Here is a 72089-nt window from a genome sequence, read left to right on the forward strand (position 1 = left end):
AATTCTGGAAATTCCATTCCAACTACAACATCTTGTTTACTTCTTAAACATTATTTTATTCAGAATATAACATGCTTATGCACTGAAACTAAAAGTAAACCAAAGCCAGAGTCAGAGATTTTAACCTCTATACATTTACTAGCCAATATGGAGAATAAAAAGCTCTTTACTACTCTTCCCAACAAACCTGTGCGCAGACACGGAGAAGCAAATTACCGATATCATAGCACGTGTTAGTCATTTGAATATGGGAAGTCTGGAATTTTAAATGTGAGTGCATATTTTATTTTATTTTTAAACAAATAGCTATTTTACATTATTTGGACTTTTTCGTACCAGATTGCTAGGATATGCTGCATCCTCCATCCCACAACATGCTACTGTTGTCACTGGCTAGAAATGTTAATGGGGATGATGATTTTCTCATATGTCACAGCTACATGTAAGAACATGTAACCGCTGGCCACGACAAATTTCCAGATAAAAGTGCTCTATAGAAAGACCAAACTTCTTTAGCATTGCTCAAGGATCTCTGTTACTGACACAACATTCTAACTAGAGGACCATTGCAGTGTTGGACTGAGGTTCTTGGGGCCCATCAGAGAAAAGGATTCTGATGGTTTACCTTCTTTCTTTACAGAACATGTGCACACCACTTTTAATTGCTTTATAAACTTTGTTTTTTCATTCAACACAGGATATTTCATCAATAAGGCCTAATACGTTATTTGTGAATCAACTCATAAAATAAACTCTAGTATCAAGTGATTGGTGCCAAAGTCAGCTCCAAATGGGCCTTATTGTGTCAGAGCCTGGGCCCACGGAGGATCCTTGGTGCTCTGGTAGGATAGTCTGACCCTTGACCATTGAATTCCAAATCCGAGATACCCAACAATGCGTGTTTTGGCAACATTTTATAAATATATAACTGTTATGTTGCTGGCTACATAGCACAGAGTTGCTGCATCTTAGGCCCCATGCACACGAACGTGCTTTTGCAACCGCAATTCCCCCGAAAATCCACGGGAGAATTGCGGCCCCATTCATTCCTATGGGGCCATGCACACGACTTGTGGGCGGCTCGCGGCTGTCACTCCGTGGCTGGCCGACCCGGAAATCACGGCCGTGCACATGGCTATGGTCATGTGCATGAGGCCTTAGACAGACTTGTATTTTGCAGCGTGCCCCCACTTGGCTTGCAGTCATACAGCGACCAAATGGGGCTGCTATTTAGTACAGCTGGGTAGCAGCAGGGGCAGACAATGACATTCCAGTGTTGCAGAAACTCCTCATTCTTCCATATATTAACTGTTCCTTTTATATTTCCAGCACAATCCCCCTCCCCAAACACCTCTGCATATTTGGTGCAGAAAGGGGGAGGTGTGACCACAACCGCCCCCTTCCTCCCCCTACACACACAAACACCAACACTTACTATGTCCTCTTACTACTGATTTTGACTCATTCATTTTCAACACTTTTAGCATTTTCACCCCCACCTAGGATTACATGTCAGGAGGTTACATTGTATAAGTTGTACATAGCTGTAGAAATGCACTAGATGGCCATTGACATGCAAAAGTCCAAAAGCCCTGCAGAGGGGAAAACTACTAGAAAATGCAGAATACATGTCATATAAATACCAGAAATAGTGTTATTCCTCATGTACACACACATGACAGCTTATTCTGAAATGTCCCCTGAAAAGTTAGGTACGCTTTAAGGCCAAAACTGGCTGGCTATGATTATTTCATTAAATTACATTTTACAATGTCTGATTAAAAGTATGGTTAAAATAATTGTTTTCTAGTATAAAACATGAATGAATAAAATGCTGTAATTCTTAGGAACCAATTGGACTGTTCTAGTGAGGCAGTAAGGGCTTTCATATACGTCAATAGAAAATAAGCTAAAAGTTTAGCTGTCAGGAGTAAATCGTCCAAAGCTGGCATGGAAGGTGCAGTATCTTGGGTCTTCTATATCAACTATACATCAGTGTAGAGATAGGAGCACGTTGGCACATCGTAGGATGCATGCAATGAACTTGAATAGAAATATGTGGCCACTACTGCTACTTCTATGAGGAGCCATTCAGCAATTATTACTGTCACGGCTGTAGGGTATGTGGACCCATAGCAGAGAAGCAGCTGGCCAAACAACAGTCAATAATAGTCTCTCGGATATAAGTACCTGGGTAGATGATCAAGCAGATACTCGAAGTAGCAATCACAGATGATGCTTGGAGTAGCAGATGACACTGGACGTGGCAGATGACACCAAATGTGGCAGATGGCAGCAGACGTGGCAGATGACACCAGACGTGGCAGATGAGGCACACGCGACTCCAACAATAGGCTTATGCTCTGATACAAACACAGTAAAAGGTTGCAGGAAACAGGATATGGGAACACTGGGAGCAGGATACAACTAAGGGACACATCCTCCTGACAAGGGGAGTTGTCTATCAGTCCTGGACTGCAGATAGACTTTTTGTGAAATACAAGGATTTCCTATAATAAACATGTCAGGAGAGGTGACAGATTCTCTATAAATCTAGTGACTCATAGGTGACGACGTCTCAGATTCTAGTAGTTTTTTTCCTCTTTTCTTCTCCATCCGGTCCAGCGCTCATGACGACTTCTCCAGGCCATGACTCATTTCTGCAGAATTTGCCACTCAGACGTCTCCTCACTTTTCCAACATTTCCACACCTATAAACGAAAATAAAGTTGTCATGGTGCCACATACTGTACCCCTAAATATAATAGCACCAAACACTGCGCGCCTGAATATAATAATACCACACACTGTAAAACACCACATACACACAGCCCCCTGTACATAGTGCCACACACAGCCCCTGTAGATATTACACACCCCCATAGATATCGCCATACACAGCCCCCTCTATATATCACACATCCCCCCCGTAGAGAGCGTTACACACAGCCCCCTATAGATAGTGCCATACAGCCCCCCTGTAGAGAGCGCCACACAGCCCTCCCCCTCTTGGTAAATAGCACCAAAAAGCCCCCCCTATAAAGAGCGCCACACACATACCACTGTGGATAGCACTACACAGTCCCCCCTTGTATATAGTGCTACACAGCTCTCCCCCTTTGTATATAGTGCCACACAGCGCTCCCCCTTGTATATAGTGCCACACAGCGCTCCCCCTTGTATATAGTGCCACGCAGCGCTCCCCCTTGTATATAGTGCCACACAGCGCTCCCCCTTGTATATAGTGCCTCACAGCGCTCCCCCTTGTATATAGTGGCACATGTACACATTTAAAAACTTTATATTATATATATATATATATATATATATATATATATATATATAAAATGTTTGTGTGTGCATCAGTGTGATTGATTGATTTTATTAAAAAATACTTTTACTTTTTGAGATACAGCTGCTTTGTATCCTGTATCCGTCAGGTCAGCAGGACTGACAGGATCAGTGACACGCAGGATCCACCTCAAATCTATCACATCTAAGATTATAATTTAGCGCAGGGCCCGTTTCACTGATCCCGTCAGTCCTGCTGACCTGACGGATACAGGATACAAAGCAGCTGTATCTCAAAAAGTGAAAATATTTTTTAATAAAACGTAATAACAAAGTTGCACCAAACACATTTTTATAAAAAAAAAAATATAATAACAGCTGAGAGCTCTATGGGGGAGGGAGAGTTATACTGCAAGGGGGTCTAACCATCTGACTGTAGGCAGAGGGCTCTAGGAATAATCCCGCCTTCCCCCATAGGGTCCTCAGTAGTTACTATACTGCAAGGGGGGGGGGGGGGTTGAGCGTCTAACTGACTGAAGAGAGCTCTATGGGGGGAAGCTATTATCCCCCCATAGAGCTAGCTGTCGTCAGTTAGATGGTTAGCCCCCCCCTTACTGCATAATCCCCCACCTAGCGTCGGCCAGTGACTTTAACCAGTTCAGGACCGGGCTATTTTGAGCCTTCAGGGCAACGTATATACATTTTTAGCACGCTATAACTTTTTTATTTGTTGTGCCAACGACGTGAGTTTTGCGACGTTTTTTTCCGTAGACAATGCAGGTTTCTTTTTTTATCGTTTTTTATACACACCTTTTTTGCTATTTTAGAATTTTTATTCATAAAGTTTGAAAATAATAGTAAAAAAATAAGCTTTTTTACGTTTCAGCTATTTTTTTTGGTAATAACATAGTTTTACCCTAAAATAGACCTTTTATTTGTAATCGTCATTGTTTACCGTAAAGTTTAATATATTACATGTCTATATTAGGGTAATTGGGTCAGCGCTAGCGTTACAACAATTATTGGCGGGGGGGAAACGTTTTTTTCTGGGGTGGGTATTTTATGTGTATTTATTATTTAATTTTTTTTTTGCACTTTGGGGAACTTTATATATTTTTTTTCTTTCTTTTCCACCATCTTTTCCACTGTAACTGGGGCTGCACAGCAGCCCCAATTACAGGGGAAATCAGCCCTCTCATAGTGAGGTTTGTCACTAATAGGGCTGTGCTGGGTCTAGTAAGACCCAGCAGCAGTCTGTCAGTAACGGCACCCAGCGATCATGTGACCAGTCACATGATCATCGGGAGGAATAGAGACAGCGCCGCTGCTGCTGTCTCTATTCCTATACACAGCGTTCATTGAGCGCTGTGTAAAAAGACATCGGAGAAGACAGAAACAGCGAAAGCTGCTTCTATCTTCTCCTCACGGTCCCCGGCAGTCACTGACAGCCGGAGACCCGACATTCAGCTGCCCGACTGCGCGGGCAGCAAGTTAAAACCCGAGCCGTAAAAAGTCTATGGCTCGGGTTTTAAGGACCCTGACCGCTGGCCGTAAAAATACAGCCAGCGGTCGGGAACCAGTTGGGCAGGAGGATAAACCGGCAGCCAGTACTAACCTCAGCGACTGTGACCGCCGGCCCAGCTCTTCTCTTCCAGCTTTAGAGTAACAGAACAGCCGTCCGTCGCTGTTCTGTTACTCAATGGCGGCGCCCGCACTGTCAGGGAGGCGTGTCCTAAGCACTAGCAGACGTGCTTAACGCCTGCTACCTACCCTGGCCAATTCACTGCTCCTTCTCCCCATCTCCGTAGCGGCAGTTAGCAGCGCTAGTGCGCTGAATAGTTTTATAAGACGATGTGCGGTTCGGGCTGCCACGGGCCCCCTGGGAGCCTCGGGCCCCGGGCGGCCGCCCGAACTGCCCATATGATAATCCGCCACTGGGGATGTTATATATCTATAACATCATATAGATATATACGTACATGTAATATATACGTATACACACATATACTTATATAAATCTCTTCATATATTTTACACGCCTGTAAATTCGAAATACATTGATTCATTGTTAGGCTGTGTTCACACAGAGTTTTTTGTAGGAGGAAAATTCCTCCTGCAAAAACTGCTCCAGACATTTTTTGCACAGTGGTTTGCCAAAAATTCGTCAAAACACTCGTCGAGGTGTTTTTTTCTACCCTTCTGACTGATTGAAATGGTGTTTTGGAGGCGGAAACCGCCTCAAGATAGGTCATGTCGCTTCTTTTTACCGCGATGCGTTTTTTTGCTCACGGTAAAAAAGCTCGTCCAACTCCCATTGAAATCAATGGGAGACATTTTCGGGCGGTTTTTGACTAGTTTTGCAAAGCGGTTTTCGCGCCGAAAAACTCGTAAAAAAACTCTGTGTGAACAGGGCCTTAGGGTTGTTCATAAATTTATTGATCAATGGATTAGTGGACTTTTTCTTTGTTACTTTTATTAAAACTGTTACAAAAAATAAGTAAAAAAAAAAAAAACGTAAAAAATGGTACACAAGTTATATACCACTTAAGAGGCATTTGCTCTCTTGGATTCCGATAGTGAATAGGGTCACTTTTGGGGGGTTTCCGCTGTTTTGGTCCCTCCATGGCGTTGCAAATGGGACATGGCACCGAAAACCATTATAGCAAAATTTGAGCTCCAAAACCCAAATGGCACTCCTTCCCTTCTGAGGGCTGTAATGTGTTCAAATATAAGTTTTTGACCACATATGGGGTATTGCCGTAATCAGGATAAATTTCTTTACAAATGTTGGGGCGCTTTTTCTTCTTTATTCCTTGCAAAAATTAAAAAATGTCTATGTTTCTTCAGAAGAAATGTAGATTTTCATTTTCACAGACTAACGCCAATAAATTCAGCAAAAAACCTGTGGCGTTAAAATGCTCACTATACAACTAGATAAATTCCTTGAGGGGTGTAGTTTCCAAAATGGGGGCACTTTTGGGGGTTTTCCACTGTTTCGGTACCACAAGACCTCTTCAAACCAGACATGGAGCCTAAAATATATTGTAATAAAAAGGAGGCTTCAAAATCCTCTAGGTGCTCCTTTGCTTCTGAGGCCGGTGTTTCAGTCCATTACCGCACTAGGGCCACATGTGGGGTATTTCTAAAAACGGCAGAATCTGGGCAATAAATATTGAGTTGCGTTTCTCTGGTAAAACCTTCTGTGTTACAGAAATTTTTCTATTACAAATGAATTTCTGCAAAAAAATTACATTTGTAAATTACACCTCTACTTTGCTTTAATTCCTGTGAAATGCCTAAAGGGTTAAGAAACTTCCTGAATGCTGTTTTGAATACTTTGAGGGGTGCAGTTTTTAAAATGGGGTGAATTATGGGGAGTTTCTAATATATAAGGCCCTCAAAGCCACTTCAGAACTGAACTGGTCCATGAAAAAATAGGTTTTGGAAATTTCTTGAAAATATGAGAAATTGCTGCTAAAAATCTAATATAGAAAAAGATGTGGTTATAGCTAAACCATACCTAATAAGCATACCCAAAAATGCAATGTAAATATAGCACGGTGCAATTTCTGATAGAAGATATATATAAAAAAAAAAAAGTATTCCAGAAAATTACTAGGCACTCTTGGGTTAATAGAAATGTATAAAAATTATTTTATTATTAACTCCGAATATTTTCGAAAATACACACAAATGTAAAAAAATCTCCTGGCCAGGAAAAGATAACATACAGTTGGAACCGATCCTCTATACATAAATTGAATCCCTTAAAGATGAATAACATACATCATATATATATATATTTTATCCTTAGTATAATATCAGAGGGATAATTCTGAAAAAACGCTGGGTTGTGTTCACACTTGCGGTTTTGGGCAATATGTCTTTTTTATCCTAAGAATGGCCAGAGGTCCTATTCCAGATAGTTAGTAATAATTTTTTTTTTTTCCCGTATAGTGTAGTTCCCGTCATGGGAAGGTGGCCATCATATAATAAGACAAATTTGACAGCGTGTCTATTTCACTCTTCTCCTTTACAAGTTGCATCCTTATTGTTATAGGAATTAATGGTAACTGGCAGTCTATTCATAGACCCTTGGGTTAATATGTAGCTCTCCAGATCTCTATTTTTATAGAGGGCCGTTTTTTCAAGATTTGTATACGGCAAGCCAAACTTCCATTGGTCATACAGATTTTACCTCTAATCATCCAGCGAGCATCGGGGAGCCGTGTGGAGGAGCAGTCAGCCCAACGGGCTGCATGGAAGGCCTTCACCAGGTAAGTTCCACTTTGTATGGTCATATGTTTCTTGAGGCCTCCAAACTTCCACCGTCACATCAAGTGATTCTTTCTTTGCCAGTATACACAAAGGAGCACAAGATCCGAGAAAGTGAGGGCACACGCCGGCAAGAGGGCAAGTTCCAAGCCGTATGGTATCTCTGTTCCATGTGATATCTCCAGTATAGTCAGGGATTTGCAAGGCAGGGTTTAGACGTCACTACCCGCCCCGTTTGATTAGATCAGCTGACGCGTTTCATCCCTGGACGGGATTTCCTCAGAGCCGTTTGTCAGATACAACCAAATACGTTGTATTTATAGTGTCCCAACATTCATTTATTGGTTCCATAATTTTGAATAAAATATTCCATAGAAAAAGCCTAAACTGTTGCAAAGTATGTGTGCCTATCTTCACAGAATATATTTATTATGATTTCTCTTTCAACAACAAATAACATACTTTGTAAAAAGGCAACAGTAAGATCATTTAATGATTAAACCATATTCATAAAGTATTATGTTTAATATCTATGTAAATAATAGGTCATCAGTGGTGTGTCTTCATATAAATTCATTTAATTATTTGAAAGTGACAATGACAGCATGGGGAAACGTAATTCTTCCAACTAAAAGTTCTCCATTCTTAATTACATATAGATGGGACTAGTAAGGTGTTAACATTCAAACTTAACCAGATGTCTTTTGGTGGAAAAAATAATAATAAACTGATTCCCTCATAAGTATAGTTACACCACATAATTCAATTTTTACTTTTTATACCAGATTATATATAAATGAAATTCATGAGACGTTCCAGGGGAGGCAGGGAGAAAGGTCACATGCCTAATAAGGCAATAAAACCCGGGTCCCCACCGACCATGGAAATTATCTCAAGGACCCCATTAATTAATCATATGTGGTGATAACAATATGGGGAGAAAACAATTCCTCTAACAATATGAGCCCACTATTTAATTCAAATTCTCCATTTTTATTGATAATCCTATGTAGCTTAAATTAGCAACACATTGCACTTTGAATATAATAAATGTCTTTCAGTGGAAGAAAAACCTATTCCCCCATGAGTATAATTTTACCTTATAATTTCATTATCACTTTTTTGTACAAAATATATGTATGGGTAGAATTTGCGAGGCATTCCAGGGGAGGCAGGGAGAAGGTTCCATGCCCAAAGGGGGCAGTAGACCCTGAGTCCCCACCAGCCATGGAAATTGCCACAACAAATTCTCCCAACAGAGAGGACTTATGAGAATATACATAAGGCTACTTGTTCGCCTAATATATTAGGTATACCATATTCTGATGTAAAGTTGGTCATTTTCATTTTACTGTTTTTCATCTTATTTTTTGTTGTTCCCAGAAAAATGGGATATTCAGACCCAGTATATGTTATCTATACCAAGATCCAGATTTTTTTATATTAAAAAAGAAAAATTTAAGGTGATAGCGCAGAGCCATATATTTTTTGAATAATGGGTTTCATATTTCATATTAGGTTCAAATGATCGACCATTTATTTTTTATTTTTTATCTAATTTTTCATTCAAAAACATGAGATACTTTGGACATAATCCATATTGTCTATACTAGAGTCAAGGTTTCTTAGAAGAGGAAATTTGAGGAGATTATATAATCAAGAATAATTTTACTAAAAAGGGGAGAGCAAGTGGAGACCACTATAGACGCTGGAACACAGCCATCATAGTAGAAATCCACCAGCTCCCAACGATTCAGTTTCAGAGAAACATGTTAAATTTAATTTCGTTATTTAGTCCCCTAGGATTCAAAGTTCCCAAAGTGTAGATCAACATAGTTTCCTTTTGTAGGAGTATGCGGTTACGATCACCTCCCCTCCTATCTCCAAGAAGTTGGTAAATCCCCATAAATCTCAAGCCAGTTGGAGATTGTTCATGATGTGTTTCAAAAATGCCAATGGGTTCTTCATTTCTCCCTTAATGATATCTAAGATATGCTCATTTATGCGTATATGTAATTCTCGCTTGGTTTTCCCAATGCATTGTTTCCCACATGGGCAGATAATAGAGTACACTACCATAGTTGAACGACAGTTAATGAAATTATAGACTTTAAATTCCTTCTTGTGTTCACTGTCGGAGAAAGTATCTGATTTTAGTACATATTTAGAACCGATAAAAACACAGGGACATATACAGAAACACCGAAAAAGGCCATACTTGCAAATGGACACAGCCAGGCCAGAAATGCTGATGAAAGGGCGAGCAGGTGCTTTAAATAATAATAGCCACTCCCACTAGTCTTGAGGGGAGTGGTGTGTGGTGCATGGGATGTGTAGTAAGAAATAATAAATGAATAGTGTGTGTGCAAGTGTAATACTATAAGTGAAATATAGGGGGCAGTAATAAATGAAGTGCCTCATTAGTGCCTTAGTACATATTTACAACATCTACATGAGCCACACATAAACATTCCTTTTGGACGTTTCTGTAGCCATAAATCGTTTTCTGGAGTTCTTCTCTTGAACTCAGAACTAACTAACATGTCCCTCAATGTAGGGTCTTTTTTAGGAACCATGCTCGGTATATTCCCCACTATTGAGTTAATTCTTTTGTCCAGGGTTAAATGTGGCCAATTCTTTATCATTAAGTTTCGTAAAATGTCCCAATGGGACCCATATTTTGAGATGAATCTAACCCTATTATCACTGTTGTTCTTTTTACCTCTTTTGAGGATTTCCTCTCTATTCTGTCTGAGCGCCCTATTGTATCCCTTCTTAATTAATTTTTTAGGGTACCCCCTTTTTTCAAAGCGAGATGATAAATCCTGAGCTTCATTTTTGAGTTAAAAATCTAAGCCTTGTAACGTCCTAGAAAAATAAAAGGATGTTCAAAAAACGATGCAAACATAAAGTAAACATATGGGAAATGTTAACTAGTAACTATTGTGTGTGGTATTAATATCTGTTTTGCAAGCAGATACATTCAAATTTAGAAAAATGCAATTTTTTGCAAATTTTCTATAAATTTTGGTGTTTTTCACAAATAAATATTGAATTTATCGACCAAATTTTTTCGCAGACGTAAAGTACAATATGTCATGAAAAAACAATCTCAGTATCGCTTGGATAGGTAAAAGCATTCCCGAGTTATTACCACATAAAGTGACGTCAGATTTGGAAAAATCGCCTGCGTCCACAAGGCCAAAACAGGCTGTGTCCTGAAGGGGTTAAAAGAAAAATGGGAAAAGGTTTTTTTTTAAACTTTTTTTTTCTTTCTCACTACTAATAACTTTAATTCTTCTACACATTTTATTAGTCCCCTTAGGGGACTTGTACCAGCGATCATTGGATCGCGGGTACAATATGCTGCGATACTAATGTATTGCAGTATATTGTTATTTTTACAGACTCCTGTAACCGCACGATCGCTGTTCCTGTCCGTTAGTCCCGGGTGTCAGCTGTAATACACAGCCGACACCCGCAGCGTATGGAGCGGGCTCAGCACGTGAGCCCGCTCCATACATGAACCCCCACGCCATGATGTGCTATTAAGTCATAGTGCTCAAAGGGGTTAATGCACAGCGGATGGTGTGAATATTAAAATTTTGCACTGATGTGCTATTTTAGTGCATAATATGTTATGCTCAGTTTGTGCCACTGAAGACAAATACCTCATAAAGCTTTAAGCGGGTTCTCCCGGGTATGGCGATGCCATATATGTGTACGCAAACTGCTGCAGGGCTCAGAAGGGAGGGACGCCATTTTGCTTTTAGAGCGCAGATTTTGCTTGGTAGTTTTTCTGTTTTGGGTTTCGCTGCTATTTCAGTTTATAATGTGGGGGCATATGTAATCTGTGCGGGGTACATCAGAGCATAATAAGAGGGTATAAAAATGCGGTAAATAAATAATAATTCATAGATGTGTGGCCGGCGTCGCACTGATAAATGGTGTCGGATGTTACCCAGTTTTAGAAAACACTGCACATTTTGCATCGCCATATTCTGAGAGCCAGAACTTCTTTCTTTTTTCACCACCGGAGCTGAGTGACGGCTTATTTGTTGCAGGACAATCTGTACTTTTCATTGGTACCATTTTGGGGTACATGCGATTTTTTTGATCACTTTTTATTAAATTTTTTTGCAAGCCGGGTTGACCAAAAACAAGCAATTCTGACAATGTTTTTTAGTTTATTTTTTACAGCGTTCACCGTGCACTATAAATGACCATTATATTTTATTCTGCGGGTCGGTACGATTACGGCGATACCATATGTATATAGAGTTTTTTTATGTTTTGCAGCGTTTGCGCAATAAAATCACTTTTTTTTAAAAATTATTTATTTTCTGTGTCACCATATTCTGAGAGCCGTAACTTTTTATTTTTCAGTCAAAAAAGCTGTGTAAGGGCTTGTTTTTTGCGGGACGGGTTGTAGTTTTTTCGGGTACATGCGACTTTTTGATCACTTTTTATTCACTATTTTGGGAGGGGTGGTGACCAAAAAAAGTGATTCTGGTGTAGTTTTTTATTGTTTTTTTTTGTGGTGTTCATCGTGCGGGAAAAATAACATCATAGTTTTATAGTTGGGGTCGTTACGAACGCGGTGATACCAGATATGTGTACTTTTTTTAACGTGTTAATTTTTTTCCTATAATGAAAGACTTATTATAGGAAAAAAATGCAGTGTTTGTTTATATAAGGGCTGATTCAGAAGAACGTGGCGTTTTTGCGCACGCAAAACACGCTGCGTTTTGCCTGCGCAAAAGCCACTTGACAGCTCCGTGTGGCAGCAGTATATGATGCGCGGCTGCGTGGTTTTCGCGCAGCCGCCAACACGCCATTTGGATGTTTGCAAACAGAAAAGCACGTGGTGCTTTTCTGTTTACATTCATCCTTTTGACAGCTGTTGCGCGAAACAGCCAGTTCGCACGGAAGTGCTTCCGTGCGGCATGCGTGGTTTTCACGCACCCATTGACTTCAATGGGTGCGTGATGTGCGAAAAACGCTCAGATATTGAACATTTCGCGCTTTTTACGCAGCGGAACAAACGCTGCGCAAAACGCACGGACTGTCTGTACTGCCCCATATACTTCTATTGGTCCATGCGAGCCGCGTGAAAACCACGCGGCCTGCACGGACGCAATTCACGTTCGTGTGAATCCGCCCTAACTTATAACTTTTATTTTTACACTTTTTTTAAAACATTTTTATTACTTTTTTCACTTGTCCCACTAGGGGACACTTAGACTTGCAGCTTTGATCGCTGCTAGAGTACATTACACTACACACGTAGTGTAATGTACTCTAACTGTCATTGTGACGTGACAGTCACACTGACAGGAAGCCTCGGAGGACCGGCAGGAGGCTGCTCCTCCGAGGCTTCCGTACATGGCAACCCGGAGGTCATTGTCTGACCTCCGAATTGCCACGACAAGCATCGGTAGCCCCCACAATCACTACGTGGGGGCTGCCGATGTGCTTCAAACCACTTAAATGCGGCGACGGCAATCCGTCGCCGCATTTATGGGGTTAATTGCCGAAATCAGCGGCGATGGTCCGCTGACCGGCAAGGCTGGAGTCTCAGCTGTCTGAGGGACAGCTGACCTCCCGGTTCCCGGACACTGTCCGTTAGGACAGTGTGCGCCGGGAACTACTCCGCAATAGTACATCCTGATGTGGGAACTAACCCCTCTGCAGGACGTACTATTGCGGAGCAGTGCGGGAAGAGGTTGAAGGGGTATTCCAGGCGAAAAATGCTGGCGGCTGGAATACCCCTTTAAGTTTGTACTACTGTTATATTGTATGTTTGAATGCCACATCAGAATGTTCATGTAAGAGACAAATACAATAATAGCAACTGAATGTGCTAGCACGCAGACAATGATATAAAAAGTGAGAACACTCTGTACTTCCCAACTTAATTTTCAGTCCTTAAGATGAATAGTTTGACATATAACTATAGTGTACAATTGTTGTGGAGCATTATGATGTTTCTATCATCTGCATTTACCATTCTGAAAACAATACGTTAGACAGGGTTATTGTTCCCCAGTTCTTAATAGTAGGTATTTAACATTCTTCAGGGTGTTACTGCATTTGTTATACAGTTACGACAAGTGGATTGACCAAGTTCAGAAAATCAGCTGCAGGTTTCAGCTGTATATTACAGCCAGTGGCGGATTAAAGAGGCTCTGTCACGACATTATAAGTGCCCTGTCGTCTACATAATATAATTGGGGCTGTAATGTAGATTACAGCAGTTTTTTTATTTAGAAAAACGATCAATTTTGACCAAGTTATGACCTATTTTAGATTTATGCTAATGAATTTCTTAATGCCCAACTGGGCGTTTTTTAGCTTTTGACCAAGTGGGCGTTGTAAAGAGAAGTGTATGACGCTAACCAATCAGCGTCATACACTTCTCTCCATTCATATACTCAGCACATAGTGATCTTGCGTTGTTCACGATGTGCTGTCACTTACTCACACATTAACGTTACTGAAGTGTCTTAAGAGTGAATAGACATCGCTTCCAGCAAGGATGGGATGTCTATTCACAATCCCGACACTTCGGTAACGTTTGTGTGGGACTTAATGACAGCAAGCGTGATCTTGCGAGATCTCGTTATTTCCGATGTCACTGGACTGTGTCCCTACATACTGACAGTCTCCAACCATCGCTGACAATATCAAACTGTGCAAGGACACATTCTCCAGACAAGGTTAGTGGTAACACCTATTTGTCTATCAGTCCTGGACTGCACAAAGACTTTTTGTGAAATACAAGGATTTCCTATAATAAACATGTCAGGAGAGGTGACAGATTCTCTATAAATCTAGTGACTCAGATGTGACGACTTCTCAGATTAAAGTACTTTTTTTTCCTCTTTTCTTCTCCATCCGTCCCAGATTTTATGGCGACTTCTCATGGCCATGATCCATTTCTGCAGAATTTGCCACTCAGATGTCTTCGGCTCCTCACTTTTCCAACATTTCCACACCTACAAACGAAGATAAAATTATGATGGTGCCACACATTTTGCCCATAAATATAATAGCACCATACACTGCGCCCCTGAATAAAATAGTACCGAACACTGTACCCCTAAATATAATTGTGCCAAACACTGTAAAGTAAAGCAACACATACACACAGCCCCTGTAGATAGCGTCACACCCCATGTAGATAGCGTCACACACACACCCCTGTAGATAGTGCCACACACACCCGTTGTAGATAGCATCACCCACAGCCCTCTATAGTTAGCGCCACACAGATCCCCTATAGATAGCATCACACACATCCGCCTGTAGACATCACCACACACAGCCCCCTATATATAGCGCCACACAGCGCTCTCCCCTTGTATATAGTGCTGCACAGTGCTTCCCCCTTGTATATAGTGCTACACAGCGCTTCTCCCCCTTGCATATACTACCACACATCCCCCTCCTCATGTATATAGTGCTGCACAGCGCTACCCCCTGTATATAGTGCTACACAGTGCTCCCCCTTGTATATAATGCTACACAGCGCTTCCCCCCCTTGTATATAGTGCCACATATCACCCCTCTCCTTGTATATAGTGCTACACTGTGCTTCCCCCTTGTATGTAGTGCTACACAGCACTTCCCCCTCTTATATATAGTGCTACACAGCGCTTCTCCCCTTGTATATAGTGCCACACATCCCCCCTCCCCTTGTATATAGTGCTACACGGCACCCCCCTTGTATAAAGTGCTACACAGCACTCCCCCCTTGTTTATAGTGCTACACAGCGCTTCCCCCCTTGTATATAGTGCCACACATCTCCCATCTCCTTGTATATAGTGCTACAAGACGCTTCCCCCCTTGTATATAGTGCTACACAGCGCTTCCCACCTATTGTATATAGTGCTACACAGCTCTCCACCCTTGTATATAGTGCTACACAGCGCTTTCCCCTTGTATATAGTGCTACACAGCGCTCCCCCTTGTATATAGTGGTAAACAGCGCTTCCCCCCCTTGTATATAGTGCTACACAGCGCTTTCCCCTTGTATATAGTGCTACACAGCGCTCCCCCTTGTATATAGTGGTAAACAGCGCTTCCCCCCCTTGTATATAGTGCTACACAGCGCTTCCCCCTCTAGTATATAGTGCCACAAATCCCCCCTACCCTTGTATATAGTACTACACAGCGTTCCCTTCCTTGTATACACCGCGTTAAAAATTATTATGCAAATGTTATTTTTCGCTGATTTTCCTAAATAGTCGATGCAAATGACAGTCAGTATAATCTTCAAGCCATCAACCGTTGGAGTATAATGCAAATTTTATTGAACAAATCTCCTAATGATAACAGATTTTTTTTTAGAAGTAAAAAACTAAAAATTCACTGTTTCAAATTATTATGCACAACAGAGATCAAAACATTTTAAAGGTTGTAAAGAGAACTAAAATGGTAATTTGTTGAATTTGCAGCATCAGGAGGTCATATTTACAGAAATCAAAAGCTCTTTCAATCACAAAAAACTTAGCAGGCCAAGTTACATGTTAACATAGGACCGCTTCTTTGATATCACCTTCACCATTCTTGCATCCATTGAATTTGTGAGTATTTGGACAGTTTCTGCTTGAATATCTTTGCAGGATGTCACAATAGCCTCCCAGAGCTCCTCTTTTGATGTGAACTGCCTCCCACCCTCATAGATATTTTGCTTGAGGATGCTCCAAAGGTTCTCAATAGGGTTGAGGTCAGGGGAACATGGGAGCCACACCATGAGTTTCTCTCCTTTTATGCCCATAGAAGCCAATGACACCGAGGTATTCTTTGCAGTATGAGATGGTGCATTGTCATGCATGAAGATAATTTTGCTACAGAAGGCATGGTTCTTCTTTTTGTACCACGGAAGAAAGTGGTCAGTCATAAACTCTACGTACTTTGCAGAGGTCATTTTCACACCGTCAGGGACCCTAAAGGGGCCTACCAGCTGTCTCCCCATGATTCCAGCCCAAAACATGACTCCGCCACCTCCTTGCTGACGTCGCTGCCTTGTTGGGACATGGTGGCCATTCACCAACCATCCACTACTTCATCCATCTGGACCATCCAGGGTAGCACGGCACTCATCAGTAAACAACACGGTTTGAAAATTAGTCTTCATGTATTTCTGAGCCCACTGCAACCGTTTCTGCTTGTGAGCATTGTTTAGGGGTGGCTGAATAATAGCTTTATGCACACTTGCAAACCTCTGGAAGATCCTACACCTTGAGGTTTGCGGGACTCCAGAGGCACCAGCGGCTTCAAATATCTGTTTGCTGCTTTGCAATGGCATTTTAGCAGCTGCTCTCCTAATCCTATTAATTTGTCTGGCAGAAACCTTCCTCATTATGCCTTTATCTGAACGAACCCGTCTGTGCTCTGAATCAGACACAAATCTTTTCACAGTACGATGATCACGCTTAAGTTTTCTTGAAATATCCAATGTTTTCATACCTTGTCCAAGGTATTGCACTATTTCACGCTTTTCGGCAGTAGAGAGATCTTTTTTTCTTTCCCATATTGCTTGAAACCTGTGGCCTGCATAATAATGTGGAAGGTCCTTCTTAAGTAGTTTTCCTTTGATTTGGCACACCTGGAAAACTAATTATCACAGGAGTCTGAGATTGATTACAATGATCCAAAGAGTCCTAAGACACAATACCATCCATGAGTTTGATTGAAAAACTAATAATTAAATGTTTATGACACTTAAATCCAATGTGCATAATAATGTGGAACGTCCTTCTTAAGTAGTTTTCCTTTGATTGGGCACACCTGGAAAACTAATTATCACAGGTGTCTGAGATTGATTACAATGATCCAAAGAGCCCTAAGACAAAATACCATCCATGAGTTTAATTGAAAAACTAATAATTAAATGTTTATGACACTTATATCCAATGTGCATAATAATTTGGAACACGGTGTACAGGGGGGCTGTGTGTGGAGCTATCTACAGGGGGGCTGTATCTGGCGCTATGTACAGGTGGGGCTATGTCTGGCGCTATGTACAAGGGGGCTGTGTCTGGCACTATGTACAGGGGGGCTGTGTCTGGTGCTATGTACAAGGGGGCTGTGTCTGGCACTATGTACAGGGGGGGCTGTGTCTGGCGCTATGTACAAGGGGGCTGTGTCTGGCACTATGTACAGGGGGGCTGTGTCTGGCACTATGTACAGGGGGGCTGTGTCTGGCACTATGTACAGGGGGGCTGTGTCTGGAGCTATCTACAGGTGGGGCTGTGTGTGGAGCTATCTACAGGGGGGCTTTGTGTGGCGCTATGTACAGGGGAGCTGTGTATGGCGCTATGTACAGGGGGCTGTGTGGCGCTATCTACAGGGGGCTGTGTGTGGAGCTATGTACAGGGGCAGCTCTGTCTGGCGCTATGTACAGGGGGGCTGTGTGTGGAGCTATGTACAGGGGGCTTTGTCTGGCGCTATGTACAGGGGGCTGTGTGTGGCGCTATGTACAGGGGGGCTGTGTGTGGCGCTATGTACAGGGGGGGCTGTATCTGGCGCTATGTACAGGGGGGCTGTATCTGGAGCTATCTACAGGGGGGCTCTGGTGGATGATTTTTCCATTGACTGGTAGCAGAGTTACAAAACTGGAAAAAAAATAAATCCCCATCATGTAACTCTGCTACCTGTCAATTGAAAAGTCATCCACCACAGGGTCTCCCTCTTGACTTTCTTTGTTCTCAGCATTTTGGTTTGTCCTGCAGCTGCTGCCGTGATGAGCAAATGTAATACCCACGATAGGAAAAGTAACACAAAGACGATACAACCGGATCCATAATATCTGTGATATCCAGACAGTCCAGAGATCCGCAATGAGAATTTGCGCGTGTTATTTGCGGAAGGACCTGGCCGTGATTTGATGTGTTTATGCGCGATATTGGGCGTGGTAAGGGGGCGTGGCTTAAAAATGTCCCTCTTTTCCGAATTCAAAAGTTGGGAGGTATGCCGTACTATTCACCCTAATCTAACGTCTGCGCCGTTACCTCTCACTACATCACATTTGCAGTATGCTCACTGCTCTAGCACAATGCGATCGCTAAAATGATGCCCCCTGATCTGGCAAAGATTCACAACTATATTCAATAAATAGATTTTTGTTTTAAAACAAAAACAATGCCGGCCACAGATTGATAATATGTGGGTCACAGTGGGGATGCGAGATAGCTGTCGGCGTGCATTACACAATGGGCTCAGTGGGGTGGCACGGGGCAGCAACATGTCGGCCGCAGGTCCGTTGCGCAGAACCTGCCTGGGTCACATGCTTACGACGCAGGTATAAAACTACCGGCGCAATCATGTGACTGCCCAGATCACCTGGGTGGTACCATGACTACTATGCTACCATCAACATCGCAGTCAAGTGACCCTAAAGGTGCCTGTTGGCACCCGCTGCCCTTACCGCCGACAGGCCACTTGTTTTAATATTAGAAGTTAAAACCACATCCAGGGCACATTGGGCCTCTTTTTAGAGTGCCCTGGCAGCCAAAAATAGTTCTGGGGAATCGCCATGACACCCTGTCTCGGTACATTAATGTAGTCACGTGACTGATGGAAATGCTATCACTATAGATGACTCATCACCTGTTGCCATTAACAGGAGAATGGGGGCAGACAGAAATATATAAAGAAAGGGACCAGTCCGTCATTTTAATTTTTTTTTTAATAATGAGAGACAGATAGATAATGTACACTCCCAGAGAATCCCTTTAAAGGTAGGCAAGTAAGCTTCGATGGCGGCCTCATATCTCGTAGATCTAGTGAACTGTGAGCGGGACTCGTGGGCGGCGCAGCTGACGTGACGGGTCACCGTGAACTTGCTGTCTGTCAGTCAGTCCCAGTGTTATACGACATGTTTTCACTCCATTTAGTTTTATGACTTGCTGCTGTCTCTTTAACGAGATTCCACCTGAGCCCGCATAGGAACATGGCGGAGTCCGGCGGAGGAGAGTTCATCTCGCTGGGGCAGAGCAGGTGAGCAGACACTGGGGACATGGCGGTCACACTCGCCTGTTGGCCTCGTTAGACTCTCCCTACATAAACTCTTGACGGCCCCTTTTCTCTGGTCAGAATATTGGGAGACCCGGACATCAGCCGGGTGAATGCGGGAAGCTGCTCTAAGAAACTCCGGGGATCTTGTATGAGGGTAGGCCGCACAGGGGAGTGCAGGTTTTCATTGCGTCCAGCACTAACTTTTACCTCACACCCGCAAGACGAGTGTCCCACCAGTGTGATGCTCTGCATTTTACCCTATAAAGCCTTGTGTAGGGTGAGGGAGGGAAACGGTGAATGGGATTAAAATGATTTGAATTGTGTGAATTAATTTTCCATATGGCAATTTAAGCATTATACATCACTAAGTAAATAATATAAACCGTAATATACAATATACAGTCTGTCGCCAGGAGAGACCTGCTGCTTTAGGCTCCATTAAAGTTTGTGTTATTTGCTTTACGTTAGGGGTTCTGGTATCCACAGCAAGTAAAGTTTGCGGCGATATTCTTGCCATCGAAGCTAATGTAAACCTGAGGTACCTCAATATGATTCAATGGAATCCGTCAGCCTCCCGAGTGGGAGAGGAACCTTACAGCAGTCATCCAGTCCTAATGGGGCTTATAGAAAAAAGTTTCCTAAGGCTACGTTCACACGTAGCGAAATTGCTGCAGGTTTTCTGTCTGGATTTGCGGGCAGAATATGATAATAGTCATGTCAATGAGATCTTGAAAGATCTCATCCGTGGTGCATAAAATTTCCATGCACAAATTCACCTGCAGTGCAGATTTTTAAATCCACAGCATGTAAATTTCTGCTGCAAATTTGTCCCTATTGTTAAAGAGGCTCTGTCACCACATTATAAGTGGCCTATATTGTACATGATGTGATCGGCGCTGTAATGTAGATTACAGCAGTGGTTTTTTATTTAGAAAAACAATCATTTTTGACGGAGTTATGACCTATTTTCGCTTTATGCTAATGAGTTTCTTGATGAACAACTGGGTGTGTTTTACTTTTTGACCAAGTGGGCGTTGTACAGAGGAGTGTATGACGCTGACCAATCAGTGACCAATCAGCGTCATACTCTTCTCCCCATTCATTTACACAGCACATAGTGATATAGCTATATCGCTATGTGCAGCCTCATACACACACACTAACATTACTGTAGTGCCCTGATAATGAATATACATCACTACCAGCCTGGACGTGATGTGTATTCCGCATCCTGACCACTTCTGTATCATCTCTCTGATTTACATCGTAGCAGGCGTAGTCTCGCGAGATTACGCTGTAAGGCCCCATGCACACGAACATAAAAACGTCCGTAATTATGGGCCCATAGACTTCTATTGGCCACAGGTACCTCCCTATATGCTCACGGGAAGGTGCTCGGGCCGTTGAAAAATATAGAACATGTCCTATTTTAGGCCGTAATAACGGCACGGGCAGGCCCATAGAAGTCTATGGGGCTCCCGTAATTACGGGTGACTACGTGTGTGCACCTGTAATTACGGGAGCGTTGCTGGGCGACGTCAGTGGATAGTCACTGTCCAGGATGCTGAAAGAGTTAAACGATCTGCAGTAACTCTTTCAGCACCCTGGAGAGTGACTTCCGATCACAATATAAATCAACGTGTAAAAAAAATAGAAGTTCATACTTACCCAGAACTCCCTGCTTCTTCCTCCAGTCTGGCCTCCTTGGATGATGTTTCAGCCCATGTGACTGCTGCAGCCAATCAGAGGCTGCAGCGGTCACATGGACTGCCGCGTCATCCAGGGAGGTCGGGCTGGATGTCAAGAGAGGGACGCGTCACCAAGACAACGGCTGGGTAAGTATGAATTTCTTTTACTATGGAAAGGGCTGCCCCTTCTCTTTATCCTGCACTGATAGAGAGAAGGGGCTGCCGATTAGTGCAGTGCAATTTTGCAGCGAAAACGTGCCCGTAAATATGGGTGGAATACTGGTGACAACGGACCCATATTTACGGGCACGGGTCCGTAAATACTGGTGCAATACGGGTCGAATACGTGTGACCAAGGACCCGTATTTATGCCAGTATTTACGGGAGGACAAAAATACGTTCGTGTGCATGAGGCCTAAGCGGTCATTTACAGCGAGATCTCGCTGTGCTGTGCTGTAAATCAGAGATGCTACAGAAGTGGTCAGGATTCTGAATACACATCCCGTCCTGGCTGGAGGTAATGTATATTCATTGTCAGGACACTGCAGTAATGTAATAGTGTGTTTATGTGGCTGCACATAACGATATAGCTATATCGCTATCTGCAGTGTAAATGAATGGAGAGAAGGGTATGATGCTGATTGGTCAGCGTCATACACTTCTCTCCACAACGCCCACTTGGTCATATAGTAAAACACGCCCAGTTGTCCATTAAGAAACTCATTAGCATAAAGCTAAAATAGGTCGTAACTCCGTCAAAAATGTCATAACTTGGTCAAAATAGATCGCTTTTCTAAATAAAAAACACTGCTGTAATCTACATTACAGCGCCGATCACATCATGTACAATATAGGCCACTTATAATCTGGTGACAGAGCCTCTTTAAGTTCAATGGGGAAGTCCAAATCTGCAATAAATGGCAATTGTTTACAGGCGTGGACGTATCCTAAGGCTATGTTCACACAGTGTAATTGCGGCGGATTTTCCGTCTGGATTTGTGGATGCAAAATCTGCAGCGTATTAGGTCCTGTTCACACAGTTTTTTTGGCGCTGATTTTGATGCGATGCAGCAGCTTTTAGCTGCTTGCGGGGGAAAAAAAGCAGCATGTCCTCTCGTCGCGGCTTCTGTTGAAATCAATGGGAGGCAGAAAAAACCCACGGCGCTAGTTTCTGAGCGTTTTTTTGCCCACAGTCATTGCATTAGCTTCAATGGCCGCAGGTGAAATCCGCGGCAAAAAGTTAAAAAATCTGCCTCAAAATTCCTGAAGGAATTCTAAGGCCCTGTTTGTTTTTTGGCGTTGATTTTGACGCAGAAACCTCCGAATTGGCGCCAAAAAAGCCCTAAAGCTCCTCCCATTGATTTCAATTGTGGTTAAAGGCGTTTTTTTTTAATTGAGCGGTTTTTGTCCATTTTTCTGCATGCGTTTTTCAGCCGCGGCCATTGAGTGCCTCGGGCAAAAAACGCAGCGTAACACGCTTTCTCGGTCTCCCATTGATTTCAACGGGAGGTAAGAGACGAGAAACTGGGGGAAAAAAAAGCGACATGCTCTTTCGCCTCCGCCTCCCATTGAAATTAATGGGCGGCGATTTCAGCCGTTTTTTGGCACAGTTTCTGACGCAGTTTGTGTCAAAAACCGCGCAAAAAAACTGAACTGGACGTTAAAAAAAAAGAGACCTGACCTTTCTTGAGGCGTTTTCCGCCTCAAAAACCCCATTGGAATGGGAGACGGGAAAAAACGCGAACGGCTGTGGCGGTTTTTGACTCTTTTTGCCAAAAAATGCTCGTGTTTTTTTCCTTTGCTTGTGCTGAAAGAGTTAAATTAAAAAAAGCCTCAAAAAGCAGATTTTTCCAGGAAGAATTTTCTGCCTGCATAAAACTGTGTGAACTGACCCAATGGCAGATTTTTTTCTGCCTGCAAAACAGTGTTAGGCCTCATGCACACGAACGTAAAAACGCCCGTAATTACGGCCCCACAGACTTCTATTGGCCACGGGTACCTCCCTATATGCTTACGGGAAAGTGCCCGTGCCGTTTAAAAATATAGAACATGTCCTATTTCAGGCCGTAATTACGGCACGGGCAGGCCCATAGAAGTCTATGGGGCTCCCGTAATTACGGGAGCGTTGCTAGGCGACGTCAGGGGATAGTCACTGTCCAGGGTGCTGAAAGAGTTAACTGATCGGCAGTAACTCTTTCAGCACCCGGGACAGTGACTACCGCTGGAGTTAATACTATTAAAAGTTAACTTACCTGCTTCTTCCTCCAGTCCGTCTTCCCGGGATGACATTTTATCCCATGTGTCCGCTGCAGCCAATCACAGGCCAATCACAGGCTGCAGTGGTCACATGGACTGCCGCGTCATCCAGGGAGGTCGGACTGGATGTCAAAAGAGGGACGCGTCATCAAGACAACGGTACGTATGAACTTCTTTTACTTTCAATCACTGTAGAAACTCTGCCCGAAAGTGCTGCCCCTTCTCACTTTGCAGCACTGATAGAGAGAAGGGGCTGCCGATTAGTGCAGAGAAAACGGGTCCGTAAATACGGGTGGAATACTGGTGACACCGGACCCGTATTTACGGGTATGGGTCAGTAAATACTGGTGGAATACGGGTCAAATACGTGTGACAAAGGACCCGTATTTACGGGAGGAAAAAAAATACGTTTGTGTGCATGGGGCCTTACTGTAAGGCCCTACTGTAAGGCCCTGTTCACACACAATGTGGTGCCCTAACAGCAGCCTATGACATAGTGACACAGTATAATGTATTGGCATACAGAAGAATACTAATACGTTATAAGTAAAAAACAAAGTTGTTAAAAGTGATACCTTTTATGGGAATGAAAATTTTTTTTTTACTAAAAAAGCCATTATTTAGCATCAAATATATTTTATTGCCTATACATTACATAAAAAAAAAAAAACACTTATTAGGTAATTACACGACAGTAATACCCTGTAGAATTAATTTAACATGTTAGGCTCCATACACACGACCGTATTTTTCAACTGTAATTACAGTCCGTAATTATAGACCCATTCATTTCTATCGGCCACGGACACCTTTCAGTATTTTTACGGATGGGTGTCCGTGCTAAAAAAAAAATGATACAGCCTGTCCTATTCTTGTCAGGAATTACGGCACGGACTTTCCCATAGAAGTCTATGGGAGCTTCCGTAAATACGGACGGCTACGGATGTGCATCCGTAAACCGTCCATATTTACTGAAGTGATGCTAGGCAACATCTTGATGACCTAATTTGCAGGCTCCCTCCTTTTTTTTTTTTTTTTTCTACGGTTCGGTATTTCCAGAATAAATACGGATGCCTACAGGTCCGTGTTTACGGACAGTATTTACTGATAGATGAAAATACAGTTGTGTGCATGGAGCCTGATATAGAGTGAAATAGCCTATACTATCTCTCTGCCTGGGGACTCCGGCTTTGGTGAAGCCCCTGACATCACTGTCCTTCTATATATAGTGAAGTCATGAGCGGAGCTGGAGTCCCGGGCAGAGCGCTAGTATAGGTTTTGCCCGGGACTCTGGTCCTGGGAAAGCTCTTGGCGTCACTGTTCATATATGGAGAGAAGTTCGGAGCAGTGCCGTGAATGGAGCCTTAGAGTATGGAGGCTCGGGAGCACACGTGTCAACGTAGTGCCTCCCCCTCAGCAACTGTTCTTCATAGAATCCGTAGCCAGCATCTGATTTGCTGGCTACGGATTCCAACTGACAACGAGCTGGGACTGCCGAAGTAAGAGAGATGGAGGAGTAGGAAGGGAGGAAAAAAGACTACTGCATACCGGCTAACTCTTTCAATTCGGTAAGTGTTATATATTTAAAAGTCCCAGAGCGGAGCCTCTGCCAGCACTCTGCCTGAGACTCCAGCTCTTCTCCTGACATCATTGTCCATAAATAGACATTGATGTCAGGGGCTTCCCCAGAGCCGGAGTCCCTGAGCAAAGCTTCTACCAGCGCTCTATCTGCGACTCCAGCTCTGCCCCTGACAGCACTGTCCATTTATGGACAATGATATCAAGGGATTCCCTAGAGCCGGAATTCCCGGGCAGAGCGCTAGTATAGGCTCTGCTCCAGGACTCCCTGGGAAGCCACTGACATCACTGTGCATATATGGACTGTAATGCCAGGAGCTTTCCCAGGGCCGGAGTCCCCGGACAGAGTCTCTACTAGCGTTCTGCCTGGGAATTCCGGCTCTGGGGAAGCCCCTGACATCACTGGACAATGATGTCGGGAGCTCCCAGAGGTATACATTTAAAGTATACCTGTGACGGATGCCATAGAGTGGCATCTGTCACCCATAGGCTCTCATGTTAAAAAAACATATACTGTGTGGTATAGGTTTTTATGTGGGGTCCCTCAGGATGGATTTGGGTAGTCTATTATGCTATTCCGTCCTTCAAAAAAAAAAAAAAAAAGGTATACCAGCCAGATGAAGGCCAAGGACACACTATTGGTCTCCGTTGGCATAATGGAGTCCTAAGAAAAACGTTTATTGTGTATGTCGGGAGCTTTTCCGACGTACACTATAAACGTAGGCTAATAATGTGATGTGAATGTGGCCTTAAAATTATTTTGCTTTTTTATAACTAATGTTTTTTGTTTTTTTACAGGTTCGGTTCTTGGACTACTTTGGATTCGAGGACTTTTTCAATGACTGCTTTTTTAAAGAAATTTTTTTTTTCAATGAAATGGTTACCGAGGGTTGTGTTTTATTTCAATAGAATATTTTTTCTGTTTTTTTTTTTTTTTTACCTTATTACTACTGCCTTCGCAATAGCAGCTGTATGACAACATCCATTACTAAGGCGGGCCTTTGTGTTACCCGGTGAAAAGGCTAACACTAACCCCCATTATTACCGCGGTACCCACCGACACCAGAGGTTTCTGGGAAGAGTTGGGTACAATCCAGACCCCAACCATCTGAAGTTTTGGTCAGGCACTATTTTTCATAGCCAGACAGATACAACACAGCAGCCTAGCATTACACGGATGGGCAGGCGCACGGTTTTTGGGCATTCCCGGCCTAATAATACCAGCCTGCAGCCGCTCCAGTGTGCAACTGTCTCTTCAGATCGTATCCGGCTCTTCCCTGGTGGCGGTGGGTACTGGGGTAATAATGTCAATCAGACAGCGGCCATTACTAACGCAGTAGTAATAAAGCTATGAAATAAAAACACAGACACACAGAAAAAATATTTTATTGAAACACACACACACACACACACACACACACACACACACACACACACACACACACACACACACACACACACACCCCTCGTTAAGCATTTTATTGAAAGTTTTAAAAAAATTCCGTCATCTAAGTAGTCTTTAAATCCAAAGTGGTTCAACAACCGAACCTGTAAAAAAAAAAAAAAAAAACCCCCAAAACATTAGTAACACATAAAAAAGCAAAATAATTATTATACTTAACTTTCCTGGGTCCCGCACTGGAGCCGCAGTGTCAGCCAGCTGTATTTCATGACCGTAAACAGTAACAAGAGAATGCAGATGCACACCTCAGGTGCTAACATATATACACACCGTATTTTACGGACTAAAGGACACACTGGACCATAAGACGCAGCCATAAATTGTAGCATAAGAGGAGGAAAAAAAAAGGTTTTGCCTTTAAGCCCTTATGCACATGACAGGGTTTCCCGGCCCTGTGACGGCCATTCAAAAAAACATCCGTCACGCGGCTGCAGTAGGAACAATAGACCCCCTAAGGCCTTGTGCACACTTCCGCCACAGTTTTCACGGCCGTTTGTGACGGATCCGTGCGGCCGTGTGCACTCCGGGTTTCCGTTTCCGTGCGCTGAGCATGGTACAGTCCAGGGTGCTGAAAGAGTTAATGGGCTGCACTGATCGGCGGTAACTCTTTCAGCACCCTGGGCAGTACCATGCTCGGCGCACGGAAAATACAATTTTAAAGAGGCTCTGTCACCAGATTATCAAATCCCTATCTCCTATTGCATGTGATCTGCAATGTAGATAACAGTAAAGTTTTTTTTTTTTTTTGAAAAACAATAATTTTTGGCCAAGTTATGAGCAATTTTATATTTATGCAAATGAGCTTTGAAATGGACAACTGGGCGTGTTTTTTTTTCGTATTTCCAACTGGGCGTGTATTGTGTTTTTAAAAACTGGGCGTGTTTACTGGTTTTACTAACTGGGCGTTGTGAATAGAAGTGTATGATGCTGACAAATTAGCATCATACACTTCTCATCGTTCCCACCCAGCTTCTTTCACTAAAGACACACAGCGTGTCGTCACCCACAGGTCCTTCAACCTTGTCGTCGGACAAAGAAGATACATCGGCTGAAAGGCGTCCAAAAGGTTAATATGCTCGTCTCTAGGGAGTTTGCTATGCTTAGCTGCACATGGTGATGCTGCTGCTGCAAAATCAACTGTACGCCTGGAGCTGTGGTGTCTTCTCTCTTCCGACGCCAAGGTTGAAGGACCTGTGGGTGACGTCACGCTGTGTCTGCAGTGAAAGAAGCTGGCTGGGTGTGATGACGTCACCCACAGGTCCTTCAGGGGGTCCCTACACTGACCATTATATCCCTATTTTGGAGACTTCGCTTTCTATCTTGGGATTGAGCCCACAGTGAGCTCAGGATAGGTAGGAACCAAATATATTCTGTTCTAATTAAAAACAGCCCAGTACAGGTGGGAGGAGAGCGGTCACCCATATACTTACGGGAAGGTGTCCGTGCCATAGAAACTTTCTGGGGAAAAATAGGACATGTCCTATTTTTTTATTTTACAGACCGTGCTACCATGCTTTATAATGGGAGCACGGCCCGTAAATGCGTACGGCTGTCCGCTGCCGGTCGTGCCCGTAATTACAGGCACGGTCGTGTGCATGGGGCCAAAGAGTTAGTCGGCACCTCCTAAAACATGAAATGGATATGCAGGCGCTAATCTTGCCGTGAGCACTTGTCCTGGGCTTAGGCTGTTTTTAATTAGAAACAAATGTATTACTCAAGTTAACTTTTTGATATTCTAATTAATCGAGAAGGACTAGTGTGTGTGTATGTGTGTGTGTGTGTGTGTGTGTATATATATATATATATATATATATATATATACATACACACACACACATTATATTTATTTATCTAGTGCTTAGGTGGCATTAGTTTTCGCAGTATGCGGTCGGCATTTTTTTGTGTGCTGTATAAATTTGCAGTCACAGGTAGGGGTGCACGATGCATCGAAACTTCGATACTGTTTCGATACCTTGCACTATCAAACTGTTTGATACCGTTATTTCATGTATTTCGATACTAAGCTGTGCCGCCGCACAACTTAGCATTGTAACACATGAATGTATGAGCGGGGCTGCGGCTGTGTAATACAGCCATTGCCCCGCTCCTGACAATAAGTGCGCACGCGGTCAGCTTCATGTGAGGCGGCCGGCGCTGCACTAAGGATTGCTGGCACTGAAGACTGAACACGGTGGGCGCACTGCAAAACACCCCCATGTTCTATCTTCAGTGCCTGAACCGCCGCTTATTAGTGTAGCGCCGGCCGCATCCTCATGCTGACCGCGCGTTCACTTGTTGTCAGGAGCGGGGTAATGGCTGTGAGAAGGGGGGGTGCCCCTTGGATCGCGTCACTGGGAATCCCTGTGATGCGATTGAGGGACATACCATATATGGGCAGACAGCCCAAGGTCCATTGAAGGACCCCAGGGCTGTCTGACCATATTTCCTGTTAGGGCATACTTCGGTATATCCTAATAACTGCCTGTATACTATCCGTACACTGGCTAATGTACTGGCATATAGATATATGCCAGTACATTAAAGTTTAAAAACAAAGTAATATTAAATAAAAAATACACATACGCCTTTTTTACAATAAACATTAAAATAAGTCTCAATACATAAAATATACACATTCGGTATTGGCACGGCTGTAATAACCTGCACAACAATTTTTTGTGTCATTTATGATGTGTGTACACTGTAAAAAAATAAAAACTGCTTTCTTTCACTTAGGCCCCATGCACACGAACGTATTTTTTTCCTCCCGTAAATGCTGGCGTAAATACGAGTCCTTTGTCACACGTATTTGACTCGTATTCCACCAGTATTTACGGACACGTTTTCTCTGCACTAATCGGCAGCCCCTTCTCTCTATCAGTGCTAGATAGAGAGAAGGGGCAGGCCTATCGGGCACAGTTTCCACAGCGATTGAAAGTAAAAGAAGTTCATACGTACCCCGGCCGTTGTCTTGGTGACGCGTCCCTCTTTTGACATCCAGTACGACCTCCCTGGATGACGCGACAGTCCATGTGACCGCTGCAGCCTGAGATTGGCTGCAGTGGTCACATGGGATGGAACGTCCTCCCGGGAGGCCGGACTGGAGGAAGAAGCAGGTAAGTTAACTTTTAATACTATTAACTCCAGCGGTAGTTACTGTCCCGGGTGCTGAAAGAGTTACTGCCGATCAGTTAACGCTTTCAGCACCCTGGACAGTGACTATCCCCTGACGTCGCCTAGCAACGCTCCCGTAATTACAGGTGCACACACGTAGCCACCCGTAATTACGCGATCCCCATAGGCTTCTATGGGCCTGCCCGTACCGTAATTACGGCCTGAAATAGAACAAGTTCCTTATTTTTCAACGGTCCGGGCACCTTCCCGTAAGAAAATGGGAAAGTACCCGTGGCCAATAGAAGTCTATGGACCCGTAATTATGGGCGTTTTTACGTTTGTGTGCATGGGGCCTTATTGTGAGGCACGAGGTGTGATGAATTTAACCTCCATGTGCCCCACATTAATAGTAATTAACCCCATCATGTACCTTACACATTAACCCATTATGACTGAGAAACATGATGGGGTTAATAACTATTAATGTGAGGCACATTCAAAATTAATCACACCTCGTGCCTCACGTCAGAAAAGGGAAGAACTTCTTTTTTTTTTTTTATTACTATTGGCAAAGTATCGTTTTGGTATCGGTATCGAAGCCCAGATTCTGGTATCGTGACAACCCTAGTCACAGGCGTTCTTGCACCTGTATACACGTTTTGTTTTATTTTGCTAGAATGTGCTGTTTAAACATCTGTGTTTATGTAAATTAATATTTGTTGGGTTAGTGACTGCCTCCATTTTTTGATCTTGCACCCTTCCCGTTCTGCCTAAGGCGGGATTCACACGACCGGGTCGCGTCCGAGCCCGAGTGCCGGCCGGTAAAATCGGCCATTCTGCCCGGCCGGTTTGCATAAAGTTATGCATCCGTGCCGGGCCGGGCAGATCCAGACAGTGACATCAGCGGCAACTCCTGAAGGGGAATCCCCATGTGTTCGGGGATTCCGCTTCAGGAGTTTCCCCTGATGTCACTGCCCAGATATGGACAGAGACATCAAGCGCTCTGTCCAGGAGCGGAATCCCCGAACACACGGGGATTCCGCTCCTTCAAGGAGCTAAAGTGCGGCTAGCACATAGCAGAGCGGGGAGATACCTCCCTGCTCTGCTATAGTGGCGTCGCTGCAGTAGTAGTAGTAGTAGTAGCAGCAGCAGCAGCTGCTGCTAGCGGCGCCATCAAAGGTGTCGCCGGGCCAGGGCGCTTTTAAAACAAGCAGGAGAAGGGAGCCAGCGCAGCGCTCCCTTCCACCTGCTCTACACCCCGGCCCTGCCACACCGTGTACAGCGATGCCATTCGTCAGAATGGCATCAACTCCTCCTCCTCCTCACATGCACTCTGCGCTGTGAGGAGGAGATAGAGCGCAAGAGCCGGAAAACCCGGCTGTCACTCGGGACACATCCCGGTGATGGCCGTGTATTACCCGGCCCCATAGACTTCTATGGGAGCCGGGCGGCCGGGTACCCGGGCGAAAATAGAGCATGTCCTATTTTTTGACGGGCGGTTTTCCCGGCCGTCAAAAAATCGGTCGTGTGAATGGCCCCATTAGGGGTCTATTATTCCTAATGCAGCCGGGTGCCGGCCGATTTATGAACGGCCGGCACCCGGCCGGGAAACCCTGCCGTGTGAATGAGGCCTTAGGCCTCATTCACACGACAGGGTCCGAGTGTCGGCTTGGAAAATCAGCCGTTTTTCCCATCCGGTTTGCATCCGTTCCGGGCCGTGTTGCCGTTTTTACCGGCCGATTTGCATCCGGTTTTTTCCCTGACCGTTTTTTAATCGGATGAATTTTTTGCACTTTACTTTAAAGACCTTTTTGGAACTTTTAATATTTTTTTTCTTTCTTTTACACCATGTTTTTCCACTGTAACTGGAGCTGCACAGCAGCCCCAGTTACAGGGGAAATCAGCCCTCTCATAGTGACGATTGTCACTAACTGGTCTGTGCTGGGTCTAGTTAGACCCAGCAGCAATCTGTCAGTAACGGCACCCGCCGATCATGTGACCAGTCACATGATCACCGGGAGGAATAGAGACCGCGCCGCTGCTGCTGTCTCTATTCCTATACACAGCGTTCATTGAGCGCTGTGTAAAAAGACATCGGAGAAGACAGAAGCAGTGAAAGCTGCTTCTATCTTCTCCTCAGGGTCCCCGGCAGTCAGTCACTGACAGCTGGAGCCCCGACATTCAGCTGCCCGATCGCGCGGGCAGCAAGTTAAAACCCGAGCCGTAAAAAGTCTATGGCTCGGGTTTTAAGGACCCGTCACTGACCGCTGGCCGTAAAAATACAGCCAGCGGACGGGAACCGTAACAAGCAGGGGAAGGGAGCCAGCGCAGCCATTTTTTGACGGCCGGTTTTCCCGGCCCATCAAAAAATCGGTCGTGTGAATAGCCCCATTAGGGGTCTATTATTCCTAATGCAGCCGGGTGCCGGCCGACTTATGAACGGCTGGCACCCGGCCGGGAAACCCTGTCGTGTGAATCCCGCCTTAGGTGATTTTAATTTGTTTATTGCTGGTTCCTACTATCCCCAGATGTATGTAGGCTTCGTCACAGTTCTGAGTGCATGTGCAGCGTAATCTTGTGCTGTAATCTTCTGCTGCGTCTTATCTCCTGAAGGCAAACGGCTGCCACGGTGTGAAGATCCGAGACTGAGCTCCAAGATTCAAAGGTCCTTGCAGTGCAGTGTAATGGCAGCAGCATGTCCTGTGTGTAAGAGATCTCTGTGTTATCTGCTCACTGAACAGTCACATCTTACATACAGAATTCTGTCACCTCACTGTTCAGTGAGCAAATACCAAACGTTTGTACACACAGCACAGTAAATCTGTGCAGGTATGGATGTGCAAGGACCTTCTAGCCCCGCCCTTCCTATGTACAGAGCAGCAAGAAGAACATTAACCCCGGTCTCTCCACACCTCTAATGTCTGAGTTCAGGGGAGGGTTAGAGCACTATAGCCAGTGGCGTAACAGCCGAAGTGGCTTCTACGGGACCCGCGGCTTGAGGGGGCTCGTGTCGCCAGCCGACAAGCCCACCCATATGCCCCGTGGCGCCGCTACTATGGTGTCAGCACTGCCGAGCCTCTAACATGTATGGGCCGGGCGACACATGCTCTCTTATGCCCGGGGGCGTCGCTAGCACCAGAGGGGGCCCCCGGTGCTAGCGACAGTCACCCCCTCTTGCAGTAATTGTACCTGTGTCTATAGCACGCAGGTACAAATACATGCATCAGCGCTGGATAGCCGGGCACGTTCTGTGTCAGACCATTCAGCGCCTTACAATGACGCTGATTGGTGGGGAAAAATCACTTGCCCCACCAATCAGCGCCTTTCAACGACGCTTGAAAGGTGCTGATTGATGGGGCAAGTCATTCTGCCCTGCCAATCAGCGCCTTTGAACCACGTACCCATTGCGCCGTTCAGCTCCAGCAGACCTACTCAGAAGAGAGCAGATCTGCATTGCCACCGGACGGCGTGGGAACGGGAACAGGGTGAGTATGTTAAGTTTTTGTTTTTTTTCTACTAAAACGAAGTGGTATTCTCTACAGTGGGGGCTCTATCTACAGGGGGGCCACTATATACAGGAGGTGTCTATATGTGGGGTGGCACTATATACAGGGGGGTCTATATGTGGGGATGTGGGCCACTATATAGAGGGGGGGGGGGTCGGTCTATATGTGGGGATGCGAGCCACTATATACAGGGGCGGTCTATATGTGGGGCACTATCTACAGGGGGGGTCTATATGTGGGGATATGGGGCACCATATACAGGGGAAGCTGGATGTGGGACACTATATACTGGGTTGGGCTATATGTGGAGCTATCTAAAGGGGAGCTATTTGTAGGACACTATAGGGGTGGGCTATATGTGGGACACTATATACAGGGGTGAGTTACCTGTGGGGCACTAGCTTCAGGGGGGCTCTATGTGGGGCACTGCCTACAGGGGTGGGCTATATGTGGGACACTATATACAGGGGGAGCTATATTTGAGGTACTATCTACAGATGTGGGCTATACGTGGAGCACTATCTATAGGGGAAGCTATATGTAGGGCAGCACAGTGGCTTAGTGGGTAGCACTATTGCCTTGCAGATCTGGAGCCCATATGTGGGCACTTTCTACAGAGGACTGTATGTCGGGCACTATCTACAGGCGCTTCTATGTAGGGCACTATCTACAGAGGCTCTATGGGGGTCACGATCTATAGAGGGCACTATCTACAGGGGGCACAATGTGTGTGTGTGGGACACAGTGTATGGTACTATTATAATCAGGGACACAGTGTATGGCGCTTTATTATATTTAGAGGTGTTGAGAATTTTAACTTCGATTATAGGTGCAGAAATGTTTTAAAATTGAGAAGCTGAAGACATCTGAGCGGAAAACTGCAGAAATGGCTCATTGCCAGGAGAAATCCATCATAGAGGTCTGTACCGAAGGGAGAAGAAAAGAACTAGAATCTGAGACGTCCCCGGTGAGTCACTTAATGTAAATGTTTATTCTGACTCTAATCCATAATGTAGTCACCGTATGATCTGCAACGAGATGATGGGTGGCATGATTTTTTTTGTGAAACGGCATCTCCCAATACATCCTTACTATTGTTCGGGAAATGCTGGTAGCTGTAGTTTTACGCCGTACAAAACTATACGGCAGGGGTTGCACTAAATTGAGCTGTATTTGTTCTGGTGTTGTATGTATGTACTGAGCTGGGTTCTTGGGCTGTATATATGTATTGATGTTCTGATGCTGTATATATGTAATGAGCTTTGTTCTGGAGCTGTATATATAATGAGCTTTGTTCTGGTGCTGTATACAGTGAAGGAAATAAGTATTTGATCCCTTGCTGATTTTGTAAGTTTGCCCACTGTCAAATACATGAACAGTCTAGAATTTTTAGGCTAGGTTAATTTTACCAATGAGAGATAGAATATATATATATATAAAAAAGAAAATCACATAGTCAAAATTATATATATTTATTTGCATTGTGCACAGAGAAATAAGTATTTGATCCCCTACCAACCATTAAGAGTTCAGCCTCCTCCAGACCAGTTACACGCTCCAAATCAACTTGGTGCCTGCATTAAAGACAGCTGTCTTACATGGTCACCTGTATTAAAGACTCCTGTCCACAGACTCAATTAATCAGTCTGACTCTAACCTCTACAACATGGGCAAGACCAAAGAGCTTTCTAAGGATGCCAGGGACAAGATCATAGACCTGCACAAGGCTGGAATGTGCTACAAAACCATAAGTAAGACGCTGGGTGAGAAGGAGACAACTGTTGGTGCAATAGTAAGAAAATGGAAGACATACAAAATTACTGTCAATCGACATCGATCTGGGGCTCCATGCAAAATCTCACCTCGTGGGGTATCCTTGATCCTGAGGAAGGGGAGAGCTCAGCCGAAAACTACACGGGGGGAACTTGTTTATGATCTCAAGGCAGCTGGGACCACAGTCACCAAGAAAACAATTGGTAACACATTACGCCGTAATGGATTAATATCCTGCAGTGCCCGCAAGGTCCCCCTGCTCAAGAAGGCACATGTACAGGCCCGTCTGAAGTTTGCAAATGAACATCTGGATGATTCTGAGAGTGATTGGGAGAAGGTGCTGTGGTCAGATGAGACTAAAATTAAGCTCTTTGGCATTAACTCAACTCGCCGTGTTTGGCGGAAGAGAAATGCTGCCTATGACCCAAAGAACACCGTCCCCACTGTCAAGCATGGAGGTGGAAACATTATGTTTTGGGGGTGTTTCTCTGCTAAGGGCACAGGACTACTTCACCGCATCAATGGGAGAATGGATGGAGCCATGTACCGTCAAATCCTGAGTGACAACCTCCTTCCCTCCACCAGGACATTAAAAATGGCTCGTGGCTGGGTCTTCCAGCACGACAATGACCCGAAACATACAGCCAAGGCAACAAAGGAGTGGCTCAAAAAGAAACACATTAAGGTCATGGAGTGGCCTAGCCAGTCTCCAGACCTTAATCCCATCGAAAACTTATGGAGGGAGCTGAAGATCCGAGTTGCCAAGCGACGGCCTCGAAATCTTAATGATTTACAGATGATCTGCAAAGAGGAGTGGGCCAAAATTCTAACATGTGTGCAAACCTCATCATCGACTACAAAAAACGTCTGACTGCTGTGCTTGCCAACAAGGGTTTTGCCACCAAGTATTAAGTCTTGTTTGCCAAAGGGATCAAATACTTATTTCTCTGTGCACAATGCAAATAAATATATATAATTTTGACAATGTGATTTTCAGTTTTTTTTTTTTTTTATATAATCTATCTCTCACTGGTAAAATTAACCTAGCCTAAAAATTCTAGACTGTTCATGTCTTTGACAGTGGGCAAACTTACAAAATCAGCAAGGGATCAAATACTTATTTCCTTCACTGTATATGCAATGCGCTTGGTTTTGGTGCTGTATATATGTAATGAGCTTGGTTCTGATTCTGTATGTAAGTACTGAGCTTCGTTCTGGTGCTGTATATATGTATGAGTTTGGTTTTGGTGCTGTGTATATATGTAATGAGTTTTGTTCTTGTGCTGTATATATGTACTGAGCTTGGTTGTGGTACTGTATATATGTCAGAGCTTGGTTCTGGAGCTGTAATTATATAGGATGTATTTAGAATAACAAAATTGCAGGTCAGATGGAATTGTTCTCAATTCAATGTATATTTCATGGGAACCTGTCTGGTAGTTTTAACCCCTTGAACCACCACCATGCGGTAATACATGACCTGACAATATTTCCAAATGTATGTTTTTTTCAGATGCAGCAAAATCTTTAAAATCCACTTTTAAAACGGCACACACTATATGCTAATTACTCATTAAAGGGTCATGGGGCGGTACCGCTATCCTGAAGAGTCACATAGTCCTGCCTCTAAACCCATCTTTCCATGTTTGATTGACATCCCCCTGGCTGATACAACTTTCTTGGATGCACCATTTCCTTGTGGCACTATATACGAGGGGGGGGGGCTGTGTGGCACTATACACAAGGGGGAGGCTGTGTGGCACTACGCAAGGGGGAGCTGTATGGCACTATACACATGGGGGAGCTGTGTGGCACTATATACAAAGGGCTGTGTGGCACTACTAAGGGGGGGGGGTTGTGTGGCACTATCTAGGGGGTCTATATGGCACTATTTACAAGGGGGAGAGCTGTGGCGCAATCTACAGGGGTCTATGTGTGGCGCAATCTACAGTGGTCTGTGTGCGGCACTATCTACTAAGGGGGGACTGTGCGGCACTATCTACTATGGGGGGGGGCTGTGTGGCACTATATACAAGGGAGTGGGCTGTGTGGCACTATATGCACTGGCAGCTGTATATCGCTATATATAGGGGGGCTTTATGGCAATATATACAGGGGGACTGTATGGCACTATCGCTACAAGGGGGAGGTGGGGGGCGCTATCTACATATAGGCGGGGCTGTATAGCACTGTCTACAGGGGGCACTATCTATAAGGGGGCTGCTTGTTGCACCTGGGGGTGCCCCAGTCAAGAGTTTGCTATGGGGCCCAGTCTTTCCTAGTTACGCCCCTGACTATAGCTGCCAATATCTTGTATTTTTGTGTCTGAAATTTTTATGGGCCACTGTGACTGGCAATGTATTGAGGCACTTTGGCTGGCATTGTATTGAGGCACTGACTGGTATTGTTATGGGGCACTGTGGCTGGCATTGTTATGGGCCACTTTGGCTGGCATTGTATTGGGGCACTATGTTACCTTATTATCTCAATATTACCCAGGAAATGTACAGTTGAAGGCAAAACCTTTTTTTTTTTCCTCTTATGCTACAATTATTTATGGGTGCATATTCTGGTCCAGTGCGTCCTATAGTCTGAAAAATATGGTATTTTCTCTATGTTAAAAAAAAAAATATTGTTCTGTTTCACCACACTCTGAGAGCTATAACTTTTTATATTTTTTTTATTGATTGAGCGGTGTGAGGTCTTATTTTTTGGAGGACGAGTTGTTTTTATTGGCACCATTTTTTGGTACATACGATTTTTTTGATCACGATTTATTTATTTTTAGCGCTAAGTTAACCAAAAAACGATTCTAGTGTCTCTTAAATTTTTATTTTTTTTACGCCGTTCACCGTGCAAGTTAAATAATGGCATGTTGTAATAGTTCAGACTTTTACGGAGGCATCGATCTTAATTTTTAAAAAAAAATTATATTGTGCTTTGTGAAAAATGGGAAAAGGTGTTTTGTTTTTTTTGTATTTTTTTTTACACTTGTGAAAATTTCTCTAACTTTTTTTTTTACACCTTTTATTAGTTCCCTTAGGGGATTTGAACCAGGAATCGTTATTTCGCTGGTTACGATACACTGCAATACATGGATGAGTTACGGAAACATAGCAACTCGCTGAGCTACGCGGTTTCCGTAACTCCCATAGTAGTGAATGGTGGTTACGGAAGCAGCATAGCATGCGAGCTACGCTATTTCCATAACTACTATTCAGTTCTATGGGTGTTACGGGAACAGCATAGCTTAGCGAGTTACACTGTTTCCGCATTTCGACTTGGCCAGGAGAGCACAAAAAGCTAGGAGATTTAGGGGGCCCCGTTCTAGAGATAGGTGCAGGTCCCAGAGGTGGGACCCGCATCAATCTGACATTTATGACAGATTCACATCCTGTGGATATGTCATAAAGGTCCTTCATGGAAAAACCCCTATAAATGCCACGGTCGCTTATAACCGCGGCATTTAACTAGTTAAACGGCCAGAAACAGCGCGATCGCTGTTCCTGCCCGTTAGAGCAGCGTGAATGTAGTTGTAGCAAAAACCGGATAATTCTCAGACGCTGCCGTGTAGCGAAATCTGCTGTCTATGTTCAAGACAAATGACCCAAAAATAGCGATAAAAACCGACAAAGTTTATTAATTTCCAAAGCACATGAAAACAACGCACATATATACAGAGTGTTTCGAGACCGGACCTGCCTTTTCAGGTAAGGGTCAAGTGATAAAAACAATTGCTTGTGCAAACAATTTATATAAAACAAAGGCTAGAACATCAATTGCCGATATCACCTGGTCAGATCGTATGAAACCAGGGTCAAAGGTTACAGACATCGGCACCGATCATCACAACATAGATGACAACAAGCGCTCCAAAAAATATTCAAATATTCAACGTTAAAATATGGTTAAAAAATGTGTTAGAATGAGTTAAAATCTATATAAATATTGTCAGTCAGGGGCTATGGCCTAACAATGAAGGTAAACAACACTTCGTGGAGGTATTGTTGCTAAAGTGGTAATTAGCTGTCTGTAAAAAAAGAGAAAAAAATAATAATAATTTGAAGGATGTAACCAGTTCATATTAGACGTGCTACAGATAGAATTGTTGTTATGGCAACACAACGCAAAAACATATCACGGAAGACTAAAAAGCTAAATTCAGTGGATTTGACATCAGGACTCACTCTAAAAGCATCGGACATAGGATATACTGGACCCAACGACTTCGTTTAGAGTATATCCGCTGCAGGTAATATAGCTAAATATCAATATTATACATAGACAATGTAGTTGAATCTCATAATTTGACTAAAAAAATAAAATAAATCCGTATTCTAAAAGCACTTTAAAAAACACTGATTGTATAGAGCATACAATCAATGAATACAGAATATTCAATAAAGAAGGCGTTATAAATGGCTTAAAAAAATCTAAAAGGGGAATTGTGAATAACAAAAAAGTGAAGTATCAAGTGGAGTAAGTGTGATCAATTCATATATCCAGAACACCTCTCTTTTACACAGAATTGAATCGGTCTGGTCTGTTCTCCTCTATCTGGTCAATGGGTGTTAATGTATAGCATTTCATTAAAATCGCCACTGTGTTTAAAAGTGCAATGTTTGGAAACGCTATGCAAAAGAAATGTATTATTACAATTGGATCTATGCTTATTCAAGGGACCGTGTAACGGTTGAATAGTTAGATCTTTGCTCCCTGCATTACCAGCCTTCAGGGCTGGGTGCTTCCACCTGGTGGAAAAGGCATGGAGATGGATGCTGTTATTCAGAGCATCAAGCTCCATCTCTGCTGGCATAAGCGGTCACAGATCGTTCCTCCATGATTGAGGATGCAAACACCGAATGTCATGTGATAGCGCTTCATTGGTCTCTGTTCGTAAAAGATTGCCCATATGTAGTTTCTTGCTAGCAGAGAGGGCATTGCTTGACCATGGGGTGAGAGGAGGCCTCGCTATGATAACTGGAGGTGGCGCTGTGACTGCCTCTGATGGTGGGAGTGGTCCTGCTGTGACTACTGGAGAAGTGGGGCTATACTGTGACTATTGAGGAACTTGGAGGACTGCTGTGACTACTGGGGGAGATTGTATATATTTTCATTTTAACTGTTGTGAAGCGGGAATTTTTTTTACACTAAAACAAAGCAGGCTGTAATGTTTGTTTTATCTGGGACTAAACATTTGTATATAATAAGGTGGATTGCAGTTCTAGCACCTGTGTGTGTATGCGGTTCTAGTGCTAGGCATTTTATGCTTGGCAGTTAGTAATTTGCTTGTGACTGCCAAACAGAGAGAGTGAAAACATTCTATGTACTAGTGCCATGACTACAATCCACAGATTTTTATATACATATCTGTAGGAATGCAAGCGGTCTAAGACCTACAATGTCACACATTGAATTTAACGTTGTCTTACAAGACGGAAAGTCAGTGGCTTGTTTTTTTTTCTCTATTTTTTAGCATGGTTGACAAGAACAGCAGCATGAAATGCACCTTCTCCGCTCCAAGCCATAGCACAACCCTTCTGCAGGGACTGACTGCACTACGAACACAGGGCCAACTGCTTGATGTCATTCTTACCATAAACAATGAAGTATTCCAAGTTCACAAAGTGGTCCTAGCTGCCTGCAGTGACTATTTTCGGTAGGTTTTGAACATAAATTATCATCTTTTTCCCTTGAAGGCATACTGCAGTGCAGGAGAAACAAAGAAGCTCAATTAAACAGTGGCAACAATACCTATCTAAGGCCTCATGCACACGGCCGTGCCAGTAATCACGGCCTGCGACGGCCGCCCGCATTTTCGGGCCGTGCTCCTATACAAACCAGAAAAGGTTTGGACCCTTGGTAGTTGGCAGGCCTAATACAGCAATTGAAAAACGGATGCCAGAGGCAAGGAAGCCTTATTTCCCAGCTACCAATAGAACAGTTAAATTTTCAAATTTTGAATAATAATCTTTATTATGCTATTCCAGCAAGTAAACAGACAGACAAAACCAACATGAATAGTTAAAATTTTCTATGCATGGATGGGGTCAGTAGCCGTTGTGGCTATAGCAATATATATGTTTTCCTGCCGTCTGTGACTGCAGACAAGCAGATTCAGGAAGTCACCGATATCGACGGAGACCTCCCAAGTAGTTAAATTGTTAAATTATAAAGTAGAGATGCCCACATTCCAGCATGCGTTAAAATTAGGAAGAGAGCCCCCCCGACATGTTTCGCTACTTATGTAGCGTCCTCAGGGGTCCCTGAGGACGCTACATAAGTAGCAAAACATGTCGGGGGGGCTCTCTTCCTAATTTTAACGCATGCTGGAATGTGGGCATCTCTACTTTATAATTTAACAATTTAACTACTTGGGAGGTCTCCGTCGATATCGGTGACTTCCTGAATCTGCTTGTCTGCAGTCACAGACGGCAGGAAAACATATATATTGCTATAGCCACAACGGCTACTGACCCCATCCATGCATAGAAAATTTTAACTATTCATGTTGGTTTTGTCTGTCTGTTTACTTGCTGGAATAGCATAATAAAGATTATTATTCAAAATTTGAAAATTTAACTGTTCTATTGGTAGCTGGGAAATAAGGCTTCCTTGCCTCTGGCATCCGTTTTTCAAGTGCTCCTATACAAAGTACATTTATCAAGGCCATAAAATTAGGGAACCAGGAAGGGGAGGGCCCAAACATATCTGCTAGAAGTGAGGGCGCCTGTATTATACCAGGACAACACTTCCCAGTAAAGTTCCCCAAACTGCAAAGGTGCAGAGTGTGGACCAAAAGGGGCATAAGAAAGGACGCCATATATCAGTGCGACACCGGCCTGTGCAGAAAGGATTGCTTAACGGCGTAAAGGGCGGATTTACACGAGCGTGTGCACTTAACAGCTCCGTGTGTCATCACATAGGATGTGCGGCTGCGTGATTTTCGCGCAACCGACATCTTTATGACACTCCGTTTGGATGTTTGTAAACAGAAAAGCACGTGGTGCTTTTCTGTTTGCAAACATACTTTTGACTGCTGTTGCACGAATTAAGTGCGTCCCACGGAAGTGCTTCCGTGTGGTGCGCGTGATTTTCACGTACCCATTGACTTCACTGGGTGCATGATGCAAGAAAAACGCAGAAATATATACTCACGCTGCGCAAAAATCACTGACAGTCTGCACTGCCCAATAGGCTAGCATAGGTCCGTGCGACGCGCGTGAAAAACACGCGCGTTGCACGGACGTATTACACGTTCGTGTAAATCCGCCCTAACACAAATCTATGGATCATTTTATTGTTTTTTTTACCCCATTATTATACCACCTGACTATGCCCCTGATATACTCTGCCCAGCTTACATGTATCCCCACATTATAAACAGAAACACCAGCAATACTCAAACAAATCTACTACCAAGCAAAATCCGCTCTCCAAAAGCCAAATGGCGCTCCCTCCGCTCTGAACCCTATAGCGTGCCCAAACAGCAGTTTCCTTCCACATACATATATGGCATCGTCATACCCAGGAGAACCCTTTTAACAATTTTTGGGGTGTGTGTCTCCAGTGGCATAAGCTGGGCACAACATATTTGCCACTGAAATGGCATATCTAGAGACAAATATAAATTTTTAATTTGCACCGTCCGCAGCGCATTCATTTATGGAAAAGACCTGTGGGGTGAAAATGCTCACTACACCCCTTAATAAATGCCTTGAGGGGTATAGTTTCCAAAATGGGGTCACTTTCTTTTTATTATTTCACATCTGGGCCTCTGCAATTGTGAACCAATACTTTGTAAATCGCCATATTAGGCCTCAATTTTACGTTACTCTTTCACTCCTGAGCCTGGTTGAATGTCCAGGCAAAAGATTAGGGTCACATGTAGGGTGTTTATAAAACCGGGAAACACCGCATAATAATTAGAGAGCTTGTCTTGTTTTGGTGGCACAAGCTGGGCACCCCCTATTGGCATATCTATGGAAAAAAATCCCATTTTTACTCTGCAACATAGAGTGCACACTAATTTCTACAAAACACCTGCAGGGTTAACATGCTCACCACACCCCTAGGTGAGTGCATTGAGCGGTGTAGTTTCCAAAATGTGGTCACTTCTGGGTGGTTTCGACTGTTTTGGTCCCACAGGCGCCCAGAAACCAATCCAGCAAAATCTGCACTCCAAATGGGGCTCCTTCCCTTCTGAGCCCTGCCATGTGCCCAAACAGCAGTTTATGATCACATATGGGGTATTGCCGTATTCTGGAGAAATAGCTTTACAAACATTGGGTTCTTTTTTTCCTTTATTTGTTGAGAAAATTACAAATTTTGAGCTAAAGCTACGTCTTATTGAAGAAAAAGGATTGCCCAATTCTAATAAATTCTATGAAACACCTGTGGGGTCAACATGCTTACTACACCCCTAGATTAATTCCTCAAGGGGTGTAGTTTCCAAAATGGAGTCAATTTTTGGGCATTTTCATTGTTTTGTCCCCTCAGGGGCTTTGCAAATGCGACATGGCCTCCGCAAACCATTTCTGCTAAATGTGATCTCCAAAAGCCAAATAGCGCTATTTCCCTTCTAAGCCCTGCCGTGTATCCAAACAGCCGTTTATGACCACATGTGGGGTATTGTTTTACTCGGGAGAAATTGCTTTACAAATTTGACGGTGCTTTTTCTCCTTCGGTCCTTGTGGAAATTAGAAAAAATTCGCTAAACCTACATTTTCTTTGAAAAAATGTAGATATTAATTTTCACGGCCTATTTCCAATAATTTATGTAAAAAAACCTGTGCGGTCAAAATGCTCACTAGATCATTTCCTTGAGGTGTGTAGTTTCCCAAATGGGGTCAGTTTTGGGGGGATTTCCACTGTTTTGGCACCGCAAGAGCCCTTCAAATCTGACATGGCGTCTAAAATATATTTGAATAAAAATAAGGCCCCAAAATCCTGTAGATGCTCCTTTGCTTCTGAGGCCTGTGCTTCAGTCCAGTAGTACACTAGGGCCACATGTGGGATATTTCTAAAAACTGCAGAACATGGGCAATAAATATTGATTTGCATTTCTCTGGTAAAACTTTGTTACAAAAAAAATGGATTAAAAATGAATTTCTGCAAAAACAAAACCAAATTTGTAAATTTCACCTCTACATTTCTTTAATGCCTGTGAAACGTCTAAAGGGTTAAGAAACTTTCTAAGTGCTGTTTTCAATACTTTGAGAGGTGCAGTTTTTTAAATGGGGTGACTTATTGGGGGTTTCTAACATATAAGGCCCTCAAAGCCACTTCACAACTGAATTGGCCCCTGTAAAAATAGCCTTTTGAAATTTTCTTGAAAATGTGAGAAATTGCTGCGAAAGTTCTAGAAAAATAAAAGGATGTTCAAAAAACTATACCAATCTAAGCTAGACCTATGGGGGATGTTAATTAGCAACAATTTTGTGTGTTATAACTGCCTGTCTTACAAGCAGATACATTTAAGTTGAGAAAATGCAAATTTTTGGAATTTTTCACAAAATTTTGGTGTTTTTCACAATTAAATACTGAACATATCGAGCAAATTTTGCCAGTAACATAAAGTCCAATGTGTCACGAGAAAACAATCAGAATCGCTTGGATAGGTGAAAGCATTCCGATGTTATTACCACATAAAAGGAAACATGTCAGATTTGAAAAATGAGGCTCTGTCAGGAAGGTCAAAAGTGGCTAAAGAGGGAAGGGGTTAAAGTCCTTCCGCAATGTTATTAGTTACCATTAGCGATTCTGCATGCTCTCATGTTGCTGCTCTCTGCTGGTTATCTATAGGTTCCCCATTTACTTCAGTGTGTATAATATGTCGTCCATGCTGACCTGTCCATTATTGGCTACCACAGTAATGTGACGTGTTTGGATGGCATGTTATTGTGCAGTCTTTTTTGTTTTTTTTTCGATATAGCTGTATAAGGGCTTGATTTTTGTGGGCCAAGTTGTAGTGGCACCATATAATGTACTGAGAAACTGAAGATAAATGACTCGATGGGTGGAATGGGAAAAAAAATAGCTATTCCTTCGTTGTTTTTTTTTCTGGGTTTCTATGGCGCTCGTGGTGCTAAAAACAATAAAAACGACATGTTAATTATTAAGTGAATACAATTACGGCGATACTAAATTTATATATGTTTTTTCTGATATACTACTTTTACAAAGAAAAGACTTGATTTGTAAAAGTAAAAGCTTTGTTAAAAAAATTTGTTTCGTATCGACATTCTGTGAACCAGAAATTTATTCTTTTTCCGTTGAAAGAGCAAGTGGCTTTTATTTGTGATCGAGCTGTAGGTTTTTTTTTTATACTATTTTGGGGGTACATATGACTATTTGATCACTTTTATTCTATTTTATTTAGCTGTTTAACGTGCGGGTTAAATAATGTTGTATCTTAAGAGCTTATACTTTTCTGGACACGGCAAAACCAATTATGATTCTTTTTTACATTACTTTATGGGAAAAATAGGATAAGGGGTTTTAATATATTTTTTATTTTTGTGGGTGGAATCAGTAAAGTAACGGGTTATTTATCCATTTTGAGCTCACGTACAGATATTTTAAAATCCTTCAAAACCCCTTTAAATGTCTGCCTGCCTTGAAGACCACTTCATTTGTTCTTTTTTTCTTTAAGGGCAATGTTTACTGGAGGAATGAGAGAATCCAGTCAAGATGTTATTGAACTTAAAGGAGTATCTTCTAGGGGACTTCAACATATCATTGGTTTTGCATATAGTGCAGAAGTTACTCTAGATCTTGATTGCATTCATGATGTCCTGGGAGCGGCAGTTTTTCTCCAAATGGTACCTGTTGTGGAACTTTGTGAAGAGTTCTTGAAATCTGCAATGAGCGTGGAGACTTGTCTAAATATTGGGCAGATGGCTACAACTTTCAGTTTGGCATCTCTGAAAGAATCTGTGGACTCATTCACTTTTAAACATTTTCTTAAAATATCTGAGGAGGAAGATTTTCTTCATGTGCCCTTAGAAAGGCTAGTTTTCTTCCTTCAAAGCAATAAATTAAAAAACTGCAGTGAAATAAATTTATTTCATGCTGCAATCCGTTGGCTGCAGTTTGACTATTCCAGACGAGCAAATGCTAGTCAAGTTCTTTGCCACATCCGCTTTCCATTGATGAGGTCTTCTGAGCTGGTGGACAGTGTTCAGATTGTGGATATCATGGTAGAAGACGTGTTATGCCGACAGTTTTTGCTTGAGGCCTTCAACTACCAAATTCTTCCATTCCGCCAGCATGAAATGCAGTCTTGTAGAACCGTTATTAGGTCAGATGTATGCTCTCTTATAACATTTGGTGGAACGCCTTATACTGACAATGATCGAACAGTAAGCCGTAAAGTATATTATTTGCCAGATATGAGTGCTCGACAATTTAAGGAGCTTGATGAAATGGAGGTTGGCTGTAGCCACGCGTGTGTTGCAGTCCTGGACAATTTTGTGTATGTTGTAGGTGGACAGCATTTGCAATATCGAAGTGGTGAAGGAGCTGTAGAAGTTTGTTTTCGCTATGATCCTCATTTAAATCAGTGGCTGCGAATTCAACCCCTGCAGGAGAGCCGAATCCAGTTTCAACTGCATGTCTTGTGTGGCATGTTATACGCAACCGGTGGAAGAAACAGATCAGGAAGTTTGGCATCTGTCGAAAGGTATTGTCCCAAGAAGAATGAATGGACGTATATCTGCTCTTTAAAACGCAGAACTTGGGGTCATGCTGGTGCCACACTAGGAGGCAGACTGTATATTTCAGGAGGCTATGGAGTGTCCGTTGATGACAAAAAAGCCTTGCATTGTTATGACCCATCTTTAGACCAGTGGGAATTTAAGACTCCAATGAATGAACCAAGAGTCCTTCATGCCATGGTAGGGACCAAGAACAGAATTTATTCATTTGGAGGTAGAATGGATCATGTTGATCGATGTTTTGACATTTTAGCTGTTGAGTACTATGCTCCGGAGACTGACACATGGACAACTGTAAGTCCAATGAGAGCTGGACAATCTGAAGCAGGCTGTTGCCATTTGGATCAGAAAATTTTTATAGTAGGGGGATACAATTGGCACTTGAACAATGTGACTAGTATTGTACAAGTATACAATACAGAAACTGATGAATGGGAGAGGGATTTACACTTCCCAGAATCCTTTGCGGGAATAGCTTGTGCATCAGTTATACTACCACAGGTCACAAGTCAGAGCTAACCAAACATTTCACTAATATGAACTACTCTACTCTTAGTATTATTTCAATTTTGTATTGTCCAGAGAACAGAAAACAAAAAAAGGTGTTCTGTACCTAAATATTAATTAAAACGGTACTCTGTATACTTATACCATTCATATTTGTCTACACACAGTAATTCCAAAAATGTGCATACACCACTATGTATTGTACTTTTCTTCTAAATTACACTGAAACTAACAGCAAAACTGAATATTTGTTTTATTCTTTAGGTGTTGGTTCTGTAGGCACTTCCCTACCTCTCAATCTTCAAACCATTTATCTTCCTAATCACGTTGTACCTTAAATTGCAATTCTATTATGGTTGGTTGTATGCTGGGTATGACAAATATAAAATGTTCATGTTTATACATGAAAGTTTTTCCATTCTGCTGGATCTTGCATGGTGAAACAAAAAAAAAAGGTTTACAATATGCCATTTTGTTTACCAACTTTTAAAGAGATACCCTTGGAGATTCTTATATAGAATATTGCTAAATGACTTAAACAGCCAGGGGCTCCACTCTTCACTACAATTCTCATGATCAGGGCTGGCCTTAGGTGTGTGCGACCTGTGCCATTGGACAGGGCGCACCACTCCAGCAGATGGAAGGGGCACTGCTCTAGCTCCCATCCCCTGCTTGCTTCAGAAGCGCCTGGGCCCGGTGACTCAGCTGCCACCTTTCTGCCCGGGAGCTTCTTCACTCAGTGGCGTCGCTACCGCTGTAGCAGCCATAGCGGCTGCTAGCGGCGACACCGGGCATGAGGGCACCCGTGCCGCCCGTCGGGACGGGCCCCCGTCCCCCCCCCTCATGGCCGGCGGCGCCGCTGTGGCTTCTACTGCAGTAGCGACGCCACTATAGCAGAGCAGGGAGGTATCTTCCTGCTCTGCTATCTACTAGCGCCACTGTAGCTCCCTGAAGGAGCGCTTGATGTCTCTGTCCATATATGGACAGTGACATCAGGGGCAACTCCTGAAGCGGAATCGTCATCCACAGCGTTGCCGACTCTGTAACCGGGGATTCCACTCCAGGAGAAGCCAGTGACACCATAAATGGACACAGACGACACTGCTCCTAGAGTGGAATCCCCGGTCACTGCGTCGGCAATGCTGTGGACGGGGATTCCACTTCAGGAGTTGCCCCTGATGTCACTGTCCATATATGGACAGAGACATCAAGCGGAGCACTCCAGGAGCGGAATCCCCGGTGACGCTATCTACAGGAAGGGGGCCGTGTGGCGCTATCTACAAGGGGGCCGTGTGGCGCCAACTACAAGGGGGCCGTACGGCACTACCCTCCAGGGGGCCGTACGGCACTACCCTCCAGGGGGCCGTGCGGCACTACCTGTCAGGGGGCTGTGCGGCACCTTCCACCTCTGAGCTCCAATTGAAATTAATAGGAAGCAGAAAATACCTGCTGCTCCACACTTAACTTCTTTTTTTTTTTTTTTACGTATTGTGAAGTTTTTACGATGTGATAAACCCCTTTAATTAAAAAGGTTGTTTAATTTAGGCAATTTCTATCCATATGTCCTATTAAGACATGTTGATGAAATAGAGGGGATAGTATTATCTTGGGACCCCCCTCTACTAGCAAGATCATTAGGCCGCTGGAAAGAGTGTCTCTTCCTCTAGAGGAGCCAGTTCATCATTGGATTACATAGATAGCCCATTGACGGCTACTTCCTTGGCATTAAAAGTTGATCAGCTTATCAATGGACCTCTGATGTAGGAAGGGGTTTGAAAACTTTAATATAATTCTTTTAATGGTGTTGCTCCCATTAGCAGTAGGGGAAATGTTACTTTTTTTTTTTTTTGCTGTCTATCAGCAGACTATGAGTGATTTTATGAAAGAATGTAGCCTACATTGTATTTGAGTTCCACTAAGAAAGCCATAGATTAAGAGAAGCCATCAAACAAGCGCTTGATCAACTGTCCCCTATTATTGCACTTTTGTCACACTGAATATTTTCTGGTGTTTTAAATAAAATACAATATTAGAAAGCACAACATATAACGTTTTGAATTACTATGGCTATTATTTGAGAAATAAAGTGATCATACACATATACAACCCATGTGAAAATGGAACCGTCCCATTAATTCAGGTGTTGGTAGGTCTTCATGCATGAACTGCCTATTTTAGGTCCTGTCACAGCATCTCTGGCGTGTTCAAGTCAGAACTTTGACTAGGATAATCCAAAACGTTAATGGTGTTTCTCTTCAGACATTTAGATGGAGTTTTTTTTGTAATTCGGATCTTTCTAAGGCTTCGTTCACATCTGCGTCAGGGTCCCTCTCTGACGTTCTGTTGGAGCTTCCCGTCAGAATGGGACCCTGACTGAAACAAACGGAAACCATAGGTTTCTGTTTGCATCACCATTGTTTTCAATGGTGACGATCTAGTGCCAATGGTTTCAGTTTATGTCCGTTGTGCAAGGGTTCCGTCATTTTGACGAAATGATTAGCGTAGTCGACTACAGTATTGTTTCCTTCAAAACGACGGAACCCTTGCACAACTGACACAAACTGAAACCATTGGCATCGGATCCGTCACCATTAAAATCAATGCTGATGCAAACGGAAACCTATAGTTTCCGTTTGTTTCAGTCAGGCTCCCGTTCTGACGGGAAGCTCCGACGAAATGTCAGAGTGGGACCATGACGCAGATGTGAACGAAGCCTAATGCTGCATAACTTTATTACACTTCTGGTGTTTTTATTGTTTTTACAACAGACATATTGGGTCCTGTGTTGTCCAATGATTTTTCACTTTTGAATCGGTCTTTAGCGTATTATGCTAAGTGACTAGAGGAATACCCAGGTTTGTTTTTTTTTTGCAAATGTGAGACATGTAATAGATGTTGTTCTTGTATAGTAGGAATTCTGCCTTTCAACCTTCTCATCAATCCCATTTTTTGACCTCTTTCTAGAGAGGTCTCCAATTGTATTGTATGTATTTTTGAGCTTTTGTTTACTTCCTGGATGAGTTGTTGCTGCACCCACAGAGTAACTTTGTCTGGAAACCGTTTCAGAGTAGATACACCTCTGTTCCCAGTTTTTCCCCGTTTGGACATAATGGTTCTCAATGTGGTTTATTAAGGTCCAAAAGTCTTTTAAATGGTTTTATAACCCTAATTTTTCAATAACTTTTTTGCTCACCTTTTTTGTGATTCCCTTTGGGCGTGGTTAATGTTCTTGTAGACGTTTTGCGTGGACTATTTTAGGGTGGGCAAAAGATATGTTTGCAGGATGAGAAAGTTATGACCCATCAAGGACGTTGGATTGTCAGGAAATCTAGGTCTACCTTACAGGGTTTTATTTTTTATTTTGCTGTGGGTGGGTTTACCATGTAAAGGACTTCAGTTCTCTTGTATCCTTCCGCCTCTCACAGACATTGTCTCTATTTTCTGCCTGAATTCCCCTCTATAAGGCTGGGTTCACACGACCTATTTTCAGACGTAAACGAGGTGTATTATGCCTCGTTTTACGTCTGAAAATAAGGCTACAATACGTCGACAAACATCTGCCCATTCATTTGACTGGGTTTGCCGACGTACTGTGCAGACAACCTGTCATTTACGCGTCGTCGTTTGACAGCTGTCAAACGACGACGCGTAAAAATACAGCCTCGTCAAAAGAAGTGCAGGACACTTCTTTCAGATGAAGAGCAGCTCAATTTACGGCTGTCAGTGAAGCCTCGCAAAATGCGAGGAGGAGCTTTTACGTCTGAAACGAGGCAGCCGTTTTCTCCTGAAAACAGTCTGCCATTTCAGACGTAAAAGCCTCTCATCGTGTGCACATACCCTTACAAGGTGTAAGCTGGTGCTGTAATTACTCACTGTGTGTTACTGAGACACAGCTCTTCTGTTCTGCTTTAAGGCCCTTTTACACCACCCAATTATCGGGCAAACGAGCATTCACAGAACGCTTGTTCCCGATAATTGCCTTGTGTAAACAGGGCAACGATCAGCCGATAAACGCTCATTCATCATCTGAGTGCATCGTTTTAAATGCCTAAACTAATATCGTTGTTGGCAGCATATCTCCCTGTGTATACAGGGAGACGTGCTGCTGACATGATAAAAATGCATGGGGACGAGCAATCAGTGTAACGAGCACTCGTCGCCGTACTAGCTCGTTGTGAAAGAACCAAACAAGCGCCGAGCTTTCTCGTTGATCGGCGCTCGTTTACACGTCCTGGGCCGTGTAAAACCAGCTTTAGGGCATGTTCACCTATTTTCACTGCCCGAAAAACATCTAAAAATGCGCCTAAACATCTGCCCATTAATTTCATTGGAAAAATGGTGTTCCGTTCCCAAGGGGCGTTTTTTACGCGGCCGTGTTTTAAAAAAAGAAGTGCAAGTCACTTCATGAGCCGTTTTTGGAGCAGTTTTCCATTGACTCCAAAAACCGTTCCAAAAACGGCTGAAAATCAGAGGCAGTTTTCCCTTGAAAACAGCTCAGTTTTTTTCAGCCATATTTGGTAAGCGTGTGAATATAGCCCTACCCTGCACTGCTTCCCGGCATGTGAGACGCAATCCCTTTCAGAGACCGGAAGGGAGGGAGAGCAGGCGACCGTGGACATAAGAGGCATGTGATGTGTGACGTCCTTTACTGCAGGGAAGGGGGATATAACGACATGTTCAGTGTATGGGAAAACAAGCAGGAGATAAACACCAGAATCATGGTCATGTGATTGCATGTGAGACGGGCTTGCAGAACAATTTCAGCTGCAGACCGTACATTAGTAAGGGATACATCTTATGGCAGTTAAACCATCTGCACACAATTTTTAAAAACTGGAAAACTCCCTTAAAGTGGTTTTCCCACGAGAGACATTTCATGACATATCCAAAGGATATGTCATAAATGTCAGATAGATGCGGGTCCCACCTCTGTGACCCGCACCTATCTCCAGAACGGGGCTCCCTAAACCCTGTTCAGCCGCTCTGTGTTTTGCGTCTGAATGAGGTGAATTCCGACCATGAAAAAGGTTATATGGTCGTGACTTACGTAAACGGCGTACCTCGCTGAGCGCTGTTTCCGTAAGTCCCATAGAACTGAATGGTAGTTACGGAAACAGCGTAACTCACATGCTACGCTGCTTCCGTAACTGCCGTTCACTACTATGGGAGTTACGGGCTCAGCGAGTTACGCGGTTTATGGAACTTGCGACCATATAACCAGGAAGTGGCCGAGCTAGACAGCTAGATCAGGGTTTGGGGGCCCCGTTCTGGACATATGTTCGGGTCAGAGAGGTGGGACCCGCATCTGACATCTATGACATATCTTGTGGATATGTCATAAATGTCTCCCGTGGGAAAACCCCTTTAAGTCTCATGGCTCAAGATTCAATATATAGTGAGGTGTAGATTCAACAGTGAGGTGACTAATATCAAATGTTGTGTATGATAAATGGCGTGTCCCCATCTTGATACACACCCATGTATATGTGTAGACCTTATCAGAATTTCTAATACACTCCCGGCAAACATCGTTTTAGCCACACACAAAAAAAAACACTGTCCATGTTGACATGTATTCATTCTGCAAATATCCTGCTTTGTTAAATTGAGACCTGGTGACTGTGCTGGTCATTGTTGTCATCTTCTTAGAACAAGCTTGATATGTATGTGTACTGTGTGACCTGGCAGGAATCCACATGAGAAACAATACTTAGGTAGGCTCTGGCTTATAAATGATACTCCGTTCCGATTAACTCCTTGCCACCCCATAAATTTAGTTTTTTCATGCGGGTCAATACCATTACGGCTATACCAAATTTAGATGTTTTATTTGTCATGCACTACTTTTACAAAGAATGAAACTATTTGTTAAAAAAATATATAGTTTTGTGTCGTTATATTCTAAGGGTATGTGCACACACACTAATTACGTCCGTAATTGACGGACGTATTTCGGCCGCAAGTACCGGACCGAACACAGTGCAGGGAGCCGGGCTCCTAGCTTCATACTTATGTACGATGCTAGGAGTCCCTGCCTCGCTGCAGGACAACTGTCCCGTACTGTAATCATGTTTTCAGTACGGGACAGTTGTCCTGCAGCGAGGCAGGGACTCCTAGTGTCGTACATAAGTATGACGCTAGGAGCCCGGCTCCCTGCACTGTGTTCGGTCCGGTACTTGCGGCCGAAATACATCCGTCAATTACGGACGTAATTAGTGTGTGTGCACATACCCTAAGAGCTATAACTTTTTTGTATTTTTTTGACGATGAAGCGGTGTGAGGGCGAGCTGTAGTTTTTTATTGGTATTGTGTTTGGGTACATAACCTTTTTGGTCACTTTTTATTCCATTTTTTTTTGGGCAGTAAGGTGACCAAAAAATAGCAATTCTGGCGTTTTTTTAATGGTGTTCACTGTGCAAGATAAATGTTGCAGCGATACAAAGAATTTTTTTGCATTGGTTCAAGGGAAAAATGGGAAAGGGTGGGGTTTTTGAACTTTTGTAATATTTTTATTATTAAAACTTTATTAAACTGTTCATTTTTTTTTTTTTAGTCCGCACAGTTGACTTGAAAAAGCAATTGTCCAATCGCTGATACAATATACTGCAATACCTATGTAGTTCAATGTATTGTAACTTTTGGCAGGGCTTAATAGGAGCAGAAAGATGGCAGACCTGGGGCCTTTATTAGGACCTGAGACTGCAATGCAACCATCGGGACCCCGCAATTGCGTCATGGGGGGGGGGGGCGATGGGATGACGAAGAGAGTACGGATACCGGACTCTACAGTGGAGTGTCAGCTTTACGCTACAGCCGACACCCGCGGAGTATGGAGCAGGCTAATCCCATAAACCCACTTCATACCCCCCCCCCCTTTCGCTGGCTATGTACAGTTACGTCAAAGGACGGAAAGAGGTTAGGAATACATTCCCTCACCATTACACAACCACTAACCTGAACCTTTGACACAAGGCAGGACAGATTCATGCGATTTATGATACATTTTGAACTATTATCTTCATAATGCAGCTGAAATCGAGTTTCTTCATAAGTCAACTTTTTCCAATGTTATCTCCTTCCCGACCGCCCACTGTCTTTTGACGTCAGGCGGTGCAGGTGCTTAGTCTGCAGAGAAGTCTTTTGGCGTCGCTGTAGATCAGGCTGATGAGCGCTAGTGTGAGAGCTCGTCCTCTAAGCAGGAGCTATAACTAACAGCTCCTGATCTTAGAGCAGTCTCCTGAATACAGCTTGGGTCGGAAAACATTTCGGACCCCAGCTGTTTAACCCTTTGATTGCCGCGGTCCATGACCGCGGCATGATCAAAGGGAATTCCCCTCTTTGACCGCATCACCGGGATTCCAGTGATGCGATCAAACACCAGGGAATCCCTCTGCAGTCAGCCCTGGGGACCTACAAAGGACCCCAGGGCTGTCTGTTCCGTTTGCCTGCTGTTCGGGCACACTATGTGCTGCCCGATCAGCAGCCTGTGTCATAGTGACACAGTGTAATGTATTAGCGTACAGGAGTATGCTAATACATTACAAATAAAAAATTACGTTATAAATAAAGTTATCCCTTGATGGGATTAAAATAAAAAAGTAACAAAAAAAGTCATTATTTTGCATAAAATAAATTTTATTGCCCCTACACTAAATAAAAACAAAAAAACTACACATATTATGTATCTACACGACCGTAATAACCTGAAGAATTAATCCAATGGGTTATTTAGCGTGAAACGTGAACGGGATAAAAAATAAACAACAAAAACAATGCCGAGAATCGCTTTTTCCTATATTCACGCCGTATACTATTTCTCTCGAATAAAACAAGGCCTCATACAGCCACGTCAATGGAAAAATAAAAAAGTTATGGCGGCAGAGAGGCAGAAACAGAAAAATTTAGCTGGTTTTTAAGGTCTTTTCAGGCCCGGTCATTAAGGGGTTAAACTATAAAGTTTGAGTCTGTACATGTGTGAAACCTCACTTTTATGTTCTATGCTGACAGGACTAGAACTGATTGGCATGCTATAGCATATCCACCACAAAGTACAAGATATGCTGTTCTGCATGTCAGTCTTCTGCATGCCATTATTAGTGCTATTCTCGCCTTCGTGTTGCTTGAACCAGACTGGCACTAACTGTATGGTATTTTGTTTTGCACACCTTTTGTGTATATATAATCCCAGGTAAAAAAAAAAAAAGGGACTGAGCTACTAAAACTACCTGTACTTGCACCAACAATCATTTCACATTCATATATTTAGTGTAATGTTGTAAACAAGGACTGAACTACTTGACCATGTTTGCACGTTTTTATGTATTTACGTGCTGCTCCATGATTCAATAATTAGATATGTAGATTAATGAGCAAGTGTAAAGCAAGGTTGTCAACCGCCCTTCTTTCTTTCTTTTTTCCTTTTTTAGTTTTTACAGACTAATTGGAAAACCAAAACTCAATGCTAAAAATAAGTAATATATGCCTATAACTCAGATGCTAACATGAAATCCGCTGCATTTACTGGGAACTCTAAGATGATAATTACAATCACAATAAACTACACAAGCTCCCCCAATTTCACAAAAACAAATCAGACGCTACTTATTTTTAGAAATTCTTTGTAAATTATGGACGGTTGGCAACCATAGTAGAAAGGTGTAACTTATAATGTGACCACTCAGTGTAACTTTCAGTGTAGCCTTCTCTTCAGTCAGTTCCTGGTTTTAGCTTTCGTTAACATCTGCGTCAGGGTTCCGTTCTGACGTTCCGCCAGAGCTTCCCATCAGAACGGAACCCTTACTGAAATAAATAGAAACCGTAGGTTTCCGTTTGCATCACCATTGATTTCAATGGTGACTGACTGATCCGGTGCAAATGGTTTCTTTGTCTCAGTTGTGCAAGGGTTCCATCATTTTGATGGAAGTAGTACCGTAGTAGACTACGGTATTGATTCCGTCAAAATCACGGAACCCTTGCAAAGCTGAGACATACTGAAACTATTTGCACCGGATCGGTCACCATTGAAATCAATATATATAATCAACCTATGGTTTCAGTTTGTTTGTCGGGTTCCGTTCTGACAGAAAGCTGCTCCGGGACGTCCGAACGTAACCCTGACGCAGATGTGAAGGAAGCCTTACCAGTTTTTTGTTCCGCATGTCTGTATATAGAAAATATGGTTGTAGACACTCACTGTATGATTTTGCACTGTTGCAGGATCTAAATGTCACTAATTGATGTATACAATTGCAGTAGATACTGTGTATCCTATTTTAAAATGTTGGCAGTCTTTCCATGTGCACAGTAGATTCCAAAATAAAATAATGCTCAAAAGTAATGTTTGTACATCCAAATCTCTACGTATAATAAAACTGTAAACTTTGCATGTCTGTACATTGAAAATATTTCCGCAAAAAAATAATTGGGGGGATGAAGGATAAGTGATAGAATGCATTAAGATCATTTTTGAAATTTTCGTCTGTTTTGTGCACGCATCACATAAAAACTTCTGACCCAATTCAAATTAGTTTTTAGAAAAACATAGGGGTCAACTTGAAGTAACATTTAGTTTTCATTTCATCGCAATCTGTTCACACAATCAGAAGATATGCGAATTTAATGTTTTCAACAATTCATTTACAACAACAACAAACGGAAACCATGGCAACCAATCACATTTTTACTTTCATTTTGTATTGCCTTGGAAAAATAGACACCCGTAGGTTGCTATGGGCAATTGCTCCAAATTTCATCTATACTGATTGATTGCAACCTCTCCATTATACAACAATCAGATTGCTGCAAATTTTTCAAGCTGTGATCTGATTGGTTGCTAAGGACAACAACTCAAACAATATAGACGAAAGTTGTTTTTATGCATCGGAGGCACCTATAACTACCAATCAGGTTTCTGCTTTCATTGTCCAAGCTGTCTCACAAGAATCTAAACTGTAATCTGATTGGTTGCTATGGACAACCGTTCCAACATTTGTCTGTATTGGACATTACACATAGCTGCCTCAAAAAACTGTAATCTGATTGGTTGTCTCAAAGGGCTCGGACAGCGGCCTCTCGGTCTCAAGAGAGTAAATGCATTCCAGAATAAGATCAAATATTTCTCAATATAGCAGAAATGCAAAAAGAATTAGACTAATTAGGTCTCAAGAATCTGAAGAAGATCATGAGGCGCCATTACTGCAGCTCAAGAACGTCAGGCCAGAATTCGCGCATCAGAAACTTCTACCCAGCGTGAGTCTTGGCTAAGTACACAGCGTTCTCGCATGGCGGCCTCCCGGTGTCTGGAGAGCAACGAGGAACGCGAAGCGCGACTTTCTGCTGACGCCATTCATCGTCACGCAAGTCTGAAACTTTCACGACAGAGAATCTCGCTTGAGTTGTCAGAGAGCTCGCACAGCGGCCTCTCGAGAGCTTGAAAGTAGTGCAGAACGTGAATCGCGATTAACTGCTGATCGCAAACGTCACAACTATGCCAGAGCTCTCGAAAGTGAAGACCAATATCAACGACTATTTCAATCAGCTAGAGAGAATTATGAACGGACTCGCCAATGTAATGAAAGTTACTTATTAACTGAAAGAGTAGATGAAATACGGCAGGCAGAAACGGCAGAACGTCAATCACGCTTAGAGGCTGATCGAATTTGACACTCTTAATAGAATGTCTATTTCATCAGAAGATTCAGATGAGTCTCAGGAGTATGGTGCGGCAAGCAATGTTGTTCCTTGGGTCAATCAGGAAACAGCAGGTTTTATGTATTCCCCTAGGATTGAGTACGCTGAATTCGCTCCAGTAGGTAGTATGGTCGTAATTTGCAATTTTTGCAAGGCTCTCAAATGGAAAAAAGAACCAAATGGAATCTGTTGTTCAAGTGGTAAAGTTCACATTGAAAAATTTCAAGAACCTCTAGAGCTTATAAAACAACTTTTAAATGGTGACCATCCACAATCAAAACACTTCTTAGACAATATCCGTTTATATAACAGCGCATTCCAAATGACATCTTTTGGGGCAAAACTAATTACAGAGGGACCATTCATGCCAACCTTCAAGGTGCAAGGCCAAGTTTACCATCTCATCGGATCTTTGCCACCACAAGATGAGCCAAAATTTCTTCTGATTTATTTCTTATCAGATTACAATGAACAGGCCAATAGCAGAAATCAGAACTTTCAACAACCTTATATATCAAAACATGCTGCATCAGGTGAATCCGTACGTGCATAGTTTCAAAGCTGCATTAGTCTATTCCGCAGGGGCAAAGCAATGATTACAAAATGATCATCAGCGCAGATAGACGTCCTGCTGCTAAACACCGCGCCAGGTATAGCGCCCCCGTCATAGATGAAGTTGCAGTGGTTTTAGTTGATCAGGAGTGCCATATGTGTGATATCGTGTTGCGCTCTCACGACGATCGCCTGCAACGCATTTTCGAAACACACAGAGTTTATGACGATCTGCAATATCCTTTAATTTATTGCGACGGCGAAGATGGGTACAATTTTGGACTCTACCAAGTTAATCCTACTACTAGGGTAACAAATTTTCATAAAAATATATCAGCCCAGGAATTTTATTCATACCTGCTGCAGATAAGGCGTAATCGTTTTATCTATTTGCAACGATTTCGAGGATTGTTCAGCCAATTTTTGTGGACATGTATGCGAAAATAGAGACTGAGCGTTTAGTATACATATGCACTAGCCAGACACGTTTACGTGCTGAAGATTACGTGCAGCTGCCAGACGCCATGCAACAAGATAATAACGTGGAAAACTTAGGGCGATTAGTTATCCTGCCATTCAGTTTTACCAGTTTCTGCTACGTCCGAAAATACAGCCGGCCTGACCTTTTCATAACGTTCACAACTAATCCAAAGTGGTACAAAATTTCCCAAGAACTTCTCGCAGGACAGGCATCTTATAATAGGCATGATATTATAGCCATAGTTTTACACTTAAAACTAAAGTTGATGATCAAACTGATCACAGAACAAAAAGTTTTCGGTTCAGCTCTTTGTTTCATGTACAGCGTTGAGTGGCAAAAGCGTGACTTACCGCACGCACACATTCTCCTGGGCTGCGAGAAAAAATTTGGTACGATGCTGTTGACACGGTCATAAGTGCTAAATTTCCTGACCGGAACGAGGTTCCGATATTGCACGAGATAGTAAAGACGCATATGGTTCATGGGCCATGCGGCGCTTTAAATAGAAACTCTCCTTGCATGCAGGAGGGTCATTGCTCTAAAACAGGGGTCTCAAACTCGGCCGTGTAAGTGGGCCACATATAGATAAAATGTGAAGTTGACAGGCCGCATTGCTTTCAAAATTGATTAACAAAATTATTGTTAATCAATTAGTTATTTAAACTACTATAATAATACTACATTACTATAATAATAATAATACTACATTACTATAACAATACTACACTACTATAACAATACTACACTACTATAATAATACTACATTACTGTAACAATAACACATTACTATAATAAACTACATTACTATAATAATGCTATATTACTATAATACTACATTACTCTAATAATATTAAATTACTATAAGAATACTATAACAATACTACATTACTATAATATTACTATATTAGTAAAACATTACTACATTACTATAACAATACTACATTACTATAATATTACATTACTATAACAATGCTACATTACTATAACAATACCGCATTACTATAATAATAGCGCTAGGTTTAAACTTAACGGAAATTTGCAAGATTTCTCCACGTGCTTATTTCAACAATCCAGTTTTACAGTTTGAGGGCTTATTCAGACGAACGTTAAATACGTCCGTGCAACGCGCGTGATTTTCACGCACTTCGCACGGACCTATGTTAGTCTATGGGCCCGTGCAGACAGTCCGTGATTTTTACGCAGCGTGAGTCCGCTGCGTAAAACTCACGACATGTCCTATATTTCTGCGTTTTTCGCGCACCACGCAGCCATTGAAGTCAATGGGTGCGTGAAAATCACGCGCACTACACGGAAGCACTTCCGTGGGACGTGCGTGATTCGCACAACAGCAGTGAAAAGTATGAATGAAAACAGAAAAGCACCACATGCTTTTCTGTTTACAAACATACAGAGTGTCATAATGATGGCGGGTGCGCAAAAATCACGCAGCCGCGCACCATATGATCATGACACACGGACCTGTTAAGTGCCTTTTGCGCACGCAAAACGCCGTGTTTTTCGCGTGCGCAAAACGCACACGCTCATGTGAATCCGGCCTAAGTGTCACTAAATGCAGTCCGGCGGCTCCGTTGGCATCGTTTGGCAGACACACAAATGTCAAGATTAGGCAGACCCTTTTTAGATAGTGCCACAGAGCCCTCTATAGATAATGCCACAGTGCCCTCTGTAGATAGTGCCACAGTGCCCTCTGTAGATAATGTCACACACCCCTAGATAATGCCACAGTGCCCTATGTAGATAATTCCACAGTGCCCTCTGCAAATACCGCCACAGTGCCCTCTGCAGATGCCGCCACAGTGCCCTGTGCAGATGCCGCCACAGTGCCCTGTGCAGATGCCACCACAGTGGCCTCTGCAGATGCGGCCACAGTGCCCTCTGTAGATAATGCCACACACCCCCCCCCCAGTAGATAGCTCCATTGAGGCTCCCTCTAGGAGTGGAATCCCCAGCCAGAGCATCGCCGGCGCTTTGGCCAGGGATTCCTCTGCTGTAGGAGCCCCTGACATCACTGTCCATACAGAGTGACGTCAGGAGGTCCTCCTGGACCAGAATGTGATGTCAGGGGCCACCCCAGAGCCGGAGTCTCAGAGCAGAGCACTAGTATAGGCTCTGCTCCGGAACTCTGGGGAAGCCACTGACATCAGTGTCCATATATGGACAGTGATGTCAGGGGCTTGCCCAGAGCTGGAGTCCCGGAGCAGAGCAGTTTCTAGCACTCTGCCTGGGATTCCAGCTCTGCTCCTGACATCACTGTTCATATATGGACAGATGTCAGGGGCAACCCCAGACCTGGAGCGCTCTTACTGGGACTCAATCTGTGCTCCTGACATCACTGTCCAGCTCTGGGGAAGCCCTAGACATCGCTGTCCATATTTGGACAGCGAAGTCTGGATTCTACAGAGTCCCGGAGCAGAGCCTATACTAGCGCTTTGCCCGGGACGCCAGCTCTGAGGAAGACCTTGACAACACTGTCCATATATGGACAGCGATGTCAGGGGATTCCACAGAGTCCCGGAGCAGAGCCTATACTAGCATTCTGTGTCAAGTGGGCTGCAGATGTCCGCCTCAGGGGCCGCGTGCTTGAGACCTCTGCTCTAAAATATACCCTAGAGCGCTATTGGAGTAAACGATGTCGGGGGAAAACAGGTATTAGTTGTATCATCGAAGATCACCCCTACAAGGCGGTTTCACAGCTACAGTCAGGTTACATGGTCAAGAAATTGTTTTGGACAATCGATGGGTTGTACCTTATTCACCGCTGTTATCGAGAACATTTCAAGCTTACTTCAGCGTCGAAATATATAACAGCGTCGAAGCCATCTCAATATGGCCTGCCCGTACCAGCTTTAGACGGGGAACACGTTAACAGGGAGTTTGGGGCGGAAATAAACTATAATCCAGCGGAACTGTCAGACTCCAGACACCGTTTTGCAATGTTTCGGACAGCGGAACAGTGTATGATATTCGATTGCGTGTGTCATAGCGTAGATGGTACTGTGGGAGAAATCCTGTTTTTAGATGCACCCGGTGGGACGGGAAATACATTTCTCACCAAAGACATCTTGGCCCAAATACGCAATCAAAGCAAAATTGCTCTTGCTGTCGCTTCATCGGGCATAGCAGCCAAACTGTTGCCCGGAGGCAAAACCGCCCATACAATGTTCAATATCCCGATTGACTTGAATCTTACGGAAAGCCCAGTGTTTAATGTTTGTAGAAACGGCGACAAAGCAAGGGTTCTACGCGATTGCTGCTTAGTAATATGGGGCGAGTGCACTATGGCTAACCGTAAAGCGGTAGATAGAACCTTGCGAAATATCAGACAAAATGACCGGCCCATGGGTGGTATGACTGCATTTCTGTGGCGATTTTAGGAAGACTTTGCCAGTCATACCATGAGGAACGAGGGCAGATGAAATTAGAGCCTGCCTAAAGAGCTCAAGTCTGTGGCGCAATGTTATACCGATGCATTTAACAATAAATATGCGGGTGCAAACAGTAGGCAATCCAAATGCACAAGAGTTTTCAGATTTATTACTAAAAATTGGTGATGGCACGTATCCGCAAGAAGAAGGGAAAGTTATTTTGCCTGATAATTTATGTTGTACACAACATACTGCAAGACCTCATTTCTTCTGTGTATTGTGACCCAACAAATAACAAATCATGAAAACTCTTGGCTATGTGAAAGAGCTATTTTGACCCCACCCAACAACCAGCCAGCAGCAAGAAACGCTGAGATATTGACGTGTGTTCATGGGGAAAGTGCAGAATATATCTCGATCAACAGAGTTATTGAACAAGAAGGTGCTACCAACTATCCGGTGGAATTTTTAAATTCACTAAACACACCCGGTCTTCCATCACACAAAATTAATTTAAGAGTCGGCATCCCCATAATTCTCCTTAGACATTTAAGCCCACCAAAACTATGTAACGGCACCCGACTAAAAATCACAAATCTACAACAAAACGTGATAGAAGCTGAGATGTTATCAGGATGCGGCTCAGGTGATAGCGTTTTTATACCCCGAATCCCCCTCATTCCAAATATTTTTCCGTTCAGTTTTAAAAGTGTACAGTTTCAGATAAGGCTTATGTTACGCTATGACCATCAACAAAGCGCAGGGCCAAATGCTTTGCGGGCGTGGACCTCAGTGTCAGCTGCTTTGTGCACGGCCAGCTCTATGTGGCTCTCTCCCATGTTAGCAACTCAACCAATCTTTATGCACACATCCCTGGTGGTTCTACTGCTAACATTGTTTACAGGGAAGCGTTGTCGTAGTGAACCTGACTACTGAAAGAAAACTATTTTCACTTGAAGTTTGTTTATTGTCTGTTATTTTTTCACTTTGTATTAACCCCTTAAGGACACGGCCAATTTTGGCCTTGAGGACAGAGCAATTTTTTTTACATTTCCCTCTTTGCATCCCGACGCTCATAACTCTTTTATTTTTTGTACGACGTAGTTGTATGAGACTTTGTTTTTTGCGGGACGAGTTGTACTTTATGTAGGTACCATTTTTTGGTACAAATACATTATCGTTTAATTTCTATAAATTTTTATTTTGGCGAAAATGCAGAAAAAAAGCAGTTCCGCAGCAGTTTTAATATTTTACACCATACACCGATCATCATAAATAATGTTATACATTTGTTGTGCAGGTTGTTACGGTCGGGGCGATACCAAATATGTCTATATTATTTCATGTTTTGGGATTTATATTTGAAAAAGTTTATTATAAAAAACTTGTGTTTCTGTGTATTTTTTGTACTTTTTATTTATTTATTTCTCATAAAAAAATGTTTACATTCATTGAACTTTTTTTTTTAATCCCATAAAGGGATTTATCATTTTTATTTTTATTTTGTAACTGTAATGTACTGGCATAGATCTATATGCCAGTACATTAGCCTGTTACTGATTGTACACAGGCAGTTGTTAGGGCATACCTCAGTATGCCCTAACAACAGGAAATATGTTCAGACAGCACTGGGGTCTTTCAATGGACCCTGGGCTGTCTGGCCATACGAGTTGTGGGCTTTGATCGCGTCATAGTTATTTTCTGTGACGCGATCAATGTGCAGTCCCCCCTCTTTGAACGCCGCGATCAGCTTTCATTGCGGCGTTCAAAGGGTTAACGGCGGAGAGAAGATGTTTCGCTCCTCTCCGCTGTCAGAACGGGGCTGTGGTTGTGTATTACAGCCGTTGCCCCGCTCTCGATCGCGCGCACAGACGCGCAGGGACGGCTGTCACACAGGACGAGTATGCTCGTCTTAATGCGCGAAGTGCTCGCCGCTCAGGACGAGCATACTCGTCCTGTGTCGGCAACCAGTTAAGTATGGTCCAAGGCTAGGAGTATACTTATAAAAAAAACGGCATCGGTACTTTTTTCAGTGGTCTGCGCGTACAGAGTCGTAGGCACAGCTAGTAAAAAATAAAAGAAATCGAACACGGATTTCTTAGGCTATGTTCACACAGTTTTTTTGCAGGCAGAATTTTTGCCTCAAAATTCAGTTTGGAAGTTTGAGGCAGATTTTCCTCTCCCTGCACGCCGATTTTCGCAGCGTTTTTTGCCCGTGGCCATTGAGCGCCGCGGGAATAAAACCCCGCGAAATACGCTTTCTCTGCCTTGCGGGAAAAAGACACCTCCGCCTCCCATTGAAATCAATGGGAGGCATTTTTGGGCCGTTTTTGACAAGTTTTTTGGCGTGGTTTCCGCGTCAAAAAAACTCAGTGCGAACATAGCCTAACATAGACAGAAGGAAAGGTTTGATAAACAAGGTTCTCTGAAAATGTAAGAAGCAAACAACATGTATCTTTGTGATATTCTCACTGCTTAAATTTCCTGCCCCAAATGCTGATCTGAACTGCAGGGCACAAGTTTTTCTTAGGGTGGATTCATACACAGGAGATTTTGTTGCAGAAGTTTCTGTGACTGAAAACCAGTTCAATTTAATTGATTTTCATTTGCGGAAATTTCTGCAACAAAATCTGCTGCATGTGAATCCAACCTAAAAGTTATTAATGTTATTTTTTGTATAATTAAAAGATATCCAATTTTTAACATTACTTTCTGTATTAAAGGGGTTGTCCAGTCCCTAAAAATTGATGTCCCATCCTCAGGATAGGCCATCAATAGCTGATGGGTCGGAATCCAACTCCCACGGGACCTCCGCCGATCAGCTGTTTTGAAGGGGGTGCAGCGCTCGTACGAGCGCTGCTTCCCCTTCATTTCTACTTGCTCACTGTGAATCGTCGGCACACATGTAGCGGCGATTCACAGGTATTTCAGTCTTCTCCCATTGAAGCGAATGGGAGAAAAAGGCTGCAATACCTGTGAATCGCCGCTACATCCATGTCGACGTTTCACAGTGAGCAAGTAGAAATGAAGGGGACCATCATTTGTTTGTCAACAGGACAATGACCCTACACATACCTCCAGGCTACGTAAGGGCTATTTGACCAAGAAGGAGAGTGCTGCTTCAGATGACATGACCTCCGTAATCACCCTACCTAAACCCAATTGACATAGTTTGGGATGAGTTGAAGCAAGCGTAGCCAACAAGTGCTCAGCACTTCTGGAAACTCCAAGACTGTTGGCAAACCATTCCAGGTGACTACCTCATGAAGTTGATTGCGAGAATGCCAAGATTGTGCAAAGCTGTCATCAAAGCAAAAGGGGGCTACTTATATTAAATCTACAATATTAAACATATTTTTTTGTTCTATTCACCACTTGACTCCATATTTGTTCCTTCATAGTTAACAACATGTTCTCAATGTGAATCTACAATGTAGACAAACAAATTAATAACAAAAAACATGGAATAAAAAGTTGTCTCCAAACTTTTGACTGGTACTGTATATGTGCGTCTGTGTGTGTGTGTGTATATATAATATATATATATATATATAAATATAGTGATACTTTGGGGACCACTTAGCTCACAGGATCGCCATCTCCAGGGTGAGATGGTTGGCACACACAGAAAGTTCACTCCAACTCATTAAATAAAAGTTTTAAACTAGCCGCAGCTAGCTTTATTGTCTTCACATACGAAAGATGGTTTTACACAACAGTTCAAAACAAACTCTAGGCCGTCCAGCCTCTAACTAAACATTAAGTGTCCCTCACTACGAGACCCTGAGCCTTGTGCCCAGTACCTCAAAACATAGGCAGCTTTACCTTACACGGTAGTGACTCTCACAGGCTAGCATGCCTGTCTTCCCCCAGACTGAGAGCGCTATGTGAACAGCACACACCTGAATTAAAGAGCCGCCTCAGGTGAAGCCTAACTAGGCTCATCAGACAGCACAAGACACAGACTGTATGGAGTGGAAGCCGCCCTTCTCCTTCACACTCCAGCAAACCAGGCCCTATTCCAGGCTTCACACCCAAGCAACAGCAGAGAAAACCCTCTCTGCTGTACATGTTCCCTGGTTGCTTAAAACCAGAAAGCTTCTGCACTGTCCAGTAGCTGCACTGCTACTATATATATATATATATATATATATATATATATATATATACATATAAAATGTTATTTTTTGGGCAGCTGTGGGAAAATGCTGCAAAGTAAGAATGCATTCAAAATTAGAAGTGTTAATAGTTGTTTTTTAATCAAATAAAATAAAGTGAATGAACAGTAGAGAGATATAAATCCAATCAATATTTTATGTGACAATCCGTTGCCTTCAAAACCGCATCAATTCTTCTAGGTACACTTGCACATAGTTTTTGCAGGAACTCGGCAGGGAGGTTGTTCCAAACATCTTGGAGAACTAACCACAGATCTTCTGTGGATGCAGGCTTCCTCAAGTCCTTCTGCCTCTTCATGTAATCCTAGACAGACTCCATGATATTGAGATTAGGGCTCTGTGTGGAGCTATACAATCACTTCCAGGGCTCCTTGTTCTAGTGATATAGTTCTTAATGACAGTGGCTGTATGTTTGGGGTCGTTGTTCTGCAGAAAAAAATTTGAGCCAATCAGACGCCTCCCTGATGGTATGGCACGATAGATGATATACTAGTTCTGTATTTCTCAGAATTGAGGACGCCATTAATCCTGACCAAATCCCTAAATCCATTTGCTTTAATGCAGCCCCAAACTTGTAAGGAACCCTCGCCATGCTTCACTGCTGCCTGCAGACACTCCTCATTGTACCGCTCTCCAGGCCTTCGGCGAACAAACTGCCTGCTGTTACAGCCAAATAATTAAAACTTTGACTCCTCATTCCAAAACACCTGCTGCCATTTTTCTTCACCCAAGTTCCTATGTTTTCGTGCATAGTTGAGTCGCTTGGCCTTCTTTCCACGTCGACGGAATGACTTTTTGGCTGCAATTCCTCCATAAAGACCACTTCTGGCCAGACTTCTTCAAACAGTAGATGGGTGCACCTGGTTCCCACAGGTTTCTGCCATTTCTGAGCTGATGGCACTGCTGAATATCTTCTGATTTCGAAGAGAAGTAAGCATGATGTGTCTTTGATCTGCTGCACTAGGTTTCATTGGCCGACCACTGCGTCTAACGTCTTCAACGTTGCCCGTTTCTTTGTGCTTCTTCAAAAGAGCTTGAACAGCACATCTTTAAAACCCCAGTTTGCTTTGAAATCTTTGACTGGGAGAGGCCTTGCTGATGCAGTATAACGGTCACAGGGTATGTGGACCCACTAGGCCACTCCGCCGTAGCGGAGAGGCAGCTGACCAGTTCTCAGTCTATACAAAAGTCTATTGGCAGTTCGTAACACTTGGGTACCTGAACTAGTCCAGACAGTGTCTGTGGCTTCAGCACGGATGGAGGTCGGTGCAGCATGTTGCGCCAGACGTGGCGGGCAGTACAAGATGTGGCAGAAGACACTGGACGTGGCAGAAGACACAGGACGTGGCAGAAGACACTGGATGTGGCAAACGACAACAAGTTCAGTAAGGCACGACTCCAGCACTAGTAGGCACAGGAACAAGAACATAGCATGGGATACAGAAACAGGTAACAGGGCACGGGAAACAACTGGAAAGGGAAACACTAAGGGACCATTTGCAAGACAGACTTGGAATAAACTAACAACGCTTAGGCAAGGATCAGAGGAGCTGGGGCCTTCTAATAGGCCAAGAAATAATGTGGATTGATGATGATGATTTTATTTATGTGCGTGCGCTGGCCCTTTAAAAGCGGGCACGAGCATGCGCGCGCACCCTACGAGACACAGTATACCGGAGCAGAAGTGAGCGCTGGCGTCTCCTAGGAACGAGATGGGGACCAGCGCTCACAGATCCATGGCTGCGGGCGTCGGGAGGGGAGTAAACCTGACGGCCCGTGGCCATGGACGCTACAGTATCCCCCCTCTTACGCCCCCTCTTCTTGGGACCAGAGCGAGAGAGGAATCTTTTAATGAGAGCAGGAGCACTGAGGTTCTCTTCTGGCTCCCAGGACCAAACCCTCTCCAGTCCACCAAATAGAAAGTCCTTCCCCCTACCCTTTTGCAGTCCAGGATCTCCCTCACCTCGAACACATTAGAAGAACCGCCGGGAGCAACTATGGAACTAGAAGTCTTGCTGTAGCGGTTCAGGACCACTGGTTTCAGGAGGGACACATGAAAGGAGTTGGGGATTCTGAGGGTAGGAGGCAGCCTATAGGAGACAGGGTTTATTTGTTGCAGAATTTCAAAAGGACTAAGGAACCTGGGAGCAAACTTGTATGAAGGCACCTTCAAACGAATGTTCCGAGAGGATAGCCAGACTTTGGTACCTGGAAGATACTGAGGCGGCTCTCTCCTCTTTGTTTCCGCTTTTCAGTGAAATGCGATCGACTGCCAGCAAAATAGAGGACCGGGTCTGTTGCCAGATTTGTAGAAAGTCCCCAAATGCAGAGTCCACAGTGGGTACCTGAGATGTAGTTGACACAGGAAGAGGGACTCTCGGGTGTTGACTGTTCACAATGTGAAATGGAGTGGAAGTGGTGGACTCACTAGTGTGGTTGTTGTACGAGAACTCGGCCCATGGAAGAAGCTGTACCCAGTTATTGTGCTGTAAAGAGATGAAGTGGCGGAGATAATTCTCCATGATCTGGTTGATCCTCTCGACTTGCCCATTGGACTGGGGGTGATAGGCTGAGGAAAAGTCCAATCTTAAATACAGGAGTTTACAGAGGGCTCTTCAGAACTTTGAGGTAAATTGAACCCCCCGGTCGGACACAATGTGAAGAGGCAAGCCATGCAAGCGAAAGATGTGTTGAATGAAGAGACTCGCTAGTCGGGGAGCAGAAGGTGGGCCGGTCAGCGGGATAAAATGTGCCATCTTCGAGAATCGGTCCACCACCACCCAGACAGTGTTGTATCCTGCTGAGGGGGGAAGTTCAGTGACAAAGTCCATTGCAATGTGCTGCCAGGTGGCAGGCTGGCAGGCTTGGAGTGAGTAACTTTGTTAGAAGCACAAACTGTGCAAGAAAAGACAAAGTCCAGAACATCTTTAGGTAGCTTGGGCCACCAGAAGTGACGAGTAATCAGGTCTCGGGTTTTACGGACACCAGCATGCCCAGCCAGTTTAGAACTGTGTCCCCAACGGAGAATTTTTCTCTTTCTGCCAACCGAACAAAAGCCCTACCCGGAGGGATGTCTCTAACCTGCAAAGGATTAGCAGTGACAATGCAGGATGGGTCTATGATAGTTTGAAGGGACTCCACCATGTCATCGGTCTCAAATGACCAGGACAGGGCATCATCCCTCACATTCTTGTCAGCGGGACGGTAGTGGAGCACAAATTGGAAACGGGTGAAGAACAGCGACCACCTGGCTTGACGAGGATTCAGTCTTTGAGCGGACTGAAGGTAGGTAAGGTTCTTGTGGTCGGTGTAGATCAAGATGGGGTGAGCTGCGCCCTCTAGAAGATATCTCCACTTCTCCAGAGCCAATTTGATGGGCAGTAGCTCCCGATCTCTAATAGAGTAATTGCGCTCAGCAGAAGAAAAAAGTCTTGAGTAGTAGCCACATACTACTGCCTTTCCTTTGGAGCTCCTCTGGAACAGAAGTGCACCTGCACCAACAGTGGAAGCGTCCACCTCCAATGAGAACTGTCGAGATATGTCAGGATGATGGAGGATCGAAGCTGAAGTGAAGGCTTTCTTGAGGCTAATGAATGCGGAAAAAACAGAGGGATCCAGCGATTCGTGGTATAACAAGGAAACACTCGGTTTCCACTTTATTGGAAATGAGCAAACAAAAGTATTGAAAGAAACACTAGGAGAGAAAACAAGGTGGTGGTATGTGGCAAATAAATAAGCCTACGCGTTTCAAGCACTGGCTGTGCTCTTAATCATGGCTAGGTCAAGACCTAGCCATGATTAAGAGCACAGCCAGTGCTTGAAACGCGTAGGCTTATTTATTTGCCACATACCACCACCTTGTTTTCTCTCCTAGTGTTTCTTTCAATACTTTTGTTTGCTCATTTCCAATAAAGTGGAAACCGAGTGTTTCCTTGTTATACCACGAATCGCTGGATCCCTCTGTTTTTTCTGCTATTGCCTGCCGTGTGCCGTCACGGATGGTCCGAGCGATCCTCAACACAGGAGCATCAGACTGGTGAGCTGGAGGTTTCCTCCCATTCCCTTTTCCCTTTCAATATCACTGTAATGAATGCGGACTCTGCCTCTGGAGCCCATACCTTGGCATTCACATCCTTCTTGGTAAGGGTAGAGATGGGAGCCGTCAGAGATGAAAAGTTTGGAATAAACTGACGGTAGAAATTGGTGAATCCCAGGAACCGTTGTATGGCCCTTAGGCCTTGAGGACGTGGCCACTCCAGGACAGACTTTAGTTTCTCAGGATCCATCTTAAGACCCTGATCCGAGATGATGTAGCCCAGCAAGGGCAAAGACTTCTTTTCAAAGATGCACTTCTCCAACTTGACGTATAAGCGATTTTCTCTTAGTCGCAGAAGAACTTGACGGACATGCCTCCGATGGGTCATCAGATCTGGGGAGAAAATCAAAATATCATCGAGATAAACTACAACATACATATAGAGAAGATCTCGGAAAATATAATTGACGAATTCCTGAAATACTGCGGGAGCGTTACACAGTCCGAAGGGCATCACTAGGTATTCGTAGTGCCCATCGCGGGTGTTAAATACCGTCTTCCATTCGTCACCCCGGCGAATCCGGATTAGGTTACAGGCCCCCCGCAGATCTAGCTTAGAAAAATTTTTGGCTCCTCGTATGCGATCAAACAGCTCGGATATAAGTGACAACGGGTATTTGTTCTTGACCGTGATCTGGTTGAGACCACGGTAGTCAATGCAGGGTCGAAGAGATCCATCTTTCTTCTTAATGAAGAAGAAGCCGGCTGGGGAGGAAAATTTTCGAATAAATACCCCTCTCCAAATTCTCCTTTTATATATGCTGACATAGATAAAGTCTCTGGCAAGGAGAGAGGATATACCCGTCCACGGGGAAGAGAAGCATTAGGAACCAGTTCAATGGGACTGTCATAATTCCGATGTGGAGGCAACATCTCAGCCTCTCGTTTGCAGAAGACATCCGCAAAACTGGCATACTGAGATGGTAGACTGGAGAGTGATTGAGGCAGAGGGGGCATAACAGGACGGACTTGTGACAGGCAATGGCATCTGGAACTCCAGTCAAGAACCGGGGTGTGTAGGCGGAGCCATGGCAGACCCAGCAGGATAAGATTGATAGCCTTAGGTAGTACAAGGAAGGTGATCTGCTCTGAGTGAAGAGCTCCGACCCGTAGTGTCAACGGCTCCGTGATGAGCATAATCGGATCGGGCAATGGTAGACCATTCAGAGAGGCAACAGCCAGGGGTCTCTCCAGATGGACTGTGGGTAGACGTAAACGATCCACTAGATCCTGCTGGATGAAATTAGCAGCCGCTCCAGAGGCGAGATAGGCGGAGGAAGGATGTGACGTCTCTCCAGAGACGATGGCCACAGTAATCGATAATTTGGGAGAGGTTTTAACATTTGGAGACGTTCCACCTAGAGTTGCCTCTCCAACCAACCCTAGGTACTGGAGTTTCCCGGTATCTGTGGGAATTGGCGCACAAAATGACCTTTAAGGCTACAATACATACATAGTCCAGAGGAGCGTCTGCGCTGCTTCTCCTGTTCAGATAACCGGACTCTGTCTACCTGC

At 43.5% G+C, this 72089-nt stretch overlaps 1 protein-coding gene across 2 annotated transcripts; it reads left to right on the plus strand.

The window, feature by feature from the left end:
* Nucleotides 1-19125: 19125 nt before the first annotated feature.
* Nucleotides 19126-48264, plus strand: KLHL26 (kelch like family member 26). Of its 2 annotated transcripts, none has more exons than XM_075850730.1 (3): nucleotides 19126-19573; nucleotides 40445-40627; nucleotides 45623-48264. In XM_075850730.1, the coding sequence occupies exons 1-3, from the start codon at nucleotides 19527-19529 to the stop codon at nucleotides 47202-47204; spliced, it is 1812 nt and encodes a 603-aa protein (XP_075706845.1). In that variant the 5' UTR covers nucleotides 19126-19526; the 3' UTR covers nucleotides 47205-48264. The 2 variants fall into 2 exon arrangements, with proteins under 2 accessions (XP_075706845.1, XP_075706852.1); XM_075850737.1 differs by having other exon boundaries at nucleotides 19126-19314.
* The last annotated feature ends 23825 nt before the right edge of the window (nucleotides 48265-72089 follow it).

The sequence above is a fragment of the Rhinoderma darwinii genome, chromosome 1, assembly GCF_050947455.1.
Source record: "Rhinoderma darwinii isolate aRhiDar2 chromosome 1, aRhiDar2.hap1, whole genome shotgun sequence".
Lineage (NCBI taxonomy): Eukaryota > Metazoa > Chordata > Amphibia > Anura > Rhinodermatidae > Rhinoderma > Rhinoderma darwinii.

Coding starts and splice junctions, on each gene's coding strand:
- KLHL26 (XM_075850730.1), top strand. CDS start 19,527: ATGGCGGAGTCCGGCGGAGGAGAGTTCATCTCGCTGGGGCAGAGCAG. Junction 19,574..40,444: donor ATCTCGCTGGGGCAGAGCAG/GTGAGCAGACAC, acceptor TCTATTTTTTAG/CATGGTTGACAAGAACAGCA. Junction 40,628..45,622: donor GCCTGCAGTGACTATTTTCG/GTAGGTTTTGAA, acceptor TTTTTCTTTAAG/GGCAATGTTTACTGGAGGAA.